Source organism: Suncus etruscus, chromosome 4, assembly GCF_024139225.1.
Source record: "Suncus etruscus isolate mSunEtr1 chromosome 4, mSunEtr1.pri.cur, whole genome shotgun sequence".
Lineage (NCBI taxonomy): Eukaryota > Metazoa > Chordata > Mammalia > Eulipotyphla > Soricidae > Suncus > Suncus etruscus.
Genome location: NC_064851.1, coordinates 5,721,176 through 5,789,828, shown reverse-complemented (window position 1 = coordinate 5,789,828; position 68,653 = coordinate 5,721,176). Strand labels below are relative to the sequence as shown.

The 68,653-nt window shown below is 54.7% G+C and overlaps 3 protein-coding genes across 4 annotated transcripts in view; 1 reads left to right on the top strand and 2 right to left on the bottom strand.

Annotated features, from left to right (window-relative positions):
• Positions 1-18,913, bottom strand: part of MICALL1 (MICAL like 1) — a 20,977-nt gene extending 2,064 nt beyond the window's left edge. The window contains exons 1-13 of the mRNA XM_049771555.1: positions 18,768-18,913; positions 11,947-11,995; positions 11,411-11,552; positions 9,320-9,408; positions 8,693-8,817; positions 7,207-7,643; positions 6,650-6,707; positions 5,692-6,062; positions 4,057-4,451; positions 2,954-3,088; positions 2,249-2,375; positions 2,057-2,147; positions 1,570-1,643 (exon numbers count right to left, since the gene is read on the bottom strand). Coding sequence (XP_049627512.1) covers positions 1,570-1,643; positions 2,057-2,147; positions 2,249-2,375; positions 2,954-3,088; positions 4,057-4,451; positions 5,692-6,062; positions 6,650-6,707; positions 7,207-7,643; positions 8,693-8,817; positions 9,320-9,408; positions 11,411-11,552; positions 11,947-11,995; positions 18,768-18,913 — 2,239 coding nt within the window. The remainder of the gene's footprint in view (positions 1-1,569; positions 1,644-2,056; positions 2,148-2,248; positions 2,376-2,953; positions 3,089-4,056; positions 4,452-5,691; positions 6,063-6,649; positions 6,708-7,206; positions 7,644-8,692; positions 8,818-9,319; positions 9,409-11,410; positions 11,553-11,946; positions 11,996-18,767) is intronic.
• Positions 18,914-31,548: 12,635 nt separating this feature from the next.
• On the bottom strand, positions 31,549-49,655 carry EIF3L (eukaryotic translation initiation factor 3 subunit L). The gene is made up of 13 exons (XM_049771582.1): positions 49,537-49,655; positions 48,383-48,431; positions 45,940-46,150; positions 45,563-45,642; positions 43,281-43,342; positions 42,500-42,569; positions 41,550-41,623; positions 38,724-38,895; positions 36,118-36,272; positions 34,720-34,890; positions 33,694-34,191; positions 32,193-32,273; positions 31,549-31,772 (listed from the first exon to the last, which is right to left on the bottom strand). The coding sequence occupies exons 1-13, from the start codon at positions 49,567-49,569 to the stop codon at positions 31,734-31,736; spliced, it is 1,695 nt and encodes a 564-aa protein (XP_049627539.1). The 5' UTR covers positions 49,570-49,655; the 3' UTR covers positions 31,549-31,733.
• Positions 49,656-59,414: 9,759 nt separating this feature from the next.
• ANKRD54 (ankyrin repeat domain 54) lies at positions 59,415-68,031 on the top strand. 2 transcript variants are annotated; one of them, XM_049771684.1, is made up of 8 exons: positions 59,415-59,763; positions 63,581-63,628; positions 65,898-65,996; positions 66,228-66,299; positions 66,542-66,589; positions 66,690-66,814; positions 66,905-67,012; positions 67,180-68,031. In XM_049771684.1, exons 1-8 carry the CDS (start codon positions 59,445-59,447, stop codon positions 67,252-67,254), a joined length of 894 nt encoding a protein of 297 aa, XP_049627641.1. In that variant the 5' UTR covers positions 59,415-59,444; the 3' UTR covers positions 67,255-68,031. The 2 variants fall into 2 exon arrangements, with proteins under 2 accessions (XP_049627641.1, XP_049627642.1); XM_049771685.1 differs by lacking the exon at positions 66,228-66,299.
• Positions 68,032-68,653: the final 622 nt, after the last annotated feature.

Sequence of the window (68,653 nt, the reverse complement as noted above, 5' to 3'; positions counted from 1 at the left end):
TGAGCATAGAGCCAGGAGTAACCCCTGAGTGCTGCTGGGTGTGACCCAAAAACCAAAAAAAAAAAAAGAAAAGAAAAGAAACAAGACACCAAGGGCTGAAGGGATGGCACAGTGGCTTGTATTGCAAGCAGCCAACACAGGTTCGATCCCCAGCACCCAATATGGTCTCCCAAGCCTGCCAAGACTGATGCCTCAATGCAGAACCAGGGATAACCCCAGAGTGCTGCAGGGGGTGACCCAAAAACCAAACTAAGAAACTTAAGACACAACCCCAGAGCAGGCTCAGTAGCAAAAGCACCTGCATCGCAAGTGTGAGGCGAGGAGTGTAACCCCTGGTGCCACTCATACATGCCAGGCACAGCCCAGGTCGCACCTCAGTGCTGGGGTATACTCTTGGCTATCAGTCAGACTGGTGCTAGGTTTGAACACAGCTGTCTAACACCTCCAAGCTACAGCGTTTTATGCTGCCTGATGGGGCTCAGCCCGCAGAGACCTTATTTATCCAGGGGCAGGATGACCCATGCCCAGCATTGCCCCCCCCCCGCCCCAGGGCACATGGGTGGCGCTTTGCCCAATTTGGCCACAAGATGTCGCTGCAGCACGCTCGATGTCTGTCTGGTCTCTAGGGGAGAAGCAGGGTGACTCAACCACAGGACTGATGGCTCCTTGAGGATACCCCATCTCCATCTCCCACCCTAGTTGCCTCCCAAAGGCTCTTTCCAAGTTGAAGCTGAGTCTGTCCCAGTGGTCTCGGTCAGGCATGCAGGAACGAACCAAGGACACCAACGCCCTCCTCCAGCCCCAATGTCCACGTTTCCTGAGCCTCTGGGCCCTGTGACACAGGGTGTCTTCATTCCCACCGAAATACCGGCACACAGGCTCGAATTCTGGGTGTCACCAGGGCTGGAGAAAGCCCGGCGACTAGGGCGCATGATCCAAGAGGGCCCTGGCATGGCATGGACGCCAGGACTGCCAGGGATGCCCAGGCCCAAACTGTGCTACATCTCCTAGCTGAGCAGAGCTGTCAGGTTTGGCTGAAGGGCTGCCACCAACAGTGGCCCCAGGCTCCCTTATAGGAGGACCCCCAAAAAGAAAGAAAGATTAGCCAGCAAGCCAGTGGTGAGAGAGGAGTCCCCAGGCCCAGGCCACTTCCTCCTACTCCCTTCTGAGCCCTGATGCCCTTTATCTGCCCCCCATTCCAGGCCCCACTGAGCATCCCAGGGGTGCCCTACCCTGCTCAGATCTGAGCCTGGCCAGCCATTCCCCTCTTGGAAAGCGGGGCCAGAAACCCTCATCACTGGGGACCCTGCATGGTGTTTTGCAGGAGAGGGTTCCCCACATGGACCAGCCAGTCCATTAAGTTGTCACCGCCAGGACACCGGTGTGCACCCCCCACACACACACACACACACATCCATGCCATCCCTCTCCACCTCTGTCCTCTTATTCCCAACCCACCGTTTGGCCCTGGCTTGGAGTCAATGCACATAACATCAGGACTTCCAGCTGGATATGTGGGGAAGGGGGCACCGCCCAGCAGAGCCTCAGAGGTGCGGTGGCCGCACTCACCTGGTTTGTTGAGGAGGCAGCGAAGCTCATACTCCACATCCGCCTGGTGTTGTTCCAGGTTTTGCTGCTTGAAGCTGCGGGTGAAGGAAGCGAAAGTCAGAGTTGCTCTGGGTCATCAGGGACTCAGGAGGACAGGCAAAAAACCGAGTAAAAGTGGGAGGACTCAGAAGGGGTGGGAGGAGGATGGAAGGATTCAGGAAGGAGTCAGGAGGAGGATCAGAAGAATTGAGGCAGATTCAGCAAGAGATCGGGAGGATCCTCTAGGAGGGGAGGAGGACTCTGCAGAGAGGGAGGACTCTGGAGGGTAGGAAGATTCCCAAAGAGGGTGAGAAGAACCGGGAGGAGTGTGGGAGGACTCCAGAGGAAGGTGGGAAGACTTAAAAGGAGAATGAGAGAATCCAGGTAGAGGTGGGAGGACTCCAGAGGAGGCTGGGAGGATTCAGCAGGAGAGCAAGAAGACTCCCAAGGAGGGCCTGGGAGGACTCACATGTAGATGAGCTCCGACTCCCGGCGGACCAGCAGGTGCTTCTCATGGATGAGCTTGAACCAGTCCACGAGCAAGTCATCCTCACGGCCCTCTGAAAGGAAGCCCAGCGTGGTCTGAGTTCTGTGCTCAGGGAGCACCGTGCCCACTCCCTCTTGCCCGCTCATCTCGCTGCCGGGTACCCAGAGCCCCCACCGTTCATCCCTCCACGAAGCCTCTCCTCCAGCACCACCCCGCGGTGCTCCAGGGCGTCCAGCTGGCGCTCGATGGAGTCCATCTCGCCGTGGATGTCCTCCTCGGGGATGTACTGGTCAGCCTGCACCTGTGGACAGGCCCCATCACCACAGGCTCCACCCCTGACACAGAGTTCCCAGCATAGGGCAGGGCTGGGATGGGGACCCTCACATGCCATGTCCAGTACCTGCCAGGCCCCCCTGTAAAAGAGGCACAACTCTCTGTTCTCCCCCTCTTGGTCCCCTGCTCACCCACAGGACCCCAGTAGGTCTGAGAGCAGGTCTCTGCCCCAGAAGCAACTGAGGGTGGCCCCCATCCTGAATTGTGACTGTGTCCCCCCTCAATCCCATTGCTCTGGAGGGGCTAGAGGTGGCTGGCAGGGGCTGCTGGAGCCGACTTAGTAGCTTGGCCTCCAGAGCATCACTCAAGAACCCCCTTGCATGTTGCTGTTGCTGTTGCATGTTGCTGACCTGGGCTCAGTATCAAACACCCCATATGGTTCCCTGAGCACTGCCAAGAGTGATTCCTGAGCGCAGAGCCAGAAGTCAGCCCTGGGCACTCCCAAGCATGACCAGCCCAAAAAAGATACACACATCCCCCAGACAGGGGCAGCTTCTCAGACAGCCCCCCTCCAAGGGAGCCCCGTGTAGGAGATGCTGGGGGTACCTTGCGCTTGATGAGCGGGAAGCCGTGTCCGGGTGCAGGGGGTCTAGCTGGCTTGGGCCCCTTGGTGGCCTTCCTGGTGGCCGGGGATGCTGTGGGCGATGCCTTCCGGTTAAAAGGATTCTCCTTGCAGGAAGACTGAAGTCGGGGACACCACAAGGGTTAAGTATGGGGAGGGGCAGGGTGGCCTTCGATCCCCCTTCACCCCCAAAGCTGCAGTTCAACCTGAGCTTGAGGGGCCGGCGAGATAGAATGGAGGTAGGGCATTTGCCTTCCATGCAGAGGAACAGTGGTTCGAATCCTGGCATCCCATATGGACCCCTGAGCCTGCCTGGAGTGATTTCTGAGTGTAGAGCCAGGAGTAAACTCTGAGCACTGCCAGGTGTGACCCAAAATACAAAAAAGAACCAAACAAACAAACAAACAACCTGAGCTTGAGTCACGACCCCACCTCAAGCTGGCAGCTTTCAGGCACCTCTGGTCAGTTCTCACAATTGTGCCACAAAGGGACCGAAGGCAATTGAGTTAGGCAGGGGGTCAAAGGTCACTGTTAAAGGCCCCGTTGGAGGGGTGTGTGCACATGTCCATGCATGTATGTTGTGTGTCTTTTTTTTTTTTTTTTTTTTGGTTTTTGGGTCACACCCAGCAGCGCTCAGGGTTCCTTCTGGCTCTCTGCTCAGAAATCCAGCAAGCTCGGGGAACCATATGGGATGCCAGGATTCAAATCACCGGTCCTTCCGCATGCAAGACAAACGCCCTACCTCTGAGCTATCTCGCAGGCCCCGGATGTTGCATGTCTTTGTGTATGTGTGTATGTCTCCTCCCAGCCACAACCCCTTGTGCTGGCCACACGTTTCAGGCTACACAGGACTCGGCAGAGCCTTCAGCCTCACTATAATCCTCTTCCTGCAGCACTCCAAAGTTCTGGGGTGACACTCCCTGCCGGAGGTCCACAAATGAGGATCCTGCCTCCTGCTGGGCCTCCAGGCAAAGGGAGCTCCTGTCCTGCTGCAGGAGAGTCCCATCTTCTGCAAACCCCTTCTCCACACACCCTTCCTTCCAGCCCCACTGGGAGGTGCTGGCACCCCATGAGTGTGGACACTCACTTTTATCTGGAGCTGTGGAGACGAGGTTCCGGGAGAGGGTGCTGGGCTGCGGGCTTCCACTGAGACGGGGGTGGGCTTGGCTGGTGGGGGTCGGGGGCTGCTCCGGCCACTGTGAGCCAGGGCAGGGCTGGCCTGGGGGGTCCGCTCCCCACGGGACTCCAGCAGCTCGGCAGAGGAAGATGAGGAGGAATTGGCCGAGAGGCCAGCAGAAGTGGCGGGAAGGCCAGGCGCGTGGACTGCAGGCTCCGAGGAGCTCTTGGGCACCGTGGGGGGCACTAGCAGCTCCCCGGGGCCTGGACGGCTTGACCCCTCTGATGACAGACTTTCCACACTCGGGGCGGGTGATGGGGCAGCCGAGGGGGGCTCTGAGTGAGAGAGGCGGGCGGCATGGAGGGCTGCAGGGACAGAAGAGCAGACAAGAACCCGTGAGGGCATTCCAGACTCTGGCATGCTCCCCAAAGGCTCCCCACAGCCAGGTGACACTCCAGAGACTAGCAGGGCACATGGTGGCCAAGGTTAGTAGGGGAGAAATTTCTTGACATCACCCCCCCAAAAAATATTAAGTCCTGGGAGCTTTCTACCTGCTGGGGAAGCTCAGGTTTTTGCATGAGGGACCTGTGGTTGGATCCCCACTATTACACAGTAGCCCCAGAAACTGAGCTGAGGTAGACAGGAAGGTTCCCTCTATGGTCCCCCCACCCTTTTCAGTTTTTGGGCCACACCTGGCAGCGCTCAGGGGTTACTCCTGGCTCTGTGCTCAGAAGTCGCTCCTCAGGCTTCAGGGGACCATATGGAATAGCAGGGATCGAACCCAGGTCCACCCCAGGTCGGCCGCGTGCAAGACAAATGCCTTACTGCTGTGCTATCACTGCAGCCCCTCTCCTTGGCCCCTTGAGCCAGAGCTGGGGTTCATACTAAGCTACTACTACCCACTCTTCCTGGGGTCCAGCCATGTGCCTACACTACCAATCAATATATGCTGGGTGAGGAGCAGACAGTGGGAGAAGCACCTCAAACCCTGCCCTGGGGTGGCCCAAATCTACCCACCTCCCAGGGGTCTAGGTTCAGGAAGGTTCAGAGCCTGAGCATGTACCTAGGAGCTGGCCACTTGGGTGCTTGTCTGACATCTCCAGACCCCCTATCTGAAGGGTTTCCACTGTGAGGTGTTTTTTTTTTCTTTTTTTTTGTTTGGTTTTTGAGCACCCAACGGTGCTCAGGGGTTACTGCTGGCTCTGCGCTCAGAAACCGCCCCCCAGAAGGCACGGGGTACAATATGATACAGGGATTCAAACCACCATCCATCCTGAATTGGCTGTGTATAAGGCAAAGCCCTCCCACTGTGCTATCTCTCCAGCCCTCCACTGTGCTATTTTGGGGGGATTCTCCAAAGCAGTGATCAGGAACCCATGCTTCAGGCCTCGTGGTTTAATGCCCAGGTGCAGTGCTGTGTGGCCTTAGGCAAACCACTTCCCCTCTCTGTGCTTCCTCTGTGATAATAGGGTGGGAGGTGACGACAGTGACCCCAGGGTTACTCTTGGGCTAACAAAAGTCCCAAGAAAGACACCAGGCAGGGAGTCCCTCTGCACCCCACCACCCTTTCTCCATCCCTGGTGCCCGGCCCGAGGTGGCACTCACCAAGTGGGGACGCGCTGGGTGCTCGGGGTGCGGGGCGCTTCTTTGTCTTGGGACTACTGGTGGGGGTGATTCCATACCAGGGATGCAGGGACTTGGAGGTCGATTCCGGGGGAGCCAAGGCTGACATGGCGGCTGGGCTGGGGGCTGCGGGGGGCTCCTCCTCTTCCTCCTCCTCTTCCTCGAAGGGGTTATAGGGCTTGGGCTCAGGGGCGGCAGCTGCAGGGCTCTGCTGGGCAACCCCCTCGTCCTGGCCCCCACCATCTGCCCGCCTGGGGGGCCCAGGGCTGCCGGGGGGCAGCGGGGCCGGCTTCTTCTTTGGCTCAGCCTGCACGAGCGCCATCCACGGGGGGTCCTTCCTGCAGGCTGGTGTCCTGGAACAGGTGGAAGACAAAAGCAGTTAGGGGCCTCTGCTTGAGTCGAAGTGAAACAGTGCCCAGTCCTCCTGCACCCTGGAGGGCGGGCAGTGGAGGCCCCAGGCTAAAATGGACAGAGTCCATTGCAGGCCTATCCTATCCACCAAACCAGGAAGGACAATTGTGTGCTGTCCCATGTTACCTGTGACAGGGCAGAGTCACCTGGTTTTGGGGTGTCGTCCCCCTACCTCATAACTGAGGATCATTACCTGCCACCCCAGAGCTCTGTTTTCCCCAGAGACCCTGCAGACATTCTGGGGAAGGTAAGGAACAGTTCCCATGTCCTGGGGGACATGGAGGTGCCTGTGTAAGGATCCAGGTGGAGGATTAGAGTCAGGGGTAGTCACTGGGCCAGTCTAGGGGCTGAGCTCTAAGGGTTGAGGGTGGTGTGTCCCCCATTTCTATTCCATTCTGAACAGGGTTATCAGGTGGAGGGAAGGAGTCCAACTCAGTGGTCCCTGAGGGAAGAAGGTGTTTTGCAGGTTTTGGTACCCACTCGAAGCCCTATCCCCCCTTCCCATCACAGAGTATGGGGGTACACCTACCTCTCGGACAGCCTGGGTGTTCCTCTGGGCTTGGGGACTGGGGGCTCATGCAGCCTTCCTGGACGGGACAGGAGAAAGATAGGCCTTTATGGGCGGTCGTGGGGTGCATAGCAGAACAGAGAGTTCCTGGGTTGGCCAGAGTGCCTGCCAGCCCTACCCACAGGGACTATTCTTCCAGCCTGGCGGGCAAGTGATGGCAGAGGCCGGGGCCAAGGTAACCTCACATACCACCATCTGCTGTCCCTGCCGAGATTCAATAAGTCCCAATGGGACCAGCAGAGCCAGGCCACCCTGGGACCCCAGCTGCATTTTCCTTGAGAAGGGGGTACCCAAGTGACCCTCAGACATCTTTTAAGTACCCCCAACAGTCTGGACACTTAACATACATTCTTGCCTGTGTGTCATCTTCCCCTCAAGGGACAGTGTTAGAACAGTCTGTGTGTCCCAGCACCAGACCTCCACCATTTCCCTGCCTCTCTCTCCCAAGCCTCACCCCAAAACACAGGGTAGTCCAGGGCAACTCTGGGCTGTGGGGCAAGAATAGGGTGCAGGCTCACCATTCACAAGGCTATTGCCCCCCGGCTCGGTGCTTTCCTGCGACAGGCTGGAGCGGGGTCGAGGTGTGGGAGGAGTGAGCGCTGTGTTCTCTGAGACTTTCCGGGGGGCCGGTGTGGGGCGGCTGGCTGGGGGACTGGTCAGTTCCTGGGGTTTGCTCGCCAGCTGGGGCTTGGCAGGGACTTGGGGCCGGGCATAGGGACCAGTCTTGGGGGTGTCCACCTCAAGCCTGGCATCTGCATCGGGGTCCGGGTCAACTCCCTCTGTATCCTTGGCTTTGGCCTCTGGCTGCTGGTTTGGCTGAGAGGGGAGCCCGGGCTTGGCCCCTGATCGAGCTCCAGGGCCCAACCTGGTGCACTGCTTGGCACAGACAAAGGTGCCATCTTCCGGTCCACTCTGGTAAGCCCCTGGCAGCAGGGTGCTGGCACAGTGGCGACACCTGTGGGAGAAGATGGGGGTCAGGGTACACCCTGACGCCAGCACCCTTCTGCAGCCCTGCCTGCCAGCTCATACTCCCAGGGTATGAGAGGCAAGCACTATGAAAAGTCTAGAATATTCCAGGCCGGAATGATAAGGCCCTACAGTAGTAGGGTGTTTGCCTTGCACGCTGCCGACCCCAGATGGAATCGGGCTCAATCCCTGGCATCCCACATGGTGCCCAGAGCCTGCCAGGAGCAATTTTTGAGCACAGAGCTAGGAGTAACCCCTGAGCACCAACGGGTGTGACCCAAAAATCAAAAGAGAGAGAGAGAGAGAAGCCTAGAACATTCTGAGCCCAGGAATGAGGCCACCAGGGGTGCCCTGTGGTCTGTGTGCGGCTGCCCAGGGGGATCCACAGTGAGGGGCTCTTGGCCACCAACTGGGCAAACAGTTTCCCCTTTCGCTTTTGTCTCCGAACACACCAGGGCTCACCACACAGGAAGGAGCGCCAGCTCTAGTGCCAGTGATACCTCACACCACAAACCCCACGACTGAGGTTACAGCCCAGAGGCCAGATATGGCTGTAGGGGCTCCACTCATCCTCTTTCCACCCTGACACCTTAGTGCTGTGTTTGGGGGTTTGGGTATTATTCGGATCTAACTGCTCCCTGGACAGTCAGTCACACACACAAAGACACACACACAGTCGCACAGAACAGACACAAAATTCACACGCAGCCACACAACACACACCATCAGATATGAACACTCAAAGTCATGCCAGTGATCACACAGACACAGTCACAATGAAACAAGTCATCCTGTTCCCGCCCACTCCAGTCCCCGCCCACTTCCGGGAGTCAGATCCCGCCCACCCCAATTCTGCCCTATCCCCGCCCTATCCCGCCTCTGCGACAACGGGCCCTGCCCACTTAGGCCCCGCCCAATACAGCCCCTAACCACGCCCATACAGTTTCCACCCTATCCCCGCCTCTCCCTGCCAACGGTCCCGCCCTTCTCAGTTCCCGCCCTATCCCCGCCCACTCCCTGGCCCCGCCCCGCACTCACCGGAAGCAGTGCCTGTGGTAGAGCTTGCCCTCGGCCAGGTGACGCTGCACCAGGTGGACGTGCTGGCCGCAGGCCGCGCAGGTGCTGCTGGGAGGCCGCTGGGCGCCCGCGGAGAGCTCGGCGTCCTGCAGGGGACGGGGCGGAGATGAGGCTGCTGCCATCCGGCTCCATCCTCCCCGCTGGGCCTGGCCCGTCCTTGTCCCAGGGCACCGGGGCTCCCTGCAGCGCCTCCTGGGGGGGCCCCCAGCTGGCCAGAAGCCCAGAGGGCAACCTAGACACGGAGCCATTTCCTGCCCCCCCCCGTCCACCCCCACCCCGTCGGGGCCGCGCGGGCCGGATTTCCCTGGGGGTTGGGGGTGACTTTCTGCTCTGATCCCCCGTCCTCACATGGAATGCGGCATCTCCGCATAGCTGTGCAGGGAATGTGGCCTCCCAGCCTGGCTGAGGAAGGGACATGACCCCTGGGGGGGGGGGTCTTGCAGCTGTCTCAACAGGAAGAATTCGGGGTGACACTGGGTCCCGGGCACCCTTTCCCAGGCCTGGCATCTGCTGCCTGCCCCGCCAGGGGCCCCTTCCTGCCCCCCCCCACCCCCCACCCCCACCCCCGCAAGCAAGCACATGGCCCACCTGAGTTGCAGCCACCGGCTCTGCTGGACTAGGCACTTCAGAGGGTGGGGAGGAGGGTGCCAGACCCTTTTCGGGGGGCGACACGCCTGCTGTCAAGAGAGAAAGAGATTTTGAGGCAGGAAGACCCAAAGAGTCCAAGAGGGGGGCTCTGTGGCCTCGGCTGGCTGGGGGCAGATCATCCAACCCCGAGGGACCCCAGGCTACGAGGTACCCACACACACACACCCTGAGGGCAGTGTCCAGGGCCAGGCCAGAGCTTCCCAACGGGTTCTGAACCCCTAGCTAGCACAGCTGAGCGCAGGACCAGGGACTGGCCTGTCCCAGAATTGCCTCTTGGGGTCCACTGGTCACTGCTGTCCAGGCCAACCAAGCCGGTGTGGACAGAACCTGCCCACCCCCCTCGGCACTGAAGAACCCCAAATGCCTGTCCTAGGGGCCCCAAGACTACACCCCAACCTGTGCCCACTCTGTACCTGGAACCCATATCTGGGGGCCGAAGAGATGTCCCAAAGGGTTGAGCGTAGGCTCTACAGTCATAGGCCTAAGCTCCGTCCCTGGCACCATGTTATCCCCCAACATCATGGGAATAGACCCCCAAACACTGCCGGGTATAGCCAGAAATAAACACAAAGAATTCAGACCAGTGCACCCCAAAAGAAAAGCATGTGTGTGTGTGTGTGTGTGTGTGTGTGTGTGTGTGTGTGTGTGTGTGTGTGTGTGTGTGTGTGTGTGTGTGTGTGTGTGTGTGTGTGTGTGTGTTGGTCATACTCCTGTGAGTTACTCCTGGCTCTGCACTCTGGGATTATTCTTGGTGGGGTGGGGGGGGGGGAACCATACAAGGTGCTGGAGATGGAACCTAGGTTGCAGCATGCAGGGCAAGCACTTCACCTGATGCCTTCTCCCTCTCTCCCACATGTTTTACTTTTAATTTTCTTTTCATTTTTTTTAGGCGGGGGGAGCCACACCAGGCTCAGGGTTTACTCCTGGCTTTGTGCTCAGAAATCGCTCCTGGCAGGCTCGAGGGACCATATGGGATGCCAGGAACCGAACCCGGGTCCATCCCGGATAGGTCACATGCAAGGCAAACGCCCTACCGCTGTGCTATCGCTCTTGCCCCACTTTTAATTTTCTTATTTTTTTTGTTTTCGGGAAAGTAGCCAGGGCCTCACACATGCGAAGCACATGCTCTGTACTGGAACTCAGCCCGGCCCCAGGCTTTTCTTCTAATGAGAACATAGCCTGACTTCATGAAAGCCTTTTGTTTACTTCTGGTTTTAATTTGCGGCCACACCTGATGGTACTCAGGGCTTACTCCTGGCTCTGAGCTCAGGAATCACTCCTGGCAGGTTTGGGGGACCCTATGAGATACTGGAAATCGGACCCTGGGACCCTGGTCAGCTGCGTGCAAGGCATGTGCCCTCCCCGCTGTGCTATTGTTCCAGATCCATGAAATACTTTTTGGAAAAGGCAATGGGCTGGGATTGTCCATGTGGAAAAGCCAAGCAGGAGGATAGGAGAGGAGCAAGGGAGGGGGGGGTTCAAGGAGTGAGCACCCCAGCTCCTCAAGACAGCAGAAATCAGCACCCCTAACTTTACCCCAGCCCTGAAAGTTTCCTGGCTGTGTGACCCCTCTTGGCTCTCTGCTTTCTGCCCAAGGGGAAGCCCTACTGCCAGGGGGGTGGGGCCTGTGTGAAGCTGCAGCTTCTGTGGGAGTTTCTCAGTAGCCTGGACAGAAGCAGAGAAGGGACATTCCCCACCAGAGCCCCCCAGTTCCCCTCTCACAGCCCCCACTCCCATTCTCAGACTTTGAAGTCACTTCCCCTCTGGCTGCGTCTGCAAACGGGGAAGTGGAGGCCATGCATGTCTGAGGAGTGCACAGGCAGGGGAGGGGGGTTATCTCCTCCAACACCTGAGCTCAGGGGCTCCCCCATCCTGGGCAGCACCCAAGCTCCCAGCACCTCAGTGGGACCACAGGGCCCCAAGCAAGCGAATGACTCACTGGAGCTCTGAGGAAGTTTGCAGGAGGGAAGAATGGGGGTGAGGTGTCAGCCTGCACACACCCCCTGCCTGCATTCAGCACCATTCACTCACCGTGACCGGCCCCCGAGAAGTGGTTGTAGTACTGGGACACGTAGGTCATGATGCTGAGACAGTCGGGGACACGCATGGACACCATGTCGCTGGGGTCCAGGAGGGCAGGGATCCCCAACTCCTTCTCAGCCACTTCAAAGGCCTGAATGAGGTGGGAGCAAAAGGGAGAGGCCTATGAGTCGGTTTGGGGGTGCATGTGGAGAGGACAGTGGAGGTGGTGGGGAGCAGCACCAACAGCAAGCCCTGGGCCTGGCCTGACTTCCCTCAACGGCCCCCGGGGTGAAGGGGACCGGGGCAGGAGTGACCAATAGGTTCCCCTCTGCGGAGGCCCACATGGCTTGAAAAAGGGGATACCAGGTCAGAGGGAAGTAAAGTAGGGGATGGGGAAGAATTCAGTTTTTCCTGAAGCTGCAATGCAGCCCGGCCAGCTCCGCAGCTCTGGCCCTGCCAGATCCTTCACCCGAAACCCCAATACACACAGACACAGACATGCACACACAAAGGCACACACGCACAGCCCCCGGGGGAGGACTTACCAATCGATTATTCTCAAAGACATTGTCCTTGGAAAGCGAGTCAAAATCCCTGCAAGAAGCAAAGAGGAGAGACACTCAGGAGAGGGTCAGGGGCTAGGGGTGTCCCCCGGGAGATGACCTCAACCCAGGAAGCCTGGGATTCAACACAGGGGATGGGGAGGGGGACTGTCCAGGGGAAACTGAGGCCATCAGCGCTTTGGGGGACATGGCCTGGGTAGGGGAGGGCAAGGATGAACAGGGCTGAGGTTTGGAACCACTTAGCAGGAGAGACTCAAGTCTACTCCCAGGTCCCTTTCCAGAACCCTCCTCTGCATCCCCTTGGTGTGGTTCAGCTTGAGGGTGGCGGGGTAGAGCACGTAACTGGAATATGTAAGGGTACAGGGTTTGATCCTGCAGCACAAAATTACGATTGGAGAGATAATAGTGGTCTGGCATGCAGCCAAGTCAGGTTCGTTCCCCAGGATACATATGGTGGCCTGAGCCCACCAGAAGTGATCCCTGTGCACAGAGCCAGGCGTGTGAGCCTTGAGCACCACCGGTGTGGCTCCAAAACAGACACACAAAGGAAGAAAAAAAATTATATATATATATATATATATATATATATATATATATATATATATATATATATATATAATCAAGAGCCAGAGCAATAGCACAGTGGGGAGGGCCTTTGCCTTGCACACAGCTGACCCAGATTTGACCCCCAGTATCCCATATGGTCCCCACCCAGGACCTGCCAGGAATATTCTGAGTGCAGAGCCAGGGGAATCTCTGAAAGCCACCAGGTGTGCCCCCCCCCCAAAAAAAAAATCTCAGACCCCCTTCCCACAGAAAATTACAACCGGGAATTAAAAAAAAAAAAAAAAAAAAAACAAAAAACAAAAAACATGTCTGTGCCAGAGGGGTGTGCTGGTCATTTAGGGGTCCTCATGCCCCAGCATCCTGTCAAACTCCACTCTCTTCATTTTCCTGGCAACTGTACCTGGCAGGGGTCCCCACACACTCTTCACAGATGAGGCCACAGAAGCCCTGAGTGAAGCACTCCCCAGTGTCCTGGGAATTGGCATTTCCTGCCCTTCCCGAGAGCCGCACCCCAACACAGGGCGGGGAACAGAACAAGTTGCAACTGGACCTCTGGGTCCTGCGTAACTGGGGCCCCCACCCAGCCCACTGCAGCCGTTTCTTCTCTTGGGGGTGCAGGGAACGTCGCCCCACTTCTAAACTGGGGCAGGTGACAGACAGCGAGTGGCTTCCCCAAGGACCCCGGACACGCTTGCTGCCTCACGCCCCTCCTTGCCTCTAGAGTGACTAAAACCAGAGTTGGGGGAGGGGGCCCCAAGTGCGGTGCAGACACCCCCAGACTTTGTCTTGCTCCAGCTGCTAGCCAGCAGTGCAGCCCCTAAAGCTTCGCTTCCCCAGAGGCGGCTCCTCCATGACCTTGAGAGCTGGGCTGACCTTGGACCGCTGGGTTTCCCATCAGCCAACTCCAGGACACCCCCCACCCCAACTGGCAGGGAGCTCCACCTCCTCCATCTCCAGAATCCTGAGAAGCCTCAGAAGGCCCCAAGCTTGGCGGTTTAGAGAGAGAAGAGGGGACCAAGCGTAGGGTCCTGTGTCCCCTTAGGGGGCAGGGCCGTCCCTCTTCCTTCCCTGCTGGGTCCCCCAACACCTGGGAAAGGGCGCCATGGGTGGATGGGTGGTCTGCAGGATCCCAGGCTTCGAGCACAGGCACTGCCAGGCATGACCCCAGAACCAAATAAGCAGAGAGAGTGGGACCCCAACAAGTTACTGTTTCGTTCAGCCACATCTGGCTATGCTCAGGGATCACTCCTGGCAAGGTCTCTCCTGTTGGGGGACCCTATCAGATGCCAGGGATCAAAACCAGGGTCAGCAGCATGCCACTGCTCTCTCTCTCTCTCTCTCCAGCCCATGGGGTCACATTTTGTACCCCAGTTCCACCATCACCCTTCTTATATCCTGGTTTTTAGTTAACTATTCAATAAACATGCAGTGAATGAAGTGTGGGAGATGCTGAAACAGCCTGAGTATCTTAAAGACCCCCCCAAGATACTGCAAGATACCCCTGCACCAACTTCTTAACACCACCCTCCTGCACCCTCTTTTCCTGGTGAACCTCAAGGGCCTTGCTCAGAGTCCCCCACATATTCCAAGCCTGTGAAGTTCTACTTAGCTCCAGGAAGAGACACAAGAATAAAAAACACACACTGGGTCAGAGCTATAGCACAGTGGGAAGGAGTTTGCCTTGCACGCACCTGACCGGGGTTCAATCCCTGGCACCCCAGAGGGTCCCCCAAGCCTTTCAGGAATAATTTCTAAGCTCAGAGCCAGCAGTAACCCCTGAACACCGCTGACCCTCCAAAAAATTCACACACTGCTGGCCCTTGTGGGTGCTTCCAAACAGGGGTGATGAGGGCTGGAGGAAAAGCCCTGAACTTTGACTGTGGCCCCCAAACAACCGAACAAGCCAAGCAGAGATGATGGGGTGAGGCTGGAGAGAGCTGCAAGATTTTGCAGCTCCCCCTGCACAGCAAGGCCTCTCAGAACTACAGGGTGTGGCCCCAACAAACCCCCAAATCCATCAAGTTACCTTGGGACCTTGGAGATGACTCAGAGAACTCAGCTTGGGTTCAGCATGTGGAGGCCTGGGGTCTACCCCTGGCAACCCACAGTCTTCAAAGCACCACTAGGAGTGACCTTGCCCTAGGCACAGAACCAGGTGTGGCCCACAACACAAACACACACACACACACACACACAAACACACACACACACACACACACTCTAGAAAATAATAGTTTAAAGGGAACACAGACCAGCTCCAGCAAGACCCACAACTCCACTTTGACCCATTTTAGGAGCTATTCAGGCCAAAGAGATAGTTACAACGCAGAAGACGCTTACTAGTTTGCACACAGCAGACCTGGGTTCAATTCCCAGCGCCCCACATGGTTCCCCCAAGTCCCACCAGGAGTAATCCCTGAGCACAGAGTCAGAAATAAGTCCTCCTGAGCACAACCACGTGTAACCCGAAAACAGAGACAATTCTTGCCATCACCCCTGCAGAGGTGGTACTCCACATTCAGCTCACTCAATGGTGCTTCAGTTTCCCTTCTGGGCAGTAGGCTGGTAGCCTAGTAGGATCCAATATCTTGCTCTGCTACACATCCCCCATTCCACCCCACTTCTCAGCCACACACCTCTGGTCTCCCCTTCCCTGTCCATGCCTTCCAGCCAAGTAGCCAAGCACCTGCGCCTCTCATGATCACCGCAGGCACTTAAAGACCAGCCCCTGTGGTTGTGCCTAGGAGATCTTAGGTGGCTGAAGCTGTGCTTCCCAACAGCCAGGGGTGCTGCACCTTGGGGAGGAGAGGGCCTGGGCCATAACTGGACAGGGAGTAGGGAGGAAAGGAAAGGAGAAGGGAAGGAAGCAGGAAAAAAATAAAGGAAGGAAAAATGAAAAAAGGAAGAAATAAAGGAAAGAAAGCAAAAAGGAAGGAAAACAAAGATAAAAGGAAGGAAATAGAAAGAAAAAAGGAAGGAAAGGAAAAAGGGGGAGAAAGGAAGGAAGGAAGGATGGAGGAAGGAAGGAAGGAAGGATGGAGGAAGGAAGGAAGGAAGGAAGGAAGGAAGGAAGGAAGGAAGGAAGGAAGGAAGGAAGGAAGGAAGGAAGGAAGGAAGGAAGGGAAGAGGAACGAAGGAGTGAAGGAACCAAAGAAGGAGGAAGCCATCCTAATTCCCCCAACCGAGTTGAGAACCTGCCATTGGACCCACCTGGCCAACGAGGAACTTGGCCCAGAGGTGATTTCTTTTTTTTTGTTTTGTTTTGTTTTTTTTTTGTTTTTTTATGGGTCACACCCAGCGGTGCTCAGGGGTTACTCCTGGCTGTCTGCTCAGAAATAGCTCCTGGCAGGCACAGGGGACCATATGGGACACTGGGATTCGAACCAATCACCTTTGGTCCTGTGCTGTGCTATCTCTCCGGGCCCACCGGAGGTGATTTCTACCCATTGACTCCTCACACCTCAACCTACCAGTCTGGACCGCCCCTTCCAGGCCCCCGCCAACCCTCAGTCCATGCTGCCCCTTAGTGCTGATGCCCCTCAGATGGGCGCCCACCACCCCTCACCACCTTAATTTCTGCACTCGCAACCCCCGTCTCTCCTCACCGACACCCATACCCCACACGACTGAACCAAGCACATGCACCCCATATAAACTTCCAGGCCAGAACCAGGGAGAAAGCTCGGGGCCCAGGCATATGCCTTGCACACATACTCGCTCAAGTTCAAGCCCTAGCGCTGAAGGCCAACCCGCCTGCCAGCATCTCTGAGCACAACCCTGACAGCCCCAGAACCACTGCATATTGAACTGTCTGGGATGAACTGGGAGTGATCTGGGCCCTCCTCCCATCTCTGAGCATTGCTTCAGAGCCCCCCATATGCTACAAAGAAACTTCCAGGGGCCAAGCAATAGTATAATGGGGAGGGCTTTTGCCTCGCATGCAGCCAACCTGGTTCGATCCCCTGCACCCCACATGGTCCCCCTGAGCACTGTCAGGAGTGATACCTGAGTGCAGGTAATAATAAATCAAGAATAAAGTGGGGCCGGGCGGTGGCGCTAGAGGTAAGGTGCCTGCCTTGCCTGCGCTAGCCTTGGATGGACCACGGTTCGATTCCCCGGTGTCCCATATGGTCCCCTAAGCCAGGAGCAACTTCTGAGCGAATAGCCAGGAGAAACCCCTGAGCGTTACCGGGTGTGGCCCAAAAACCAAAAAAAAAAAAAAAAAGAATAAAGAGATAAATCCTGAGCACTGATGGGTGTGGCTGACCCAAAGACAAAAAAGAATCTTCCAGAGGCAGTACAGCAGGAAGGGTGTTTGTCTTGCCTACTGATGACCCGGGTTCAATCCCCGACATCCCATATGGTCCCGTGAACCCTGCCAGGAGTGATTTCTGAGCTCAGAGTCAGGAGGAACCCCTGAGCACCACTGCGTGTGACCCAAAAACAAAAATAAAGAAGAAACTTCCAGTGGCTGAGAGTTTGGGGTTGGGTCTGTGTGGGCCAGACCCACATCGTCCCCTCCTCCACCCTCCCATCCTCAGCATTTACTGGGCAGAGCCTGGAGGCCTGAGCACCCCCAGGGGTGGCCCTAGTGGTCCCCAAAACCACAAGGTGTGAACAGCTTCTCCTTCCTGGCTCAGCATTCAACTGTGTGTCCAGGCCGGGGGAAATCACTGAGCTTCTGTTTGGGAACCACATACATCCACATCCACCCCCAAAGAGTTTCAGGGGCCCAGGGAGAGAGTCCTAGGGCTATAGCACATGCGGGAAACAGAGGTGGGGTCCCCAGCACACATGGGACCCTGAGGATCCCAGGGCACCCCCAAGAAACAAGAAGAAAAGAAATCAGGGTTGAGTGAATGAATGGCCCCAGGAAGAAGGTCAAAACTCAATGACAAAAACGGGACCACTCCCCCTCTCGCCCAGCCAAGCCAACCACTTTGGGGTCACTCACACCCAGGCTGAGCAGTTGGGGGCTCCTTGCTAGGGTGCTTCATGCCCTGAGGAGAGTGACTCAAGGAGGAGGAGGGGGCCACCCCAGGACCAGGCAGGAAAGTGCAGACAGAGCAAAAGGGGCTTGGGGGCAGTTAGCATAGACAATTTCGGGGTCCCCCAGATGGCAGGGCTGGGGAGGCTGCAGAAAGCAATGCCCGGTGGGTGGGTGGGACAGGAGTTGTGTGGGTGCAGGGCCCACTGGGAGTGAATGAGTGAGTGAGATGGAGGGTCTGGAAGCAAAAAAAGGGGGTCGGGGGTTGGGGAAAAGAGGTCAAGGAGGGGCAGGAAAAGGGATTTGGGGGTGGGCAGGATGGGGTTGTCCTGGGGACTGGGTGGAGTTCCCGAGGTGAAGTTGGGGGTCTCGGAAGCGGGATGGAGAGTCCCAGGGTGGATTGGAGTTGGGAGTCCTGGCGTCAGGGGTGGGGGTCTCGGAAGCGGTATTGGGAGTCCCAGGGCGGGTTGGGGTGGGGGTCCCGGGATCAGGGATAGAATGGGGGGAGACAGAGTTGGGAGTCTCAGGAGTGGGATGGGGAGTCCCAGGGTAGGTTGGGGTGAGGGGTCCTGGGATGAGGGGCGGGATGGGGGTGTCCTGGGGACCGGGTGGGGTCTCGGGAGCAGGATCGGGAGTCCCAGGACGAGTTAGGGTGGGGGGTCCGGGGGTCAGGGGCGGGATGGGTGTGTCCTGGGACCGCGTGGGGTCCAGGAGGCGGGATTGGGGGTCTTGGGGAGCTTGATCAGGAGTCCCGGGCGGGTTGGGGTGAGGGGTCCCGGGATCAGGAGTAGAATGGGGGGGTTCCTGGAGACTGGGGGCGGTCCCAGAGGCAGAGTCGGGGGTCTCAGGAGTGGGAGTCCCAGGGCGAGTTAGGGTGAGGGGCCCCGGGATCAGGGTGGGATGGGGTGTCCTGGAGACTGGGGGGGTCCCGGAGGCAGAGCCGGGAGTCCCAGGGCAGGCTGGGGTGAGGGGTCCCAGGATCAGGGCGGGATGGGGGTGTCCTGGGGCCGGGTGGGGTCCAGGAGGTGAGATCGGGGGTCTTGGGGAGCTGGATCAGGAGTCCCGGGCGGGTTGGGGTGAGAGGTCCCAGGATCAGGGGCGGGATGGGGGGGTCCCGGAGGCAGAGTCGGGAGTCCCAGGGCAGGCTGGGGTGAGGGTCCCGGGGTCAGGGCGGGACGGGGCGTCCTGGGGCTGGGTGGGGTCCCGGGGTCGGAGTGGGCGGCCCCAGGGTCGGGGGTGCGGGACTCACAGCAGGTCGGGCCGGTGCCGGTGCAGGATGGCGCAGAAGGCCAGGCCGTCCCGGAAGGAGCCGCTGAGGTCGCGCACGTCCACCCCGCAGTAGCCCTCGACCTGCCGGCGGCACCAGGCCAGCAGCGCGCCCCGCGGGCCCGCCATGGCACGGCACGGCACGGCGCGGCGCGGCACGGACGGGCACGGCGGGACCGGGCAGGGCAGGCGAGGGGCCCGGCCAGGCCCGACCGGCTCCTCCGCAGGCTCGGCTCCCTGCTCCCCGCTCGCTCGCTCGCTCGCCCGCCCGGCCCTGCCCCGACCTGCCCGACCGAGCCAGCCGAGCCGAGGGGCCGGGCCGACCCGGAGCCACGCCCGCCGCCCTGGCCGCCTCCCACGCCGCCTCCTCCCTGCAGGGAAGCTTGGGGCCTTTCCCCAAGGGCCGGCTCGCCACCCCGAAGCCAAGCGTGGCCAGACAGCGGGGAGCTGCTCTGTCTCTCTGTCACTCTCTCCCTCCACTCTGTGTCTCTCCCTCCTCACTCTCTGTGTCTCTACCGCCCTGTCTCTCTTTGTGTCTCTCCCCCTCCTCCCTGTCTCTGTGTGTCTCACTCTCTGTCTCTGTCGACTGTCTCTGCCTGTCTCTGTCTTTCTGTTTCTGTTTCTCTATCTCTGTCCTTGTTTCTCTTTATCTCTCTCTGTCTCTCTCAACCCCCCCACTCTGTGTCTTTCCCTCTCCTCCCTGTCTCTCTGTGTGTCTCACTCTGTCTCTGTCGACTGTCTCTGCCTGTCTCTGCCTGTCTCTGTCTGTTTCTGTTTATCTCTGTCCTTGTCTCTCTTTATCTCTCTCTGTCTCTCTCAATCCCCCCCCACTCTGTCTTTCCCTCTCCTCTCTGTGTCTCTATCTCCTTGTCTTTGTCTCTCTGTCTCTTTGTCTCTCCCCCTCCCTCCTCTCCTCCCTCTCTCTCTGGGTCTCTCACTCTGTCTCTGACTATCTCGGTCTCTCTGTCTCTGTCTCTCTGTCTCTGTCTCTCTGTCTCTCTCTGTCTCTCTGTCTGTCTGTCTCTGTCTCTGTCTCTGTCTCTCTCTCTCTCTCTAAGGGTACGCTATCTCCTGCCACCCAGGACCTTCCTGCCAGATTCCATGTTCCCACCCATCCCCCGTTCTCCACTCCTGGACAAATCGGGGCCCCACTCTCTGCTGCAGTTGTCCCCCCAGCTAGGCTCTGGGATCCACCTTCCTTCCTTTGGCCTTGTGTGTGGCCCTTGGGAATGTGTGTGTGTTTATGTGTTCTGTGTGCATGTGTATGTGTGTGTGCGCGTGTGTGCGTGTGTGTGTGTGTGTGTGTGTGTGTGTGTGTGTGTGTGTGTGTGTGTGTGTGTGTGTGTTATGGGAGCCCGGCCCTCTGCATTTCAGCCTCCCTCTCTGCCCCTGCTCTGGCCCCTGACTCCAGGCCACCCTGAGCTCACAGAGATGCAACCTCAGTCACCAGCGCCTTGTTTGCTGCAGTGGGGCCAGTGCTATGCTATGTCCCTTTCCCAAGAGAAGGAACAGGGTACGGCCACCTGGCCACCTCTAGCACCTCGTTACGCCAGGGGAGAGTGGAAAGAATGAGGTTTTTGGGAGCCACTGGACGCCAATCAGCTACTCAGTCTGAGAGGCCTCCCAATCTCAGTTTTTACATCCCTAGAATGGGAATCAGTCCTGGGCTGTCCCAGTGCAATCATCGGGAACATTCTGGAGCCTTTATTCATGTCTTAGAAATCCCAACACTGGGGCCGGGTAGGTGGCGCTGGAGGTAAGGTGTCTACCTTGCAAGCGCTAGCCAAGGAAGGACCACGGTTCGATCCCCCGGCGTCCCATATGGTCCCCCCAAGCCAGGGGCGATTTCTGAGCACATAGCCAGGAGTAACCCCTGAGCATCAAACGGGTGTGGCCCAAAAACCAAAAAAAAACCAGAAATCCCAACACTGAGCGTTGTGTCACATGGGTGGAAAGTTGGGGTCACCTGGCTTGTCCCCTGGGCTTTTGAAGGAAAGAGCCAGGAGAAGGCTGGAGAGATAACTCAGCTCTGAGGGTGTTTACCTTACACGCCATCGACCTGGGTTCAATCTCAGCCATTCCATATGATCCTCCAAGCCTGCCAGGAGCAATTTCTGAGCACAGAGCCAGAAGTAACCCCTGAACACCGCTGTGTGTGACCCGCGTCCCCCCAAAACAATAAAAAAGAATTTAAGGGCCGGGCGGTGGCGCTGGAGGTAAGGTGCCTGCCTTGCCTGCGCTAGCCTAGGACGGACCGAGGTTCGATCCCCCGGCGTCCCATATGGTCCCCCAAGAAGCCAGGAGCAACTTCTGAGCGCATAGCCAGGAGTAACCCCTGAGCGTCACAGGGTGTGGCCCAAAAACCAAAAAAAAAAAAAAAAAAAAAAAGAATTTAAAAAAAATCAGATTGACAAACAGGCTCAGAACAGGCTGGAAGTTGCTCCTAACTCTGTGCTCAGAGGTCACACCAGGCACCTCTCAGAACCCTGTGATGCCAACTCACACACACACAACCCTCAGCTAACTCTCTGGCCTTCTGCCTTTCTTTGGTTTGTGCAATGCCAGGGATGGCACCCAGGCCTCATGGGCGCATACCGAGCCCCGTTCCTGGCCTGTTTCGGGCTTTTCTCTCCACCAGACTTCTTTTTTTTTTTTAACTCTTTTTTTTTTTTTTTTTTTTGGTTTTTGGGCCACACCCGGTAACGCTCAGGGGTTACTCCTGGCTATGCGCTCAGAAGTCGCTCCTGGCTTGGGGGACCATATGGGACTCCGGGGGATCGAACCGCGGTCCGTCCTAGGCTAGCGCAGGTAAGGCAGGCACCTTACCTCCAGCGCCACCGCCCGGCCCCTCCACCAGACTTCTTTTTTTTTTTTTTTTTGGTTTTTGGGCCACACCCGTTTGACGCTCAGGGGTTACTCCTGGCTATGTGCTCAGAAATCGCCCCTGGCTTGGGGGGACCATATGGGACGCCGGGGGATCGAACCGCGGTCCGTTCCTTGGCTAGCGCTTGTAAGGCAGACACCTTACCTCTAGCGCCACCTTCCCGGCCCCTCCACCAGACTTCTTGACGGACGCCAGCACCCACTTCGACTTCACACTGACAAGGAGTCACGGAGACAGGCCAAGGGACCAGAGCATATGCTTCAAAGACAGGAGGCCCATGGTATTTGTTTGTTTGGTTTGGTTTTTGGGTCACACCCGGCAGCACTTAAGGGTTACTCCTGGCTCTACACTCAGAAATCGCCCCTGGCAGTCACGGGGGGACTATATGGGATGCCGAGATTTGAACCACCGTCCTTCTGCATGAAAGGCGAACGTTCGCCTTACCTCCATGCTATCTCGCCAGCCCCTAAGAGGCCCAGGTTTGATCCCCAGTACTGCCTGTTTCCCCTCACAACCATCAAGCACAGACCAAACATTGCTAGGCTCTACAGCCCCTGAACAAATAAGTAATGAATTAGTTCATTTTTTTTGTTTTGTTTTGGTTTTTCAGGCCACACCCATTTGATGCTCAGGGGTTACTCCTGGCTAAGCACTCAGAAATCACCCCTGGCTTGGGGGGACCATATGGGACGACGGGGGATCGAACCGCACCTTCCTTGGCTAGCGCTTGCAAGGCAGACACCTTACCTCTAGCGCCACCTCACCAGAGTTCATTTTTTTATTTGTCTTTTATTTCAGGGCCACACTCTGCAATGCTTGGGGCTTATTCCTGGTTCTGCACTCAGGAATCGCTCCTGGCAGGCTCTGAGGACCCTATAAAATGCTGGGGGTCGAACCTGGGTCGGCTGCATGCAATGATAGTGTCTCCTTGCTGTGCTATCACTCTGGCCCACTGTTAATTCACTTAAGATTCCCAGGGGGGGGCCTGGAGAGATAGCACAGCGGCGTTTGCCTTGCAAGCAGCCAATCCAGGACCAAAGGTGGTTGGTTCGAATCCCGGTGTCCCATATGGTCCCCCGTGCCTGCCAGGAGCTACTTCTGAGCAGACAGCCAGGAGTAAGCCCTGTGCACTGCCGGGTGTGACCCAAAAACCAAAAAAAAAAAAAAAAAAAAAGATTCCCAGGGGGATAAAGGTGGGAAACCCAGATTTAGTCCTCAGCATTTCATGGTCCCTGACACCACTGAGCCTGGAATTCTCTGAGCATGTTTGGGGGTATGACCCCAAACTCCGAATAATGATGATAATGGTGGTGGTCATATTAATAATAATAGGGGCTGAAGAGATAGCACAGTGGTAGGGCGTTTGCCTTGCACGCGTCTGACCCGGGACCAACCAGGCCTTGATCCCCAGCATCCTATATGGCTCCCCGAGCCTTCCAGGAGCTATTTCCAAGTGCAGAGCCAGGAGTAACCCCTGAGCACCACTGAGACCATTAGGACTGTCTGCAGCCCAGGAGTGATTTCACTCTCTGTTCTCAGCCTCGGAAGAGTCTCCCTTTAATTTCTACAAATGCCTCACCTCTGACCTGACCCATCACAGGGCCCCCCCCCCCCCCGTGACCTCCAGGGCCTTTGTGGGTTCCATAAAATTGTCATCTGAGTCACCTCCCCATGACGAGGTGTCAGGACCTTGGCTCCCACTGCTGTGAGCAGTGTGACCGCAGGCTAGACAGCTCAGCCCAGTGAACCTGGATTTCCTATCCTGTAAAAGTGGGGGGGATCATCATTTTGGCTGTGCCTGCATCCTGGGGCTCTGGGTAAACAGATGAGCTCACCGAGGGGGCAGCGCCAGGCAGGCTGTGAGCCCAGAGATTGTGGGAAGGTGGGACCGTATTTGCAGGTGAGATCAGAAACCACAGTGAGGCGAGTGAGGCCCAAACCATCATATTAGTGCTGGGACCGAGGTGGGTGGGTTGTTCTTCCCTGCTGGGCTTTATTTTATTATTCATTTATTTTTTGTGATGCTGAGGATCGAACCCGGGTCTTTTTTTTGGGGGGGGGGGCGGGTCACACCCAGCAGCGCTCAGGGGTTACTCCTGGCTCTGTGCTCAGAAATTGCTCCTGGCAGGCTGGGTGGGTGGGGGCAGATGGGATGCCAAGATTCAAATCACCACCATTCGTCCTGGGTCGGCTATGTGCGAGGCAAATGACCTGCTGCTGTGCTATCTCTTTGGCCGCTCGAACCCAGGTCTTAAGGCCTTCAAGACCTGCACAGAGAACTTTATTATTATTATTGCTACTGTTGTTGTTGATTTTTAGGTCATACCCAGTTGCTCTCAGAGGTTACTCCTGGCTCTATGCTCCTGGCAGGCTCCGGGGGACCATATGGGATGTCAGGATTTGAACCCCTGTCCTGCACGCAAGGCAAATGCCTTACCTCCATGCTATCTCTTCAGCCCCAGAGAACATTTTTTTTTTTTTTTTTTTGGTTTTTGGGCTACACCCAGCAGTGCTCAGGGGTTACTCCTAGCTATCTGCTCAGAAATAGCTCCTGGCTGGCATATGGGTCATCGAGATTTGAACCAACCACCTTTGGTCCTGGATCGGCTGCTTGCAAGGCAAATGCCACTGTGCTATCTCTCCGGGCTCATAGAGAACATATTATTTTTATTTTATTTGTCTTTTGTTTTTTGGGCTACACCTGGCAACACTCAGGGGTTACTCCTGACTCTGTGCTCAGAAATCACCCCTGGCAGGCTCAGAGGACCATATGGGATGCCAGGAATTGAACCCAGGTCTGTCCTGGGTTGGCCACGTGCAAGGCAAATACCCTACAGATGTAATACCTCTCAGGCCCAGAAAGTATTATTTTTAAATTTTTCCTTTAAAGGGGTGTTGGGGATCAAACTCAGGTCAGCAGCAAGCAAGACAAGACCTTAGGAGCTCCACTATTGCTCCAGCACCAAGGTATTGTTGGGTTTTGTTTTGTTTTGTTTTATTTTTTATAATATATATATATATATTTTGTGTGTGTGTGTGTGTGTGTGTGTGTGTGTGTGTGTGTGTGTGGTTTTTGGGTCACACCCGGCAGTGCTCAGGGGTTATTTCTGGCTCCAGGCTCAGAAATTGCTCCTGGCAGGCATAGGGGACCATATGGGGCGCCGGGATTCGAACCGATGACCTCCTGCATGAAAGGCAAACGCCTTACTTCCATGCTATCTCTCTGGCCCCTGTTTTGTTTTGTTTTATGACTATACCTTTGGTGCTCAGGGCTGACTGCTGGTTCTGTGCTCAGGGATCACTCCTGGCGGGATTCAGGAGGACATATGGGGTGCCCGGAAATCAAACCTGGACCAACTGCGTGCCAGGCAAGCACCATCCCAACTGTCCTATCACTTCAGCCCCACAAGGTGTTGCTTTGTAAATGCATCAGAACAGCAAGTATGACTTTTTAGAAAACAGCGTGAAGATAAGCTTTACAAGCCAGGCAGGGCAGGGAGATGTTTCCACTAGGGTCAAGCACATATCTCATAATTGTGGGTTCAATCCCAGCACCACTGGGCGTCGCCTCTTTGAGATAAATTTTATCTTAAGGTTGTTTGTAAAACTTTATGTAGGTACTGGGCCTAGGGTTTGTACCCAAAAATTTAGCAATCACCTTTGTATAATTGACGCATTTTATGACATCTCCCTCACGATGATCCCATAGGTACATACTTATTTTATTTTTGTGGGGACACACCCAACAAGTCAGGGTTTACCCCTGGTAAAGGACTCAGATTAATCCTGGCACTGCTCGGGGAGCACATGGGATGCCAGGGATCAAGCCCTGGTCAGCCCCATAAGGCAAGTGCCCTACTTATTTCCTGTACCATCTCTCCAGCCCTGGTACACATTCTTGTTTTCTTTTTGTTTGTGTGTTTGTTTTAGGGCCACACCCAGCAACACTCAAGAGCTACTCCTGGCTCTGCACTCAGAAATCACATAGACATGGGTTCGATCCCTGGCATTCCATACGGTCTACTAAATTCTACTAGAAATGGTTCTTGAGTGCAGAACTCCTGAGTATCATTAGGTATATCCCTAAAACTAAAACTAAATAAATAAATAAATAAACTAAAAATAAATAAATAAATAAATAAAAACAAAGTTTCATGGGTCTGACCACTGTGTTTCCCAGCCAAGCCATGCCCCGGAATCAGGCCCAGCCCCACCAGCTTAGCACAGAGCTGTGCCTTGGGCTGCACCCCAGTAGAGTCCTGAACAATAGGGGCTCTGTGGATTTGTGGGACCCAGCAGGACAGCAGGAGGCCCGTGGGAGACTTTGGCAGCCTCTGAGCTCCATCCTCTATGGCAAAGAGCTGCCCCAAGCCAGCCATGGACAAGCCTGCTCGTATAGAGCCCTGGGGACCTGGAGTCCCACTCTCTCTGCAGCTCCCCCTAAACCTTTCTCCGAAGCTCACACAGTCCCCCTACCAGACACGCTCTGAAAGGAACACCTGAAGGGGTCTGGTTCCTTTACCCCCAGAGCCAGCACCAGGATGTGCCATAACTGAGCCCACCCGTGGGACATGACAAAGCAGAATGGTGGCCACCAAGGGGCCATACTCCTAGCTCTTGTCTGTTGGTCTGAACCCCCCTAGTGGAGTGAGGGTGCAGATTAAGCCCATCAAGTATACAAGGGCCCTTCAGACTTGTGGGGCCTCTTATGGGTGTCCAAGAAGGGAAACTAGGGCTGGAGCGACACTACAGCGGGGAGGGCATTTGCTTTACACGCTGCCAACCCAAGTTCGATCCCGGGCATTCCATCTGGTCCCCCGAGCTCCCACAGGTATGACCCCTAAGTGCAGAATCAGGAGTAACCTATAAGGACAAAACAAATGAAAAACAACCCCAAACCAAGAGGGTAAACTGAGTCCTAAGAGGGTTCCTGTTTCCCCGAGGTGGTTGGTGAGAAGCTGAAACTGAACCCCCTTTCTGGCAATCCCTCCTCCATATCCAGAAACTGAACCCCCTTTCTGGCAATCCTTCCTCCATATCCAGATGCCAAAACCACCTCAAAAGCTAGCAGAGGGGCCGGAGAAATAGCATGGAGGTAAGGCGTTTGCCTTTCATGCAGAAGGTCATTGGTTCGAATCCGGGCGTCCCATATGGTCCCCCGTGCTTGCCAGGAGCAATTTCTGAGCATGGAGCCAGGAGTAACCCCCTGAGCACTGCCGGGTGAGACCCAAAAACCAAAAAAAAAAAAAAAAAAGCTAGCAGAGAATTCATCACCTCCCTGAAGCTTGCCTTGACAGGCAGGAGAAAACTACCACTCCAGGAACATTGCTGGGGAGCTGTACGTGTACTGGGGTGGGGGGACAGGGACTGCCACCCACAAACCTGTCATGGAGGGGCCTCGAAGGGGCCGCCTGGAAGACAGAGAAAGGCAGTCACAGAAAGATAACAGAAGCTGTAGTCAGAGGTCAGAGTGTATTGAAGAGGGTAGAAAGAGAGACATAGGGCTGAATGCATCGAGTGAAAGGCCCAGGGTTCCTCCTGCAGCATTGCTTGGTCTCCTGAGCACAGTCTAGAACCATCCCAAAGCACTTTAAAGGAGTCCACGAGCACTTCCAGGATGAGTGCCTGAGCACTGCTGGTTGGGTCCATGAGCACTGCCAGGGTAGACTGCAAGCACTGTGGTTCCAGGCTCCTGCATGCCAAGCCTGGCTCCAGCCAGCTCCAGCTCTCCGGGACTGGATCTAGGGCCTCCCCAACCAGCAGGTCACCTGATCTTGGGGCCCTGGGAGGATATCCTACCTGGCAGGTAGAGAACTTCCTGCGGAAACAGGAAGTGAGGCTTCCAGCCAGGCTGCTGGGTCACAAGGCAGCGGGGACAGGGCCACCCCAAGTGGGTCAGCTCTGCCTGTCTGGGTGCCACCAGGAGCGGAGCAGAACCAGGCTCTGAGGGAGCAGAGGCCCAGGGAGGCCCAGCTGTCCCACTTGGAATCCCCAGCTTCCCACCCCGCTGTGAGCTGGAGTGGGGACAGGAGGGCCCTGATCTTGATCTAGCCCAGGGTGGGGCCAGACACTGGAAAAAACTGGGCTTTCCAGATACTGGCTGGCAGGAACCGGATGGTTTTCAGCTGCCAGGGCCCCTCCTTCTTGCCAGAGCATCAGGAAATCACACCTCAGGGGGGTTGGGATGGGCCAACTGTCCCCCACCCCTACCACTCTTCCGGATGCCTTTACCCGGTCCCCAGACTGACTAGACACCCCCCAAAGCCCCGCAGAAAAATTTCAGGCTTGGCCACCACATCCAAGTGCACCTATCATGGCTTATAACTGCTGACTTAAGCTTTCTGCTCCCTCCTCACACCTTCATCTTTCATTAATTAATTCTGTCTCTATTGGAAGCGCTGCTCATGGCTCCCTATAAATCTTCATCCCCTTTCAGGGTCTCCTGGCCCAGTTCAAGTCCCTCCCATTAGGCCTTGGATGGGGTTGCTTGTAGCATTATAGCACTATGCCCAGCAGAGAGGAGGCTGGCAGGAGCACCCCAAGATAAAGGCCCCAAGGAATTGAAAGCCGAGCTTAGATTCATGCGCAGGGAAGCCAAGGGACAGGGCAGCAATGTCACACAGCCACTTCCAATTATTTTTCATCCTTCTTAGTTTGAGGGTCACATCTGGCTGTGCTCCAGGTTTACTCCTGGCTCTTTGCTCAGAGGTCACTGCTGGGCTCCGGAGACCAGATGGGGTGCTGGGGATTAAACCCAGAAACTCACCTATGCAAAGCCAGCGCCCTACTGTTGAGTCACACTTCTGGCTCTTCCTTTCCTTGGTGTGTGTGGCGAGGACTAGGAACCCCACATCTGGCTGGGGTCCTCACTTTAGCTGTGGTCCTCGCTGGGGTTGAGCTCTCGACCACAATGCTCTTGAGTCTGCAAGTGGCCAAAGTGCTTTTTGCCTCTGAGCTGTCCCTGGACTTTATCTGTGACTTTTTGTTTTGTTTTTGGGTCACACCCAGTAGTGCTCAGGGGTTACTCCTGAGTCTGCCCTTAGGAATCATTCCTGGTAGCTCAGGGGACCAAATATGGGATTCAGGGATCAAACCCAGGTAGGTCCCGGGTCAACTGCCTGCAAAGCAAACACCCTTTCCACGGTGCTATCGCTCCACTGTGTGTTGCCATATGACATTTTTGCCTCTGTGACATTTATGCCTGTCCTTGGAGGTCATGGCCACGAGGGCTGCATGGCTGGGCACTTCCCCTGGCTTTGCCAGCAGGAGTCCCTGGTTCCAACCCTGGCCCTGCATGGTGTCCCAAACACTACTGGGTGTGACCTCAAAACCTAATCCCAGCCCCAAACGGGTCTTGGGTCTTCATTCCTTAACTGCAGGAGGGCTGGGTAGGTGTGGGGGGCCCTTGTGGAAGTTCACACACCGAACAAGCCCCGTTTCATAGACAGGCAGGGACAGAAGTGGGACAGTGTGAGCGGGTGAAGAACTGGGGTTCCGAGCCAGGCCCAGCCCACATGCAGCAATGCTGATTCCTGAAGCTGCTGCAGCGACTGGGGGTAACTAGCACCACCCGGAACCTCCCTTGCGCTCCCCACTAGCAGCCCCCTCACTCAGGCCTTTGCGCTGGCTGCAGCTGACGGATGCCCTGAATTCCTCGGGCTGTGCCAGGCTGCGCCAGTCCCTTACGAGGGCAGTGAGGGCTGCTGAGTGTGGACGAGGGCCAGGAGACACACACACACACACACACACACACACACACACACACACACACACACAGAGTCCAGGAGACAGCTGGGCTTACACACACACACACACACACAATCTCTAACATCCCATATGTCCCCCTGAGCCACATACACACACACACACACACACACACACACACAAGTCTTCAATCTCTATCATCCCATATGGTCCCCCTGAACCCCGTCAGGAATAATCCCTGAGCAGAGCCAGGGATAAGCCCTGAACATCACTGGGTGTGGCCAAAACTCAGAAAACTATAAACTATAAAAGCTATATTATTAAAAGGGACTGATATGTGATAGCACAGTGGGTAGGGCATTTGCCTTGCATAGGTTAGATCCCCAGCATCCCATATGGTCCCCCAAGCCAGCCAGGAATAATTCTGAGAGTCAGGAGTAAGCTGTGGGTACTGTTGGGAGTGGCCCAAAAAACAAACAACCCCCCCCCTAAAAAACTATAAAAACGGGCCCGGAGAGATAGCACAGTGGTGTTTGCCTTGCAAGCAGCCGATCCAGGACCAAAGGTGGTTGGTTCGAATCCCGGTGTCCCATATGGTCCCCCGTGCCTGCCAGGAGCTATTTCTGAGCAGACAGCCAGGAGTAACCCCTGAACACCGCTGGGTGTGGCCCAAAAAACAAACAAACAAACAAAAAAAAAAACTATAAAAACAAGCCACCCAGTAGGATCCTCAAGGCCGGGACGTGGCAGGGACCAGAGGGCTAAGTTCTGGGAAAGTCACAGGCCAGGGCGGGACAGATGTGACCAGAGCCGGTATTCTTGTTTTCCTGGTTCTTTTTATGGAGAAAGAGGCTTGGCCACACCCGTTGGTCCTTGGGAGCCATTCCTGGCTCTGAGCTCAGGGCTCGCTCTTGGCAGAGTGCTGGGGGAGTCATATGTGTTGCCAGATGTCAGAGTGGGGTGCACTGCAGCCAGGCCATCACGGACCCCCAATACCCTGAGCTGGAGGGCTGAGCTGCAGCCATTCTCCACTCTTAGGCATTGGAACATGGAGGCGCTACAACCTCGGGGGACACAGGCCTTGCTCACATCCCTCGAGATCTTAGTCATCCGCAGGCCTGACATGGAGCTGAGACACTCACCCCATTCTGGGGGCCCTTCCTCCTCCTCCGAGTTCTCCTGGCCTCTCCAGCACTCTCAGGCTGACCAAGCTCCTGCCCCAGGACCTTTTATTATTATTTTATTTTCTTTGGTTTTGGGGGCACACAAGGCAGCGCTCAGGGGTTACTCTGGCTCTGCACTCAGAAATCACTCCTGGCAAGGGGCTGGAGTGGTGGCGCAATCGATAGGGCGTTTGCCTTGCATGCGCTGACCTAAGACGGACCACAGTTAAGATCCACTGGCGTCCCATATGGTCCCCCAAGCCAGGAGCAATTTCTGAGTATATAGCCAGGAAAAACCCCTCAGCATCACTGGGTGTGGCCCAAAAACAAAAAAGAAATCACTCCTGGCAGGCTCAAGGGACCATAAAAAATGCTGGGAATCGAACCCGGGTTGACCATGTACACAGAAAACTCCCTACTGCTGTGTTATCATGCCAGTTCCACCCATGGTCTTTTCTTGTACAATTCTGCACCTCCCGGGGCCAAAGAGATAGCATGGTGGTGCATGCAGGGATGAACTGGGGTCCCCGGAGCTGCGGGTCTCGGGCCTGGCCCCGGCGGCCCTGATCTGGATGGAAAGCATTTGAGTGTTGGGGTTACTTTAGAGACCAGATAATATGTCCCACCCCAGTTGGATCCCCAGTACCACACATGGTCCCTCAGCCCTGCCAGGAGTGAGTCCTGAATCCAGAGTCAGGGGTGAGCCCGTGTGGCCCAGGCCCCCACTTCCCCATAATGCTTGTTGTCTGGTGCCATCACAGGACAGCATGTCCTGCACACTGGCTGAGCCTGCAGTCCCTGCCACCCCACTTTGGCAGCAGTGGCCGCAGTTTCCAGGAGAGCAATGGGGCGTAGGCAGCGTGAGACGCAGACAAAAGAAGCTGTGGTACCAGGCGCTCCCAACACAGGCAGTCCTGTAGGCCCGGGAGTGGTGGGAGGGGGTGTCCTGTTAGTGGGGCACTCGGGAATGTGTGGATTTGATGCCCCCCCAAATCACGACAAACACGCGTGGCTCCAAAGAAGGGTCTTTTACTGACTGGCACAGCTCTGTCCTTCCTTCAGAACTGCCACCTGCTGACCAGCTGAGGAGAGGGGGTGTGGGTGGAACCCACAATCACATCCCAACCTGAAGCTGCTCGCAGAAGCAGGTTTCTGACAGTGCTCGGGTGTGTTCGCTTGCTTGCTCTCCAGAAAGTGCTCAGGGGCGCTGGCCCATCTTCTTCAAGGTCCGATTGAGCTGGATGGGGACGCAAAGCGGGTGAGAGCCCGCAGGGCAAGTGTGATGTCTGAGCCCCAGAGAAGGTGGGGTTCCTTCTCCCCTAACCATGTGTCCAGCCAGGAAAGGGACCCAGGAGCCAGCCTGGCAGCGACCCCTGCTGGAGAGCTCAAGCACTGCAGCACTGGCTCCGCTCCAGGCCCAGAAGTGAGAAGTGTCCCAAGTGTTGCAAACTCTTCCTGGCATACTCGGGGTGCCAGCCAGACCATTAATGCCAAGGGTGGCACAGCCCCTCCCTGCTTAGGAAACCCCTGGGGAGAGGGCCCCCCAAAGGAAGCTGAGAAAGCTGCCCTGTCTTCACCCCAGTAATCTGCTCCCACCCCCAACCAGGCCAGTCTGTGGGGCAGTGGCCCCATGTGGGGCCCATCGAGACTTTCTCACCTCCTCGAACTTGTGGATCTGCCTGATGAAAAAGTCCCCGTAGCGCCGGGCCACCTTGGTGTCCGCGATGTGGATCATGTCCTGGGAGGGAACAGCTGGGTCAGAGCCGCCGCCAACAGGGAGATGCTTCCAGAGGCCGAACCAGAGACGGGGAGGGGGTGGTAGCCCCTCAAACACAGGCCTTGCCTTGGCCTCCCAGGAGGTGAGTGTTCAATGGAACCCAAGCCGAGACTGTGCCTGGGGGCTGTGGGGGCTCGAGTCCCCCCCAGAGTCACTGCTGCCCAGCCCACGGTTTGGCCTTTTTGCAAGCATCCCTGGCACCTCAAAGGATTCCCCGAGAACCCGTAGGAATGACTCCTTAACCCAGAACCAGGACTAGTCCTGAGTACTGCCAGGGGTGGCCCCAAACCACCAAACTCCCACATGGTTTTGCTTTGTTTGAAGGTCACACCTGGCTGTGCTCAGCTCACAGGTTGCTGTTGATGGAGGTAAAGCAGATGCCTTACTCTCTGGACCGTCTGTCCAGCCCCCATCAATGATTTTTGATTTTGGCGGTGCTCAGGCATTACTTCTGGCTCTGCACTCTGGAATCATTCCTGGCCAAGCTCAGGGGACCTTATGGGGTGCCAGGGATCATCGAACCCGGGTAGGCTGTTAGGGTGTGCCCTCCCCCAACTTCCTGTTTCTCCCACCTGGCTGGTCAGACCCAACCACACCGGGGAGGGGCTGCTATTTGGAAGAGAGAACAGGGCTGGCTTAGGAGAGGAGGGAGGGCAGAGAGGCAACAAGGATGCATGGCGAGGAGCTGAGAGAGGCTGCATGAAAAGCTTAGCATAGAAGCCATGTGAGGAAATGCACGTGGCGGTTAGGGCTGTGGCATAAACCGAGCTGACTCCGAGGAAACTCCAACTGACTGCTTGTGATCATTTCTACACTGTTATCTTTCGCCTTCCTACCCAATGATTGAAGGGTCTATAGGTGTTGTGCCGTGCTGAGAAAGGCCCTTCCGGGATCAGCAGCGTGCAAGGCAAACACCCTAACACTGTGCTGCTGCTTTGGCCCTGCCACCCAATTTTTCTTTCAGAAGAAAAATGAAGGGCCAGAGCAATAGTACATACAGCATGTGGGGCATTTGCTCTGCCTGCCAGGAATGATCCCTGAGCACACAGCCAGAAGTACACCCAAAACACCACCATGTGTAGGACCTCAAAACAAAAAATCTAAAAACCAAAGGAAGAGACAGTAGAGGATGAGAGAAAGGCGGGGAAGGGGAGAAAAAGAGATGGGAAAGAGAAATGAATGGCAGAGAGATAGTGCCGCTGGTACAGCGCTTGTTTTGCACCCAACACTGCTGGACAGAGACTCTGGGCATGAGGCTCAGCAACGCCTGCCAGGCACTGGGCACTATGGGCCAACCAGGGCCCACATTGCCCACCCGCACAGCTCTTCCCCAGCACAGGCCGCACCGCACCGCACAGCCCGCAACAGCCCAGCCCCGCACCTTGTCGATGTAGAAGTCCACCTCGGAGGCCGACTGGAACTCGCCGTCCAGGGCCGAGATGCCGCTGGTCCACACGAGGTTCTTCATCTTGTGCTTGAAGACGAGCAGCTGGATGCGGAACTCCTGCTCGGTGAGGTCCAGGAAGCCGGCCAGCTTGGCCACGGGCATGGTGGTGTAGAGCTTGAGGAAGCTGCGGATGGTGGAGAGCTGGGCCTGCTGCTGCACCTCGTCCAAGAACACCTTCAGCTGCTGCAGGAAGGGTTCCTTGTGGTAGTTGGAGTGCACATTGTCGTAGTTGGGCACCACGGGCGACAGGAACTTGGGGCACGCGTAGCTGAAGAGCTCCTCGTAGACCTGCGGGTCGCCCTTCTGCATGCGTAGCATCTTGTCACCGTACTTCTCCCGCAGCTGCAGGTGGATGCTCTCGTCGATGCGCATGGGGTACATGGTCAGCGCGATGGCCAGCAGCGCATGCATCTGCTCGTTCTGCTTGTTGATCTGTGGGGCGCCGGGGCCAAGGGCGAGGGCGTGCTGAGCTGAGCTACCCCGCAAGCACCCCGAGGCTCTGCTCCCTGCCCAGCGCCTGCACCTCGCCTTTGACTCTGGGTCCATCCAGCTCCCCAGACAGATGGCGATGGGCTAGGGAGGGCCAGTGCAACGCCTTTCTTGCCCTCCAGTAAGCACGGGGCCTTGCTCCATCCTAAGAAGAGCAGGCTCTGTGCCTGGACACTGCAACCTGACTCTGTCTGCTGAGGACCCAGGACGGCGCCCATGTGGACCTCTCCCTGCCCACAGCCCCGGGAGGCCTCCAGTCTGCTGAGTAATTGCAGACACAACCAGGGAGCAAAGTTGGGAGGAGGGGAGAACACGCTGCTCTCATTATCTGGTCACTGCTCAGGGCCCAGTCCTTGCAATATGCACCCAGGAACTCAGCCAGCGTAGTTTCACAGCAGGTGGGCACATAGCTCAATGGGCACAGGGCAGGCGTGGTGGCCCAGGTTTGAGACCTCGGGTCGGGCCCCTTACCATCTCATACTTGTACGTGGTCCTCTGGAACATGCTCTTGGTCCGCTGAATGTAGAGCAGGATGTTGGCGAAGACCCGGATGGCGTCCTGGTAGCGCCGCATCATCAGGTAGGCGAAGCCCACGTAGTAGTAGGTGGTGACCTGGCACTCGGGCACCCGTGAGTACATGCTCTGGGGAGGGGAAGGGTGTCCTCAAGAGCCTGGCCAGACCCAGCCAGGCCCTCCACACACACAGGACAGTGAGGACACCGGGGCTTCCCAAAACAGTCTAGACTCTCAATGGCGAACCTATGGCACAATTGCCAGCCTTGCAGTTGGCACGCGGGAAGGGGTCCGCAATTAAGATATGCGGTGCAGTGGGAGGCAAGCGTGCCAGTGTCTGCTTTGGTGGGCATTGTGCGCCAGTTTGGGCACTCAGGCTCAAAAAAGGTTAGCCATCACTGGTCTAGACCCTGGACCGTACTGAAGCCCGAGGAGGGGGCAGGAAGCGAGGGCCTTGCACCCCAAGCCCTCTCAGCTTGAATATTAGCACCCTTGCAGCCCAGGTTTTGTCTCTTCTAGGCGCTTCCTGGTTCTTTGCCTTTTTTTTTGTTTGTTTGTTTGGTTTTGTTTTGGGGCCACACTCGGTGGTGCTCAGTGGTTCCTCCTGGCTCCATATTCAGAAGTTACTCCTGGCATGCTTGGGGAACCATATGGGTTGCTGGGCATTGAACTTAGGTCAGTCATGTGCAAACACCCTACCCACTGTGCTCTTACTCCGGCTCAAAGTTCTTTTAATTTTCTGTTCTGCTCCGAGAAGGAAATCAGGAGGATAGACAGGAGGAGGATAGGACAGAAGGACCTCACATCAAACAACACTCCTGGATTGAGCCACAGCACAGCAGAGAGGGCTTTTGTTTGCCTTGCATGTGGCAGATTCAGGTTCATTCTCCTGTCCCCAGAGCACCATCAGGAGTGGTTCACATGCAGAGCCAGGAGTAACCCCTGAGCACTGCTGGGTGTGGTCCCAAAACAAAACCAACCAGGGCCTGGAGAGATAGCACAGCAACCTTTGCCTTGCAAGCAGCCAATCCAGGACCAAAGGTGGTTGGTTCGAATCCCGGTGTCCCATATGGTCCCCCGTGCCTGCCAGGAGCTATTTCTGAGCAGACAGCTAGGAGTAACCCCTGAGCACCGCCGGGTGTGGCCCAAAAACAAAACAAAAACAAAACAAAAAAAATCCAACCAACAGCGGTCCTAGGAACCCTCCCCAAACAGCCCAAGACAGCCCAACATTGGGCTTTAAAACTATGGAGTAGCAGTGACATGCCCGCTCCACTGTGACAAAGGAAGCAGGAGGGAAGGAAGAGCCGCCCCCCGAGCAGCAGCCCTTCCCACAGCCCTTTGGGGAACACTCACCTTCTTGTTGAGTTCGATGTTCTCCAGCACCTTGATGGCCTGGTAGTAGTCGCCGAGCAGTGAGTGCAGGCGCAGCAGGCCCACCAGGCTGAAGTAGCCGAGCATCTTGTAGAGCGAATGGCGGCCATACTCGCCGGCCACACTCTCGGGGTCTCCTGCAGAGACAGAGGCCCGAAGCTCCAGGTGCAGCCAGAGGAGGCAGCCAGCAGTCCACTCCCCACCCCATTGCCCAAGAGTAGCTGGGCCCAGGAATGAGACCCAGCCTCATAGGACTGACCCCATTGGTCCTGGTGCCTGAGAAAAGAACCAACTTCTCTCCCAGCAAGACTCACTGACAGACCTGCCCGGGCCAGGGTGCAGTGAGGCGGGGATGGGCAAAAGCATTGCTGGATCAGCAGCCAGGGAAACACATATGTACCAGAGGAAAGAGCCCCTGGGTCACAAAGGGCCCCAAGGATACAAAGGACATGTCAACAAACAAATGTTCAACAATCAGTGGCGGAGAGGCTGGAGCAACAGCACAGCAGTAGGGCGTTTGCCTTGCATGCAGCCAACCCAGGACGGATCCCGGTTTGATTCCCAGCATCCCATATGGTCCCTGAGCCTGGCAGGGGCGATTTCTGAGCACAGACCCAGAAAGAACCCCTAAGCCCCATGGGTGTGACCCCCCCAAAAAATCAATAAGAAGAGGAGGGGCTGGAGCAATAGAACAGTGGGGACGGTGTTTGCCTTGTACTTGGCCAATCTGGGTTCCATCCCTTGTACCCCATTTGACCCTCGAGCACCACTAGGAGTGAATCCTAAGTAAAGAGCCAGGAGAAAGAAGCCCTGAGCATCACTAGGAGTGGCCCAAAGACCCCAAAACCAAACCAAAAAATGGGGTCCCAGCATATGTGCTCCCTAGATCCAAGCATGTCATCTGCACTCCCCTCCCGAGAAAGGTGCTTTCCTACTTTCAGGCTGGGCTGTGTTCCAGAGATCCCTCCGCTTCTGGAGAAGCCTGTGTGCTGAGTGTGTTACTCTTCCTTTCTCTTTTTGGTTTTTGGGTCCCACCTGGTGATGCTCAGGGATTACTCAAAAATCAATAAACAAAAACAAAAGCAATCAGAGGGCCCGGAGAGATAGCACAGCGGCGTTTGCCTTGCAAGCAGCCGATCCAGGACCAAAGGTGGTTGGTTCAAATCCCGGTGTCCCATATGGTCCCCGGTGCCTGCCAGGAGCGATTTCTGAGCAGACATCCAGGAGTAACCCCTGAGCACCGCCAAGTGTGGCCCAAAAACCAAAAACCAAAAAAAAAAAAAAAAAAAACTAAAAACAATCAGAACTGCTGCATCTTTCCAGAAATCGTTCCGGGTATGCTTGGGGGACCATGTGGGATGCTGGGATTCTGCATGCAAAGCAAATGCCCTACTGCTGTGCTATCTCTCCAGCCCTGTGTTACTTTTTCTTGTCCTCTTCCTCCCCTTTGAATAACATTTTTACTTTAAAAATAAATTAAAAATAAAAGTAAATAATCCTCAGCATCCCATATGGTCCCCTGAGCCTGCCAGAGCAATTTCTGAGTGCAGAGCCAAAAGTAACCCGCGCACTGGGTATGGTCCAAAAACAAAAACAAACAATAAATAAAAATACAAAAGGGAGGAAAAAAACACAAAAGGGGACCAGATAGACCAGCATGGGCGGTCCCCCTGCTGTCTTTGCACAAGGCTAAATCATCCTTGGCATTACTCAGACCTGAGCACAGAGCAGACTCCCTGAATTCCTTCAGGTATGGTCCCCTCCCCCTACTCCCAAGAAAACTTCGGCCTAGCCTCAATCCCCAAACTACATATGATCCCAGAACACCACCTGAGCACAAAGCTAGGAGTAAACTCTGAACACTACTGGGTATGCTCAAAAATCCAAAAGCAATCAGAGGGGCCAGAACAATAGCACAGTAGTAGGACGTTTGCCTTGCACGCATGCAGCTGACCCAGATGGACCTGGGTTCTATCCTTGGCATCCCATATGGTCCCCTGAACCAGGAGCGATTTCTGAGCGCAGAGCCAGGAGTAACCACTGAGCATCACTGGGTGTGGCCCAAAATCAAAAAACAATAAACAAAAACAAAAGCAATCAGAACTGCTGCGTCTTTCCAACAAAAGTAGAAATTCTAAAAAAGCCTGTAATTGAACTCAAAAGCTCTTAAAACAAAGAGCCACGAAAATAACAAACAATAACAACTGTGGCTGGGGAACATCGAACAGACGGCGTCAACATTTGCAAATGTTCTTTTTTTCCCCTTGGCAGTGCCAGGGCTGAGGCAGGCCAGGGCCGCCCTCCTGTGAAGAGGCAATGGGCGGACCAGACTATGTAGGTTGCAGGACTTTCTTCTCCCGGGCCAAAGAAGCTGCCTATGTGCCTGGGCAGAGGGGACTCTCAGGCTGCGGGATGATCATCACCGTACTCCCAGGCGGGAACCCTCAAAACTCGGCCTTGGCCCTCAAAGCTTGTTCCCCAGGTAAGTCTGCATGCCCGCCCCCCCCAAACAAGTGTAGCACTGCCAGACTGGCGCAGCCGCCCCAGAGCCCATGCCCCGTGTTTTCTGTGGGGAACGGAGCCCGAACCTCCACTGGTGTAGACCTCCAGCTGCCGGTTGATGTTGGACTTGTCGACCAGCGAGTGGAGCACATTGAGGACACTGTGCACGTTCCAGATCTTGGGGTTGGAGCGCAGAAATTCAATCTCCTCATCTGACTTCTTGGCTATCTTGCATCGGTACTGGCTGAATGACTGGAACTGCGGGAACCAAGAGGGGCCGCATGAGCAAGGTCCAGCCAAGCCTTCCAGGCAGATCATTCCCAGCCCTGTGGGAGCTGGCAGTGACAGAAAGTGATGGGCAAACACGAAGTCAAATCCCAGCTCAGTACAGGATTGTTTGTGGAAAACCCAACTCAAGAGCCACACAGGGTGGCCAGAGACATAGCACAACAATAGGGCGTTTTTTTTTTTTTTTGGTTTTGGTTTTTGGGTCACACCCGGCAGCACTCAGGGGTTACTCCTGGCAGGCTCGGGGGACCAGATGGGATGCTGGGATTCGAACCACCATCTTTCTGCATGGAAGGCAAACGCCTTACCTCCACGCTATCTCTCCGGCCCCAGCAGTAGGGCATTTGCCTTGTACATGGCCGACCCAGGATAGACCTAGGTTCGATTCCCGGCATCCCATATGGTCCTCTGAGCCTGCCAGGAGCAATTTCTGAGCACAGAGCCAGAGTAACCCTGAGCACCGCCGGGTGTGGTCCCCCAAAACAAAACAAACAAAAGAGCCATACGGGGTCAAAAGTCACTGCGTGTCTCTGGGTCCCACAATGAAGCGAGAGGAGGCTTGTCATCCATCAGGCCATGGCCAGGAGGACAGAGGACAACATGGTGGCGAGGGGAAAAGGAAGACAGCTGAAGAGATCTTCAGTATCAAGCCAGAACCAGCCCCCACAAGGGAGACACCCCAGTATTTATCTGGGGGCTAGGAATCCTTCAGGGACCAGGATAAAGCTGACCCCACAGGTCACCGACAGAGAATGGAAGCATGACCTTTTTAGTCAGAATTTAAAAAAATTAAAAAGAGATCTCCCTTTGTTTGAGGGGACAGAGAGATGGCTCAGTAGACTGGACACACGAGGTGCACATGGAAGCCCCAGCTCAAACAGCAACACCAAGCTCGTCTCAGAGAGCACCATGAGGTGATCCCAAGCACAGCTGCGATGGCTCAAACAAGCAAGCAAGCAAGCAAGCAAGCAACTCAATAAAAGCCTTGCGGCTAACTCTGGTTGCTCTTGGTTAGGGCACCATGTTCCAAGTGGTCTGGAGCTGCTCTGAACACACAAGTGCTGGTGTTTCATTCTGTAAGACTTAAACTCAGCAGAGTGAGAGCCAAGGCTGGCTGCAACAAAAACCAACATGCTAGACAGCTGCCTTGGTCCAGGATGCAGTTGGGGTGAGATCGGGGTTTATGTGAACCACTAGAACTTAGGGACACACCTATGAGCACAGGTGGGCTTGGCCCAAACCTCACCCCTGACAAAAACGTGCACATTATCTCCGAGAGTGCAGGAGAGAAAGTCCCCACAATTAAAACAGACAGGGCAGCAGAGTTTAAAGAGAGCAGGCGAGGCTCTTGCCTCACACACAAGCAAGACCACAGCCAAGACCAGTTTCATCCCGGCACCATTTTAAGGTCCCCGAGCCTCACAGGAGAGATCCTAGAGATCAAGAGCCGGGAGTAAACCCTGAGCACTGCGAGGTGTGGCCCAGAAATGGAACAAAAAACTGAGAGGGCTGAGGAGATGGCTCAGAGGGCTGACGCCTGGCATGCTCAAGGCCTGGTTTTCCTCTAGGTGCCATCTGGCTACCTCCGGGTCTCAAGAGCCACTGACAAAGAGAGTGGCAGGGAAGAGGTGCCCGTGAGCCAGTCTGGCACAGCTGACTGACTTTATACCCGGGGGAGTGACAGCAGCAAAGCCAGGACGGGATTGCCTTAAGAGGATGACAGGCTTAGCGATGATGATCCTCTAAGACCACACACGGCAAGCGCCTCAAATCCAAGCCTCTGGGGGCCGAAGGAGGCCTTTGCCTCAGAAACCTCGTCCTGAGCAGGCGGCTTTTGCACTGCGCTCACCTAGTCTCTTGGGTGTTACATGAACATAAAGGCCAAATAAGAAAGGGATTCTGGAGCCAAAGTGATAGGACAGTGGAGAAAGCATTTTCTTGCATGTGACCCACCCAGGCTTGATCGCCGGCATCCCATGTGGTTCCCGGAGCCTGCCTGGAGCGATTCATGAGTGCAGAGCCAGGAGTAACCCCTGATTACTGCTGGGTATGGCCTCAAAAACCAAGGAAAAGAAGATTCCGTGAGGCCAGAGAGAGAGAGAATGCCTAGGGTCAGCAGTCCTTACACGCAGCTGAGTAGGGATCAATCTTCAGCACCCCACCACAGGATATCTCTAACCCCACCTAGAGGGAGCTGGAGCACAGCCAGGAATGCCCTCCACCACTCCCAATCAACTCTTCAGTCTCATCCACTGTTCAGAGCACTGAGACACAAGAGTCCACTATCCACACAGAACCATCCACAGAGAGGGCATCAATGCGTGCAATCATTGTTCTTGGGGCAAGGCCAGCACCTCAGGCCTCAGGCGAGCCTGGTATGCGCTGTTGCTGAGCCACATGACCACACATTTCTTGGGATTTTGTTTGTTTTCTGGGAGTCACTCCCCACCTCCCATCCCAGGAACCAGGCCCAAGGCAGTGCCAGGGCAGCGCTGCAGGCCGCTCCAGGCCAAGTGTGAACCTCCCAGCTCAGAGCCACTTCTCCAGCCCCCGTATCCTCCTGTTAACTTCACAGACCCGGTCACAAGCGCCCCGATCCAGCCCAGATGTTTCCACACATGTACCTGGTAGATGAACTCATCAATGATGTCCCAGAGCCACTGGTTCGGCAATTCCAGGGGTGCAGGTCCGTCAGCATCTGTGGGGAGACCACAGCAGTCAGACGAACAAGGGACATGGCCTCTGTGAAGGCAGCAGAGCCAACGGGCAAACAACCAACTCAAAGAAAAAGGAGCCACGTGCCAGACCCTACCGACACACACACACTTCGCTCAAGGCACAGGAGAAGCCACTGTTCTAGCTGGCACAGGGGCCAGAGCGAAGCTACAGCAGGCCAACTGGGCTTGGGTCCTGATACCCCAATCTCCTCCTCCCACGGTCCTCCAAGCTGGCCAGGGGTGATTCCTGAATGCTGAGTACCTCTGGGTAGGACCCAAAACCAAAAATAGACAAATCAATAAATAATGAAGTAGGTTCTAGAACCAAAACACTCCCTGAATAACCAATGGAGTTCTGAGAGCAAGGATGATGGTGAATGACTTTGTGTCCTGATTTTCAACTCTACCACAAGGTGGGGTTGAGACACAGTCCAGGGGTTAGTGCACTTGTCTTGCACACAGCTGACCTACATTTGATCCCTGGCACCCACTGTGATTCCCCCCACCCACCTAGAGCTGATCAGGAGGAATTCCTGAGTGCAGAACCAAGAGTAAGCCCTGAGTACTGCCGGGTATGACCTAAAAACCAAAACCAAAGGAAACAAAAACAAACTATGAGAGGCGGAACCATAGCACAGTGCAGAGGGCACTTGCCTTGCATGTGGTCAGCCCAGGTTTGATTCCCGGCGTCCTATAGGGTCTCCTGAGCTGCCAGGAGTGATTTCTGAGCACAGAGCAGAAATAAGCCCTGAGTACCACCAGGTTCGTTTCAAAAGTCAAAACAAACAAGCAAGCACCAGGGCTGGAGACCCCCAACCCCCTCCCACGGCTCGCCATTCCCCAGTACCAAGACTCACTGAGGATGTGGTTGAAGAGGTTGCAGTAGTTGTAGTAGGACTCAAACCTCTGCTCCAAGGAAGGGCCCCCCTGCCAAGAGACCGGACCAGGATCAGTGAGCAGCGATGATCCTGCCCCGCCAGGGGGCCCTGGGAGTGGCCCCAACACACACAGTCCAAGAGCCTGGGGTGTGGAGCAAGCACCCCAGCAGCCGACAAGGCCCACACCCCACCCCACAGGGTCCCAGCTCACAGCTGGGTCCAGCCCTGCGAGAGACACCAGATCTCAAGGCTAGCCAGGCAGGAGAGTGGAAGGTTTGGGGGTAGTAACTAAAAGTAACTAAAAGAAGATGCTGTTCCGGGGACCCGAAGCTGAGCAGGAAGAGAAGATAAGATGGAATGAGGTGGCCTTCCTGCCTTGGTTTCTGTGAGATTCTGCTACAAGCAGCCAGGCCGCCTCACTAGCTGAGCCTGGCCCCAAGCACTGTCAGGAATGACCCCTGAGCACTTCCAGGTATGGCCCCCAAAGAAACAAATCAAAGAGGTAAACAAAGGGCCAGAGCCATTGCACAGTGAGGAAGGCATTTGCCTTGTACACGACCGACCCAGGTTCAATTCCCGAAATCCCATGTGGTCCCAGAGACTGCCAGAAGCGAATTTTGAGAACGGAGACAGGAGTAACCCAAGGCATCAAAACAAAAACAAAATAACCACACACACACACACACACACACACACACACACACACACACACACACACACACACACAAAGGGAAGCGTCACCAATGACACTGGTACTCACGCTGACTTTGGCATAGATGTGTCTGTAGTACAGTTCTTTGTACAGGATCAGAAAGACAGAGTCTGAAAGAGATGGAAGGGGAGAGCCTGAACCCACAGAACGAGATCCTCCGGCAATGCTCCCCTCTGCAGGCACTAGGGAGACAAGGAAAGAGATGGAGCGACCTAGAGGCTCTAAGGCGCATGCTCGAGAATCCATGAGAGGAGAGTCACTCATTTATTCCCACCCCCAGATACTACAAGTGCCAGCGCTCAGAGTTCCTGCTGAGGAAGACGTGTATTCCGAGGTCACTAATGGCGATGGATGCTGGGTGTCAGGACAGGAACTGGTGTCAGATGCATGCCAAGCGCCTTTTCCCTGTAGGATATGTCTGGCCCTTGGTTCAATCTCATTTTTTAATTTCTTTTTTTGTTTGTCTTTTTGAGCCACACCCGGTGCCAGGGATTACTCCTGGATATGCGCTCAGAAATCAGTCCTGACTTGGGGAAACTGAGATCCACCCTAGGCTAGTGCGTGCAAGGCAAATGCCCTACCACTTGCACCACCGCTCCGGCTCCATTGGATCAATCTCATTTTAATCTCACTCACAGCTGCACTTTTTTTATCCTGTTATTTAGGTAAATCAGCACAGAAAATAAGGAACATGTGTCAAAGACATAAAGACAGGGAGACCCAGCATCCAACATGGTCCCCTGAGCACCTCCAGGAATAATTCCTGAATGCAGAGCCAGGAATGAGCCCTGGACAAAATGAAGCTCAATCACGGGGGGCCGGAGAGATACAAGGAGGACATTTGCCTGGCATGCTCCGATCCAGATTTAACCCCATATGGTCCCTCAAGACTGTCAGGAGTGATTCCCAAGTGCAGAACCTTATGTAAGCCCCGAGCACTGTCCAGTGTGGCTGTCCCCCTTAAAAAAAAAAAAAAAATGGGGCCGGAGAGATAGCATGGAGGTAAGGCGTTTGCCTTTCATGCAGGAGGTCATCGGTTCGAATCCCGGCGCCCCATATGGTCCCCTGTGCCTGCCAGGAGCAATTTCTGAGCCTGGAGCCAGGAATGACCCCTGAGCACTGCCAGGTGTGACCCAAAAAAAACCAAAAAAAAAAAAAAAAAAAAAAAAAAAAAAATAAGGCCTGGAGAGATAGCACAGCAGTGTTTGCCCTTGCAAGCAGCCGATCCAGGACCAAAGGTGGTTGGTTCGAATCCCGGTGTCCCATATGGTCCCCGGTGCCTGCCAGGAGCGATTTCTGAGCAGACAGACAGCCAGGAGTAACCCCTGAGAACCGCCGGGTGTGGCCCCCCAGAAAAAAACAAAATAAATAAATAAATAAATAAACAAATAAATAAATGAAAAAATGAAAAAATATCACTCTTCTTTTAAGGGAATGGGGTGAAAAGTTTGGATCACAAAGATGCTCAGGAACTATTTAGAGTCATGTGAGCAGGTGTGAACCTTGGCAAGGTCCAGAGAACCATCTGTGGCACTGTTCCACCCCATCCCCCATCTACAGGTATTATCTTACCTGATGGTAAGACCAGCCTATTTCTGGGAGGGGTCTTTGGAAGAACAAAGGGGTTACCTCAGGGGATCAAAGGGAATTCAGGGATTCAGCAAGAGAGATGGAGCGAGAGCTAGGATGGAGGTAGAAAAGACAGGTTGAATGCAAGGCTTTTCAGGGAGTTGGCTTAAAAGGTTTTAAAGCTTAGGAGCCACACGTGGTGGCTAGGGCCTTAATAAAGTTGATGTCTCCTGAAACCCAACTGCCTGTGGATCATTTCCCCGCCGCTATCCTGAACCCTGAGACTCCGTGACGGCTGGAGGGGGTTGCAGGTGCATGGCCCGGGCTGGAAGAAGGCTTCCATCCCTTCATCCACGTCCATCCAGGACTCAAAAATTAGTATGTTTTTCAACACTGGGTATCTGTACCAGGGCCTGTAGAGTGCCAGGCAAGCACCCTGACAAGGTGCTATCCCTCTGGCACTCCTCCTGGTGAGTTGGTCCACATTCTGTCAGCAGTGACCAATGGTCTGAAACGCACCCAGAGAAATTGTAGGTGACCCGAGGAGCTGGGGAAGGCTCTAAGAGCTAGGCACGGCCTGACCTGCAGGAGGCCAGCGCAAAGCCTGTCGATGCATGGTCCCAAGCACCGCCAGGACTGACCCTGGGTACTGAGCTGGGTAGCGCTCCAACCACTAGGTGTGGCCCCACCCTAGCCCCAAAACAGATGCTCAACAGAGCATGGCAGTGACGGGAAGGCTGAAGGCTTATAGCCACACCTACCGTGGCCCACCTGGAGGGCGATGGCTTCTTCCCCAGGCCAGGGTGTATTCTTAAAGAACCTTTCCGTGAGCTTGGTCCAGCTGTAAAGCAGACAGACAGACGTGAGACAGCCACCACAGAGGATCAGACATTCCACACCTACAGGTCCAGGCCCAGAAAGGGGGAAGAGCACACAAGGGGCCAGGGGAGGTGCCTTTTCTGGGGGACAAACCTCCCACGTGACACCCAAATAGCCATTTCTGGTTGGTTCCCTAACAGGGCCTGGCTATTCATCTGGATCATTCTGTGTGGGATGAGCAGGGAACCACACTGCAGCAGGAATGGGGATCGAAGTTGGGGCATCGCAGACCAGATGTGTGCCTGCGGCAGGTGGAGACCTGTTCTCGTAGATGTCCTGGATCTCGTAAACCTTCTGGTCGATGATGTCGCTGGACACCCGGTTGGCCTGCAGCTCGTACACCTTCTGGTCAATGAGGTCCGAGACGGTCTTGTGGAAATACTGGATGAAGTTCTTGATCACTTCCGGGATCACCTGGTAGGTCTGCTGCTCATACTGGCGCTCGTAGGCCAGGTCCTGCTTGGGGTCACCTGAGAGGACACAGGACAGGGCACTGGAGAGCGTTTCCCACCCCACCCCTCAGCCATGTGCCCGCCCAGCCCCAACTGCACCCCAATCCAGACCATCGACATAATGCCCCTTTAAGAGATAGAATTCTGGAGGGATCTGAGAGATAATACAGTGGGGATAAGGTGCTGGCCTTACACATGGCTGATCCCAGCACCCCATAATGTCCCCCACCCAGAGTGCTGTCAGGAGTGATCCTTGAGCATAGTGCCAGGATCAAGCCCTGAGCACTGCTGAATGTGGCCCCCAAACAAACAAACAAACAAACAAACAAAGATGCAATGTTCATTAGTCATTCCCAGTCTATCCCAAGTTTCTTCAAAAAAAATGTCATCACTGGAGGCCAGAGCAATAGTACATCTCAGGTAGGGCGCTTGCCCTCCATGAAGCTGACTCATGTTTGATTCCCAGCATCCCCTATAGTGGCCCAGCACTGCCAGGAGTAATTCCTGAGTGCAGAGCCAGGAGTAACCTGAGAACCACTGGGTGTGGCTCACACAAACACAAGTAAATCATCACCATGACTCTACTCATGGGTCCCCCCCCTCAGTGACCAGAACTATAGGCAGGCAAGAAACTTGTCTGGTTTATACACGGGTATACACTCCCTGAGAACCTAGAACAGATGTGTGAACTTCCCCGGGGAACTAGAACAGAAGCATACACTCCCCCCAGAGAACCTAGGACAGGCACACTCTGAGAACCTAGAATAGGGATACACAACACCCAAGAACCTAGAACAGAAACATACGCTCTCCCGACAACCCCGAGAATTTAGAAGTGTGTATTTCCCCAAGAATCTAGAAATCCCCAAGAACCTAAGACGGACACACTGAATATACAACAGGGGCGCACGCCACCTGAGAACCTAGAAATATGACTTACCCAAGAACCTAGAACAGAAACATACACCCCCAAGAACCTAGAAGACATGTGTATACTCCCCATAACAGATGGGTGGAGAGCAGGAAGAACACACCAGGACAGGGAAGAACAGGAACTTTTGTTCCTTCGTTCGTTTGTTTGTTTTTGGGTCCCACCCGGCAGCACGCAGGAGTTACTCCTGGCTCTACGCTCAGAAGCCGCTCCTGGCAGGCTCAGGGGACCATATGGGATGCTGGGAATCGAACCACCATCCGTCTTGTGTAGGCTACGTGTAAGGCAAACACCTTACCGCTGTGCTATTACTCCAGCCCCAGAGCTTTGTATTTCTGAATGAGAAACCATCATTTTCTATCTCTGGGTGCAAGCCATAAAACTCTGCACAGTAAACTTTCTCCCTTGCAAACTTGAAACAACACATATTTAGGGGATTTTCCCGACTGTTGAAAAGACCATTTGAAATACACTAAACTCTCCCCTTAAATCATGTTGACCTCTCAGGAAGCCTAGGCCACTTTTTTTTTGTATGTTTATTGGGCCACTCACTGAAGCCCTCAAAGGTTACTCCTGGCAGGCTCTGGGGGCCAAATGAGATGCTGGGGTATCAAAACCCAGTCAGCCCTGTGCACAGCAAACGCCCTACCTACTGTGCTAGTGGCCCTCTCTCAGCCACTTTTTTTTTGGTATTTGGGTCACACCCATCAGTGCTCAGGGATTACTCCTGGGTCTACACTCAGAAATCGCTCCAAGGGGGCTCGGGGGACCCTATGGGATGCCGGGATTCGAACCACCATTCTTCTGCATGCAAGGCAAACGTCTTACCTCTATGCTATCTCGCCAGCCCCTCTCTCAGCCACTTTTAACCAAGACTTCATCTGAATGGGGATGAAATTCCTTTACATTCCCACTGTCAGATTCTCTTCTTAGGGACTAAGGCACTCAACTAGCACACTGTCACTGGTTCAATTCCTGGTACCACCCCACTCCCCACCCCTCCAGCACTAAGTACAGAACCAGAAATCAACCCAGGTGTGGATCCCATCATCCCTCCCAAAAAATTATTTTCTCTCCATCTTTCCTTTCTGAGACCTCTAGGCAGGTCCCTTCAATGCTGCACCTGTCTCCACGGCCCTGCTGCTAGCAGACAGTTCATCCAGGATTTGAATGCCAGAGGAGCCCCAGACACCAAGAAAGAAGCTGCACTTGGTTAACCGATAAGATGCCTTTCTTGGGGCTGTTCTGCAACTTTCACAGACAGGCGGTCCCCCGAAGTATCGGTTGGCTGTCGAGGTCACATACCCCCGCCTTCTCACCTGTGTGCATATCATAGTCTCCCGGATAAGCGTAGGGGTCATAGGCGGCCTGTTAAGGAAAGAAACCAGACAGTCAGCAACCACTAGACCGAGTATCCCCCTCGAGGGGCCTATGTGTCACGCCAGGGAACAGTCCTGGCCAAAGTGACATGACAACACTCTGGGTAGTGGGAAACAGCTCTGAGCACCCCAACAAGTGTTATAGCTGCAGGAACGGCTCACACCTATCAAGAGCTGTCATTGCTTTTTGTTTTGTGGAGGGGTCACACCCGGCAGTGCTCAGGGGTTCTTCCTGGCTCTACACTCAGAAATCGCTCCTGGCAGGCTCAGGGGACCCTATGGGATGCCGGGATTCGAACCAACGTCCTGCATGCAAGGCAATAAATAAATAAATAAATAAATAAATAAATAAATAAAATCGCCCTACCTTCATGTTTTTTCTCTGGCCTCGAATCTTTTTCTTAATGATTGTACTTGACCTTACTTTCATAGTGACAACTTTTCCAAATCATTTCATAGCTTCATACATACTTTTTTTTTTTTTTTTTTTTGGGGGTTTTTGGGTCACACCCGGCGTTGCTCAGGGGTGACTCCTGGCTGTCTGCTCAGAAATAGCTCCTGGCAGGCACGGGGGACCATATGGGACACCGGGATTCGAACCAACCACCTTTGGTCCTGGGTCGGCTGTTTGCAAGGCAAACACCGCTGTGCTATCTCTCCGGGCCCCATACATACTTTTTTTAAACTTCATTGATTGATTCCTATTTGGTGGGGGCCAAATCCAGCTGTGCACAAGGGCCACACCTGGCTCTATGCTCAGAAATCGCTCCCGGCAGGCTCGGAGGTTCATAATATGAGGTGCCGGGATTCGAACCCCCGTCTGCATGCAAGGCAAACGCCCTGCCCTACCTCCATGCTGCTATCTCTCAGGCCCCTAGAGCTGTCATTGCACCCCTGGACCCACATCCACCCGCCCTCTGTCCTGCAAACGGAGATCGAGGCGGGAAGGGGGTGGCCAGACACTGGGCAGGTGCTGAGCTAGACGGCAGCATGTGGGCCCCAGGCCGGTGGGAGTTCCAGGAGAGGCCGGGACAGTCAAAGCGCCAGGCCCAGCACCCTGGGAAGCCCCCTCACACGGCTCAGGGCCGGCTCACCTCAGACTCGTAATCGTCGGCGGGGTACGACATGGCTGCGGGGCTCCCCCAAAACTTGGGAAGGAGAAAGGCAAAAGAGAGCGAAGCCCGCCCCGGCGTCACGAGGCCGGAAGTCCGGGCGTGCAAGGCACGCCGGGAAACCGGAAGTGGCGCCAGTGGCGCCGGGCTGTCTCTGCGGCCATCTTGGGAAGGTCACAGGTTATAAACACCCACTTTATTTTTTCCCCCTTCACCTTTTACTTCATATAAGGACTTACAAAAAGAATAATATGCATTATGGGTGTGATTTCAAGGGTGTATTCTGGGCATTATAGCGCTATCAATAAAAATGGCCCCAGACACTAGGAGTGATGCCACACCAAAGATGGCGGAATGCAGCCACTGGAGGACTTCAACGTGCGTGTGTTGGGGGAGTGAAGGACCCTCATTTCTGGTTAAGGCATCTACGATTTGCCTGCTTTTAGAAACGTGTTCATAGTTTCTAGCCCGGGAAATAGAAGCCTATTGGGTGCAAAAGTAGTTTGTAAGGGAATTTTAGGGGCGAGAGCACACCATATTGTAAAGAGAAGATGCTCAAAAAAGAGCCTCCTGGTGTAGACTTTCAGTTTGGAGCAGGCAAAAATGAGGACAGTTACTCTGTCAGGAGGAGGGGGACCCACGGTTGCTGCCGGTTCATGCTCTGGATGCTGGGCTGGTTGGGATGAGTGCTAGTGCAGCGCTTAGGGCCTGACTCTAGGCACAGGTAAGGCCACGTGTTAGGACCAGGATTTCTAAAGCCAGCCAGCAAAAATCGGTGCTTATGGGGTCAGTGATCTTTATTTTTTTTTTTTTTTTTTTTTGGTTTTTGGGCCACACCCGGTAACGCTCAGGGGTTACTCCTGGCTATGTGCTCAGAAGTTGCTCCTGGCTTGGGGGACCATATGGGACACCGGGGGATCGAACCGCGGTCCGTCCAAGGCTAGCGCAGGCAAGTCAGGCACCTTACCTTTAGCGCCACCGCCCGGCCCCAGGGTCAGTGATCTTAATACAGCCCAATGCACCCCGCTTTTTCTCCTGATCATCAACACCACGCACATCCCTTGCAGTTGCCTGGTCTAGATTCCTAAAGGCAGCCACTTCAAACCACTGGCTAGAGAGAATTTTCAGTACAGAGATTTTTTTTTTTTGGAGGGGTGCAATGATCCTGGTTAGATTCTTTTACTCTACTTGGTCTCCAGGACTTTGCATCATCAGGAATGATCCCTGAGCATCACTGGGTGTAGCATCACACCTTCTTAGCCATCCCTCATACCCTCAAAAGAGGCTCCCTGAGTCCCTCTTGGTGTTCCTTTTAGTCCTATTATTAGGGACAATTGGAATGGAGCCACAGTAGACAATGTTTGGACTAAAATCTTGTGACACTCCCTTTTGGTGTCATAGGACAATAATTCTGATACAGATTTGTCTCCAACTGTGAGTGATGCTCAAAATGTTCATGACTTACTAATAAGGTATTGTAGGATTATTTTTTCCCAAAATAATAATGATATTTTGGGGCTATTATTTTTGTTTGTGGGTGCAGCTACTACCAGTGGTGCTCAGGGCTTTCTCCTGACTCTGCTCAGAGATCACTTCTAGCGGGGCTCTGGGGACTGTACAGTATGTAGTACCAGGGATCAAATCTGCCTTGTGCAAGGCAAGTACCTTACTTGCTTATCTTTCCAAACCCAATAACCAAGATGACTAAAAATTGTCTCTCCATTCTCATACAGAATGAAAAAAACATTGCCCTCATATTAAAACACAGGGGGGGTCGAGCAGTAATACAGCCTATAGGGTATTTGCCTTGCATATTGTTGACCAGGTTTCTATCTCAGGCACTACATATGGTATTCCAAGCTTGCCAAGAGTGATCCCTGAGTGCAAAGTCAGGAGTAAGCCCTGAGCATAGCTAGATGTGGCCAAATATAAAAATTAAAATCTAGAAGGCCAGAGAAATAGCATGGAAGTAGGCCGTTTGCCTGGCATGCAGAAGGATGGGAGTTCTAATCCCGATATTCCACATGGTCCCCCAAGCCTGCCACGTAGAGCCAGGAGGAACCCCTGAGTGCTGCCAGGTGTGATACAAAAACCAAAAAAAAGGCCCAGAGAGATAGCACAGCGGCGTTTGCCTTGCAAGCAGCCGATCCAGCACCAAAGGTGGTTGGTTCAAATCCCGGTGTCCCATATGATCCCTCGTGCCTGCCAGGAGCTATTTCTTTTTTTTTTTTTTTTTTGTTTTTGGGCCACACCCTGTGACGCTCAGGGGTTACTCCTGGCTATGCGCTCAGAAGTTGCTCCTGGCTTCTTGGGGGACCATATGGGGCACCGGGGGATCGAACCGCCGTCCGTCCTAGGCTAGCGCAGGCAAGGCAGGCACCTTACCTCCAGCGCCACCGCCCGGCCCCCTCAGGAGCTATTTCTGAGCAGACAGCCAGGAATAACCCTTGAGCACTGCCGGGTGTGGCCCAAAAAACAAACAAACAAAAAAAATCAAGTCTATAAGTCTTTGTAGTCAGCTGAGTGTGGTGTGGGGTTTGCTATCCCTAGTTCTGTTGGGGTTTCCTCCCTACACTTTTTTTTTTTTTGGTTTTTCGGCCACACCTGGTTGACACTCAGGGGTTACTCTTGGCTATGCGCGCAGAAATCGCTCCTGGCTTGTGGGACCATATGGGATGCCGGGGAATCAAACTGTGGTTCATCCTAGGCTAGTGTAGGCTATTGCTCGCTCTAGCCCCATCCCTACAATTTTCTGGGAAGCCTGTGGTGCTGTTGATCCCAAGGAAGTCAGCTCCTGCAAGGCAAGCACCTTAACCCCTGTACTACTTCCCCAGCCCCTTAAAGTTTAATATGCATAGTTTTACACAAATATGAATATATACAATAGAATGATTAGCATGTTCATTTTTTTAATTTTTTTTTTTTTTTTTTTTTTTTTGGTTTTTGGGCCACACCCGGTAACGCTCAGGGGTTACTCCTGGCTATGTGCTCAGAAGTTGCTCCTGGCTTGGGGGACCATATGGGACACCGGGGGATCGAACCGCGGTCCGTCCAAGGCAGCGCTGGCAAGGCAGGCACCTTACCTTTAGCGCCACCGCCCGGCCCCTCATTTTTTTAATTTTAGTTCTCAAGCTCCTTGCACGTCTAGCATCCCATATGGTCCCCAGAGCCTGCCAGGAGCGATTTCTGGGGACAGAGTCAGGAGTAAACCCCTGAGTGCCACCAGATGTGAGGAGAGAGAGGGGAGAGAAAGAGAGAGAGTGGAGGGGGGGGTATAGGAGAAAGAAGGGGAGAGAGAGGGGAAGAGAGGAAAAGAGAGGGTGAGGAGAGGAGAGAAAGGAGAGAGAAGGGAGGAAAGAGAACACATGTTCATTTCTTTATTTCACTGGTCACTTTTTTTTTTTTGGTTTTGGGCCACACCCGGTGGTGCTCAGGGGTCACTCCTGGCTGCTCAGAAATAGCTCCTGGGGGGCCGGGCGGTGGCGCTAAAGGTAAGGTGCGCCTGCCTTGCCTGCGGTAGCCTTGGACGGACCGCGGTTCGATCCCCCGGTGTCCCATATGGTCCCCCAAGCCAGGAGCAACTTCTGAGCGCATAGCCAGGAGTAACCCCTGAGCGTTACCGGGTGTGGCCCAAAAAACCAAAAAAAAAAAAAAAAAAAGAAATAGCTCCTGGCAGGCACGGAGGACCATATGGGACACCGGGATTTCAACCAACCACCTTTGGTCCTGGATCGGCTGCTTGCAAGGCAAACGTCGCTGTGCTATCTCTCCGGGCCCCACTTGTCACTTTTTTAATTTTCCCATTGAAATATAAATATGTAATATTTCCATCATTTTTTTTTGTTTGTTTGTTTTTTTTTTTTGGTTTTTGGGCCACACCCGTTTGACGCTCAGGGATTACTCCTGGTTATGCGCTCAGAAATCACCCCTGGCTTGGGGGGACCATATGGGACACCGGGGGATCGAACCGCGGTCCGTCCTACGCTAGCGCTTGCAAGGCAGACACCTTACCTTTAGCGCCACCTTCCCAGCCCCTATTTCCATCATTTTTCATCTTTAAAATCTTTATTGAGGTACTGTGATTACTGTTAATGGTAGTTTCATGCCTACATCATTTCAGCACCATACCTTCCACGGGGTACCCTCTAAGTTCCTTCAAACATCCTCGCTACTCCCTGAAAATTGCAGCATGTGACTCCCCAAAAAAAATTTGTTAGGACCAGAATGAAATTTCAAGTCTGACCATAAGCTTTGCATGCAGGAGGCCATGCCTTTTTTTTTTTAATTGGTTGGTTAGTTAGCGTGGGGGGGGGGGCAACCCAGCGTTGCTCAGGACTCTACACTAAGGAATTAGTCCTGGTGGTCCTCAGGAGTCCATGTGGGATGCCAGGGTTTGAACCTGCTGGAAACCTGTGATGCTATCCCAGAATTGCCTGGCAGATAGAACCTCTATTAAGCTATTTGTTCTAGAGAACCTCGTCAGCCACGCAGTGACTGCCAAAACAAACATCACACAAAAGCATATAATTTTAACAATAATATAGTAAACACACATTGCATTTTACCATTTTGAGTGAGGGTCAAAATCCTGTTCGCCAGGCCCGGAGAGATAGCACAACGGTGTTTGCCTTGCAAGCAGCCGATCCAGAACCTAAGGTGGTTGGTTCAAATCCTGGTGTCCCATATGGTTCCCCGTGCCTGCCAGGAGCTATTTCTGAGCAGACAGCCAGGAGTAACCCCTGAGCACCGTTGGGTGTGACCCAAAAACAAAAACAAAAATCCTGTTTGCCACCCCTGATCTAGATCTATCCCTCCTCCCTCACAGAGAGTTCTGGTTAAAGGAGATAAAATCTATCAACACCGTGTTGCTTCAGGGACCTCCATGAGCCCCATATTCATGCTGAGCTTTTCCCCAGCACTTCATCTACACCCCTATGCCCTGCTACCTTTCAGATATCCCAGTTCCTCTTTGGGTCCTATATAAGCATTATTGGAAGGAAATTCACTGTCCCTGGTCATCAGCCTGGATCCCTGTCGGTCCCCAAACACACCAGGAAGAGGAAATAGACCCTTGCTGGCCTAGAGAGTCAGCAGAGAACCCAGATCAGCTGCATGCAAGACATGCACGGTCCTGTCTGTTATACTATCCAGTCCCAGAAGCCTCAGGTATGATCAATACTATTATATAATTCCCCTGAAGTACTGCTGGTTGTAGCCTCCAAACGCAAAATAAATGACTAAAGAGTACTTTTTGAAAAGGAGAAAAAAAGGGGCTGGAGAGATAGCATGGAGGTAAGACGTTTGCCTTTCATGCAGGAGGTCATCGGTTCAAATCCCAGCGTCCCATATGGTCCACCGTGCCTGCCAGGAGCAATTTCTGAGCCTGGAGCCAGGAATAACCCCTGAGCACTGCCGGGTGTGACCCAAAAACCAAAAAAAAAAAAAAAAAAAGGAGAAAAAAAATATCAAAATAAAGACTAAAAGTTCTCCCAGATCTTGATTTGGAGAATTGTGCAGAACTGGTAGAACTCTAGACTATTGGGTCCACTGGGCAGCACTTTGAGTCGATTTCAAGCACCCCTTTGGCTCAAATGAGCTCTTGGAAGCCCATTCCTACTCCCCATTGTCTACTCAGGGGGTGAGTGTTTCTGAAAGCTTCTCTGCTAGTGGCCAAGCAGATCTGTGGAATGACCAAAGTGCCGGGAATAATTTTACCTGGGGGAGTAGCTGTGAAGCATTAGAGCTGAAAAGCTGCATTTTAACTTTTGATTTTCTTTTGCCTGGGAGTTGAGGCTGGACATTCTGAGGCAGAAAAGCCAAGGGGTGGAGTTTAAGGATTCCCCACTGGGCTCCTTTCAAGTTCAGCTGCCTAAAAACTACACTTAGCTTTCCAGTTTACTTCCTGTTCAAAAGGCTTCTGCCTCAATTTTTGTTTGTTTTGTTTTGGGGGCCACATCCGGTAATGCTCAGAGTTTACTGCTGGCTCAGTGCTTAGGAATCACTGCTGGTGGTGCTCAGAGATCCATATGGGATGTTGGGGATCAAACCTAGGTCGACCACTTGCCAGTCAAACGCCCTCCCTCCTCATTGTACATTTTGTTTATTTTTTGTATTTTTTTATTTTTAATTTTAGAAACCCTTGTGTTGAGGGCTGACTTTCAATAGATCTCAGCGAGGGAGCTGCTCTGCTACGTACGAAACCCTGACCCAGAAGCAGTTATTTATTTTGATTTTGGTTTTGGGATCACACCTGACAGCGCTCAGGGGTTACTCCTGGCTCTGTGCTCAGAAATTATACTTGGAGATGCTTGGGGTACAGCATGGGATGCCAGGGATTGAACCTGAGTCAGCTACATGCGAGGCAAACACCCTAACTGCTGTGCTATCAATCCTGCCCCAGATTTCTGTTATTTTGAGCAACTTCTTACAAGTCTTGGACTACCCATCTCCAGGGCTGTGGTTCTGGGTCTGAAACAGCAGGAGCTCAGGTTACAGGATTCAGATTGGTTTGACACAGGGACAGAAGACCACTGACAGAAAAAGAAGGAAGCAATAAGTTCTTTCCTGAAAACTTTCACTTTATTTAGTTATTTTTAATTCTCTTAAATTATTTTGGTTTGGTTTTTTTTGGGGGGGGGGTTTGGGCCACACCCAGCGGTGCTCAGGGGTTACTCCTGGCTGTCTGCTCAGAAATAGCTCCTGGCAGGCAAAGGGGGCCCATATGGGACACTGGGATTCGAACCAACCACCTTTGGTCCTGGATCAGCTGCTTGCAAGGCAAACACCGCTGTGCTATCTCTCCGGGCCCTCTCAAATTATTTTGGCTCAAGGGACCGAACATAGGGATACTGGGGATTGAATCTGGGTCTGTTCATTTCGACACCCTACCCGCTGTACTGTTTATTACTCTGGTCCTTTCATTTCATTTTATCCCTTTTATCACCAGAGATGTTAAAGACTTGTTTACAAAGCAATATTCCTTTTTGGACTGGAGAGATTCTGTACAGCTGGTAGAATGCTTGCCTTGGACGTCAACCTGGATTTGATCATTGGCATCTCTGTGGTCCCCAAGGTGAGCAACACCAGTCATAATTTCTTTTTTTGAGGGGTGGGGTCACACCCGGCAGCGCTCAGGGGTCTCTCCTGGCTCTACACTCAGAAATCGCACCTGGCAGGCTCAGGGGACCAAATGGGATGCTGGGATTCGAACCACCGTCCTTCTGCATGCAAGGCAAATATATACCCTACCTCCATGCTATTGCTCCGGCCCCAGGCATAATTTCTGAGTGGAGAGGAAGGAATAACCCTTGTTGAGCATTTCAGGATTTGGCCCCTTTACCCCAAAAGAAAGAAAAGTAAAAAAGAAATATCTGTTTTTAATATTCTATTTTCTAAAGAAATCTTTACTCTCTGTAGTCAAAACCCTAATTAAATAAAAGAACAAGTTGCAGTGAGTGGCTTGGGATGTGCATTTGTGAGTTTTGGGTGTATTTTTTTTTTTTGAGTCACACCCAGCAGTCTCAGGACAACAGGGGATTCTGGAGGGCCTTACCTGCTGTACTATTGCTCCAAACCCAACGGTCTGTAAAAAAAAAAAAAAATTCGGGGCCCGGAGAAATAGCAGAGCCGCGTTTGCCTTGCAAGCAGCCGATCCAGGACCAAAGGTGGTTGGTTCGAGTCCCGGTGTCCCATATGGTCCCCCGTGCCTGCCAGGAGCTATTTCTGAGCAGACAGCCAGGAGTAACCCCTGAGCACCGCCGGGTGTGGCCCAAAAACAAAACAAAAACAAAAACAAAAAAAAAAATCGTAGAAAACGTTGAATCAGGCGGTGGCGCTAAAGGTAAGGTGCCTGCCTTGCTTGCGCTAGCCTTGGACAGACCTCGGTTCGATCCCCCGGCGTCCCATATGGTCCCCCAAGAAGCCAGGAGCAACTTCTGAGCGCATAGCCAGGAGTAACCTCTGAGGTCAGCTCTGGTGTCTGATAGAGTAGCATTAGGCCCAAGAGTTACCTGACTCAGGGAGTGGCTCACTGAATCACTGAATGTTTCAGCTCAGGTTGGTTGGGTAATTACTACATGGAATCATAATTCCTTGTAAATCAAGGGCCTGGATAGCACAGCAGGGAGGGCGTTTGTTCTGCATTCAGTAGACCTGGGCTCCATCCCCAGCATCCCATAAAGTCCCCTGAGCCTGCCAGGAATGACTTCTGAGTAACTTCAGGCGTAACCCCTGAGCACCCTTGGGTGTGGCCCAAAAATAAAGAAATAAAACAAGACCTAAAATAATCCTTATTCTTTGTAAATTAGAGATCAATGCCACGATTACCCAGAGAAGCAGTCTAGAGACCTGTCACTAGTGGGAACTGTTTTCGTTCTCCTGTTTTGCAATTTGTGGATTTTATTTTATTCTTTTTTTTGTTGTTCTTTTTTTTGTTTTTGTTTTTGTTTTTGGGCCACACCCAGCGGTGCTCAGGGGTTACTCCTGGCTGTCTGCTCAGAAATAGCTCCTGGCAGGCACGGGGGACCATATGGGACAGGAGTTCCTCCTGGTTCGGCGCTCAGAAATCGCCCCTAGCTGGGGGGACCATATGGGACGCCGGGGATCGAACCTCGTTCCTTCCTACTCTAGCGCGCGCAAGGCAGCAGCCTTCCCGCTAGCGATAGCGCTCCGCCCCCTTTTTTTTCAACTTACGTTCATTGATTAAAATCCTCCAGGCCGCTCCCTTCGACTCACGTGTCCAATCCCTCCTTCCTTGTGATTGGCTGCCGAGTGCCTCGATCTGATTGGATGACGCGTTATCTTCCCAGGAGCCGACGCGGGGGGCGGGGAGAGGGAGGGAGGAAATGGTTGAAAAGAAAAAAAAAAAAAACTCCTTCATTCGCTCGCTTTCGTAGCAACGTAGGACGAGGGGAGGGACTGCGTCGCCAGTCTCGATTGTCTATTGGCTTGTATTTCTTTTTTTTTTTTTGGTTTTTGGTTTTTGGGCCACACCCGTTTGACGCTCAGGGGTTACTCCTGGCTATGTGCTCAGAAATCGCCCCTGGCTTGGGGGGACCATATGGGACGCCGGGGGATCGAACCGCGGTCCTTCCGTGGCTAGCGCTTGCAATGCAGACACCTTACCTCCAGCGCCACCTACCCGGCCCCTATTGGCTTGTATTTCTGTCACTCTCCTCTCCAGCCACCAATGACACGCCTTCCCGCTGCCCATTGATTGGAGCAATCTGGCGGCGCACGCAAGGGCGGTCCCCGTGGCCAGTTCCGATGAGTGATTGGCTCTTCATCCTGTCAATCTCCTCTCCAGCCGCCAATGACACGCCCTCCCGATGCCCATTAGCTGGAGTGGCTGTCGACATACGAGGGGCGGTCCTCGTGGTCAGTCCCGGTAGTTCGATTGGCTCTTCGTCCTGTCACTTTCCTCGCCGGCCACCAATGACACATTTTCCCGTTGCCCATTGGCTGGAGCGGGTGGCAACGTACGACGAGGGGCGGTCCGCGTGGCCAGTCTCGGTTGCCTATTGGCTCTTGTTTCTGTCATTCTCCGCTCCAGCCACCAATGATACGCCTTCCCGCTGCCCATTGGCTGGAGCAGCTGGCGGCGTACGCGAGGGCGGTCCCCGTGGCCAGTCCCGGTAGTCCGATTGGCTCTTATTTCTGTCACTCTCGTCTCCAGCCACCAATGACATAATATAGCTCTGCCTATTGGCTGGAGCGGCTGGGGCTGAAAGTTTCTTATTGGCCCTGCGCGCCCGTGGCCCCGCCCCTTTCCGGGTCTGCTCGGTTGCCGTGGCGACGGACGAGCACCCGCCTCCCTGCCCGGCGGCTGACAGCGCGATCGGCGGCGGGGCCGGGCTCGGAGCGTGGGTGGGTCGGCCGGCCGGGCCGTGGCCATGGCAGCCGCCGCGGGGGCCGCGGACGCGGAGGAGCCTCGCTCGGGGGCCGGCTCGAGCTCGGAGGGCGAGTGCGCCGTGGTGCCCGCGCCGCTCACCGGGCCCGAGGGCCTCTTCTCCTTCGCCGACCTGGGCCAGGCGCTCGACGGCCGCCCGGGGGTCCCGGGCCGGGCCGAGTCGCCGCTGCGGTACCTGCACGTGCTGTGGCAGCGGGAGCCCCAGCCCCGGGCCGAGCTGCGCGGCAAGATCCCCGCGGGGCGCCTCCGCCGCGCCGCCAGGCCCCACCGCCGCGCCGGGCCCACGGGCAAGGAGGTGCACGGTGAGGAAGGGGGGAGCCCGCCCCCCGCACCCCGCTTTGCCTTCCCCGGGGGCCCCCAGGACCCCCAGGGCCAGCGGAGCCGCAGAGTCCCCCGTTGCGAGGAGCAACATCAAGCGGGACCCAGCTCTGGACTCTGCTGAGCTTGCTGAGCATGCATTTCCTGCTGAGGAGACACGTGGCTTTTTGGGGTGCTTTCTGGCCCGGTGCTTGGTGACCCCGAGCTGGGGGGTGCAAAGAGGGTGCTGCAGGAGCACACCTCCCTAGCAGCCTGGGTGTCCCCATCTGTAATATAGGTGTGGTGCTGGCTCAAGCAGGACCCAGCCTGGACTTTTTTGAGCTTGGCATTTTCTGCTGAGGAGACATTTGGCTTTTTTGGCGTGCTTTCTGGCTCGGTGCATGGTGCCCCCCGAGCTGGGGGGTGCAAAGAGGGTCTGCAGGAGCACACCCCCTGGCAACCTCAGTGTTCCCATCTGTAACATGAGTGTGATGCTCAGGCTTAAGGGGATGCTGTCAGCATCCATGGACTCTCAGAATTGCTGTCTGGCCTGTCTTTGTTGTGTGCCGCACTGCACGCCCTGGCTATACTGGTGGGGTTTATTATTTTTTAGGGGGCTAGGGGGTGCTTGGGTGCTTGGGGAGATTCCCAGGAGCGTTGGGAGGGGGAGCCATGCACTTCTGGAAATCGAACTTGGATCTCTTGCACTGAGCCCTAAAGTTAGTCTCTCTGGTTCTACCTGACATTAAAAAAATTGGGGTGCCGGAGAGAGAGCATGAAGGTAGGGTGTTTGCCTTGCATGCAGAAGGACGGTGGTTCAAATCCTGGCAGCCCATATGATCCCCCCTTTGAGCCTGCCAGGAGCGATTTCTGAGCGTAAAACCAGGAGTGACACCTGAGCGCTGCCAGGTGTGACCCAAAAGCCAAAAAAAAAATTGGGTTTTTGTTTTGTTTTGTTTGGGGGGGTATCACACTCAACTAGGCTTAAGGGTTACTCCTGTGCTCTGTGCTCACGAATCATTCCTGGTAGTCTCTGGGGTCCATATAGGAGGCCAAGTATTGAACCCAGGTCAGCCACATGCCCTACCCACTGTACTGTTGTTACATAAATTTTTTTTTTTTTTTTGGTTTTTAGGCTACCCTGGGTTGTGCTCAGGACTTTCTCCTGGCACTGTGCTCAGGGATCACTCCTGGACAGGTCTGGGGGAAACCATATGGAGTTCTTGGTGGTCTCTGATACCCGTTGAATCATTTTTAATCCAACCTCACAATTAATCAAGATTTAGAACTGTGGGCTGGAGCAACAAGACAGTGGAGAGAGCACTTGCCTTGCACAAGGCCAGCCTAGGTTCAATCCCACATTCCATAGGATCCTCCAAGTCCTGCCAAGCCAAGTTTGTTGGGGTATTTTTTGTTTGTTTGTTTGCTTTTGGGTGGTCATACCCAGCAGCACTCAGGGGTTACTCTTGGCTCTGCACTCAGAAATCACTCCTGGGGGCCGGAGAGATAGCATGGAGGTAAGGCATTTGCCTTTCATGCATAAGGTCATTGGTTCAAATCCCGGCATCCCATATGGTCCCCTGAGCCTGCCAGGAGCAACTTCTGAGCGTAGAGCCAGGAGTAACCCCTGAGCGCTGCTGGGTATGACAAAAAAAAAGAAGAAGAAGAAAAGAAAAAAGAAATCAATCCTGGCAGGCATGGGGGACCATATATGATGCCGGGATTCGAACCACCGTTCATCCTGGGTAGGCTGTGTGCAAGGCAAATGCCTTACCGCTGTGCTATCTCTCCGGCCCTCAGAGCCAAGTTTTGATGTGGCCCCAAAATACAAAAGACCTAGAACTCTTGCCCATTTTACTGGGAAGGAAACAGGCGTTGAGACAGAACTTTGGACCAGAAAGGATGGCCCATGGCTTATAACACTTCCTTTGCATGCAGCTGCCCCTGGTTTCATCCAGGCACTGCACAGGGTCCGCCTGGTACCACGAGGAGTGACAGGCCCAAAGAAGCTCCCATCCATTTCCCCAAGCATCGTTGAGTAACAGCCCAACCTAAAAGAAATGAGGAAAAAGGTAGGGCCGGAGGGAGCATTGCCAGGTGTGGTCCAAAAATGAAAAAAAAAAAAAAAAAGTAAAAAGGTGGCTGATAGTATCTTTCTCCAGATCAAGTAACTATGAAGTGGCTGGGCCTAAATTTGATGGCATGGAACTCAGCACGCTAGAAAATGGAAGGTTCCTTCTGGGATCCATTCAAACCTGGTAGTGCTGTGCTGATGAGAATTTGAAAGTGTTCTAGGCCAGGAAGTGCTGTGTAATGGAAGGAGTCTGAATGCACATGAATTGCAGGTTTGGGAGCCGGAGAGATAGCACAGCGGTAGAGCATTTGCCTTGCACGTGGCTGATCCAGGACGGCCAGTGGCTTGAATCCCAGGATCCCACATGTTCCCCCTGCCTGTCAGGAGCCATATCTGAGTGCAGAGTCAGGAGAAACCCCTGAGCGACACTGAGTGTGGCCCAAAAAACAAAAAAAAAAAAAAAAAAGAATTGCAGTTTTTTTATTTGTGTGTGTGTGGGAGTTGGAACCAGGGATGGAACCCAGGGGTACACCCCGGGGTGCTCAGGGGCTGCTCCTGGCACATTGCTTAAGGGACCATGTAGCGTTGGGCAACTGGCCCTAGAATGACTATTTATGTTCTACTTTTCTAGTGGCCTTGCTTTCACTTTTTTTTTTTTTTTTTTTGGTTGTTGTTTTGGGATCACAACTGGCAGTGCTCAGGACTTACTCCTGGCTCTGCTCAGGGAGTACTCCAGATGGCATTCTAGAGACCTTATAGGATGCTGGGGATCGAACTTGGGTCAGGTGCATGAAAGGCAAGTGCCCTCCCCACTGTGCTCTCTCCCCAGCCCCCTGCCTTGTCAGGGTATATTCTATTTTTTGGTTTTGTGGCTATATCCAGCAGTGCTTAGGGGTTGCTCCTTTGCTCAAAAATCACTCCTGGTTGGGGCTGGAGAGATAGTACAGTGGTAGGGCATTTGCCTTACACACAGCCAATCCAGAACAGACGGTGGTTTGAATCCCAGCATCCCACCGTGCCTGCCAGGAGCAATTTCTGAGCTCAAAGCCTGAGCACCACTGGTTCCCCGCCCCCCACAATAAAAGAAATCACTCAGGGCCAGAGAGATAGCATAGAGGTAAAGTGTTTGCCTTGCATGCAGAAGGTCGGTGGTTTGAATCCCGGCATCCCATATGGTCCCCTGAGCCTGCCGGTTGCGATTTCTGAGTGGAGCCAGGAGTAACCCCTGAGCGTGGCCGGGTGTGACCCCCCCCCAAAAAAAAAAAAAGAGAAGAAAAAAAAAAGAAATCACTCCTGGTAGAACCTGAGATGCTAGGGATTCAACCGGGCTCAGCTGCATGCAAGGCAAATGCCCTACCTGCTGTGCTATCACTCAGCCCGTCCTCTGCATGTTTTTTTGTTTTTTGGGGGGTGTTTTTTGGGCCACACCCTGTTTCATATAAGGGTTACTCCTGGCTCTGCACTCAGAATTGCTCCTGGCAGGCTCGGTGGACCATATGGGATGCTGGGATTCGAACCTGGGTCCGTCCCAGGTCAGCCGCATGGAAGGCAAACGCTTTACCTCTGTCCTGTCTGCTCTGATGCGTGTTAACTCGGCAGTCATTTACCTTCTGCACCATCGCGGCCAGTTGGGGGTGAGGGTTTATCTACCTGGGGGGCGAAAATATCACCTGCATGGCAGGTTCCCAGCCCTCGACACCACCTTGGGATATGTGGGTTTGAATGACACTTCAAAATTCTCTTCACAGCTCTCAAGCGCCTGAGGGACTCTGCCAATGCCAACGATGTGGAAACACGTAAGTGGGCAGGAGTGGGGGTGCTGGGCCAGGGATGCCCTTCAGGATGGCTGTTAAGATCCCACTTATCCTGGGGGAGCAGGGCATGACCCCCTGGGTCCCATGAGCCACCCCGGCAATGGACATGCCTCAAGTTTCCTACTTCCTCTTTTCCATTGGAATATTGATTGTTTTTATTACTTTTGTTTTGGGGGTGAGGGAGTCCACACCTAGCTTTGTGAGGGACCATGTCATGTGCTGGGGCTCAAAGCACGCATTTTTTTTTTTTTTTTTTTTTTTTGGTTTTTGGGCCACACCAGTTTGACGCTCAGGGGTTACTCCTGGCTATGTGCTCAGAAGTCGCCCCTGGCTTGGGGGGACCATATGGGACGCCGGGGGATCGAACCGCGGTCCTTCCTTGGCTAGCGCTTGCAAGGCAGACACCTTACCTCCAGCGCCACCTACCCGGACCCCAAAGCACGCATTTTTGTGTGTGTGTGTGTGTGTGTGTGTGTGTGTGTGTGGTTTTTGGGTCACACCCGGCAGTGCTCAGGGGTTAGGGGCCAGAATTCTACAGCCGAGAGAGTGTTTGCCTTGCACACGGCCCACCTGGGTTGGATCCCTAACATCCCATATGGTCCCCCAGCACTGCCAGGAGTGACCCCTGAGCATCGCCAGGTGTGTCCCAAACAAAACAAAACAAAACAAGAAAAGCTTGCATTCCAACCCTTTGAGCCTTCTCCACAGCCCTGGGAATATTTGAACAACTCAGATCATTTCCCAAGGAAAATTCAAAATGAGAGCTAAAGAGATAGTACAGCAGGTAGGACACTTGCCTTCCATGCAAGTAACCCGCAAGCTCTGTACCCCATATGGTCTCTGCCCCACCAGAAGTGATCCCTGAGCACAACCAGGTGTGGCAAAAAAAAAAAAAAAATCATGCAGAAGGTCGGTGGTTCGAATCCTGGCATCCCATATGGTCCCCCGAGCCTGCCAGGAGCGATTTCTGAGTGTGGAGCCAGGAGTAAACCCTGAGTGCTGCCGGGTGTGACCCAAAAAACAAAAAGGGGGGGGGGGGCCTGGAACAATAACACAGCGAGGAGGGTGTTTGCCTTGCATGTAGCTGCCTGAGTTCACTCTCCAGCATCCTTTATGTTCCCTGAGACTGCCAGGAATGATTTTTGAGTGCCGAGCCAGTGGGAACCCCTGAGTGCTACTGGGTGTGGCCCCCAAAATAAACGGACAAAAAACAAACAAGGAGCCAGGAAAACTGCTCTAGGACTGAACACCTAGGGAGTCCCCAAGTTTCATCCTAACACCCTCAGACATGTCCCCAGGCACCTCAGGGGATGAAGCTCTTACTCAGCAGATGGTGTAGATGCAGCCAGGCCCAGTAGGCTCTCAGATGGTTGGCTGCTGTCCACGGTCTACACCACAGACCTGACACCCCAGGCTGAGGGGCAGGAATCGGCCCTGCACTGTCCCTTAGGATGTCTAGACAAGCCCCGGGGAGGTAGAAGACAGGCGCCAACTCTTGCTTGGAGAGGTTTGCTGAGGAAAGAGGCCAAAGGTGCCCTAAAACCTAGTCTGAACAGCCATAGGGGCTCATAATCCCCCCATTTGATAATGGGGCTTGCTCACTCCTACTCTGCAGAGAAGCACTTTCCTGGCCATTAGTCTCAGCAGCAGTATGTAGCAGACAGAGATGGACCAGCAGTGATTATGCCCATTTCCTTCCTCTGCTGCACTGCGGCCCCTTCTCTGGGCTCTGGGCTTTCTCAATCCTGCCTCTGTGCTGGCCCCTTCTTTTGTTGTTGTTGTTGTTGTTGTTTTCTGTTTTGGGGCCACACCCGGCAGCGCTCAGGTTAACTCCTGGTTCTGCTCTCAGAAATTGCTGCTTGTAGGCTCTGAGAACCATATGGGATGCTGGGGTTGAACCCGGGCCTGTCTCTGGTCAGCAGCTTGCAAGGCAAACACCCTGCCACTGTGCTATCTTTCCAGCCCCAGTGTGCTGGAACCTTTTTTTGGTTTGGTTTTTGGCTGGGAGGGGGCCCACACCTGGTGATTCTCAGGGCTCCTAGGGGATGCCAAGAATTGAACCCAGCTCTGCCATGTGTAAGGCAAATGCCCTCCCCACTGTGCCATCTCTCAGGCTCCCTGGAAAGGGACATTCTCAGGTCCGGCTCTCATGGCCCAGAGCTTGCCCCCTGCATGTCACAAGTCTCCTGGCCCTTTGTCTGGGCTCCCGGATGTTAACATGCTGCTCTCCCACTTCCTCTTGGGCTGTCAGTGCAGCAGCTGCTGGAGGATGGTGTCGATCCCTGTGCGGCCGATGACAAGGGTCGCACTGCCCTGCACTTCGCTTCCTGCAATGGCAACGATCGCATCGGTGAGCCAGGCAGTGTGGGTGCTAGGGACAGTGGAGGCTGCAGCCTACTCACCAACCTGCGGCCCTTACGCCCCCTCTTGCCCAGGTCGCAGGGGTGGGGGTCCAGATTGGGAGGCACTTTCCAGGGTCCTGATCCCCCTGGGTGTGTGCCTGGGTGAGGCTGTTTGCCCTGCATTGCCCCACCTAGCCAGGGTCCCCACTCACAGCATCCCTGGGGTTTCCTGTATCTAGTGCAGCTGCTTCTGGACCATGGAGCTGACCCTAACCAGCGGGATGGACTGGGTAACACGCCCCTGCATCTGGGTGAGTGCCCCTCGCCTCCCACCCCTACCCTGACAGCACAGGGGCCTCCTTCCTTGAGAGATGGGACCTCCGGGGCCCCAAGGACAAGCAGCGTCAGCCTCCCACAGGCAGGTGCTCCCAACCTCAGTCCCCCCAAACACACTATGGGGTGCTGCCTTTCCGGTCAGGCCTTGGGGGGAAGTCTCACCCACCCCTGTCCTCACTCTGGTCCAAGGTCTTCACTTCTCTCTCTTCCTCCATAGCGGCCTGCACCAACCATGTCCCTGTCATCACCACGTTGCTCCGTGGAGGTACGTGCCCTGTGCCCTACCTGTCGCCCTGCACCCATCTGCCCACTCCCACCTACCCCCCGCACCCCTGTAGACTCTGCTCGGTCACTCTCTCCCACAGGGGCCCGAGTAGATGCCCTGGACCGAGCGGGCCGCACACCCCTGCACCTGGCCAAGTCGAAGCTGAACATCCTGCAGGAAGGCCATGCCCAGTGCCTGGAGGCTGTGCGGCTGGAGGTGAAGCAGGTGAGTGGAGGGGGGGACTAGGAGGGAGCCCGGCTGCTCTCCCCAGCCCTGCATTCTGGGCATGGTGCTAACTCCGTGCATACCTCCCAGATCATCCAAATGCTGCGAGAGTACCTGGCCCGCCTGGGGCGGCACGAACAGCGGGATCGGCTGGACGACCTCTGCTCACGCCTGCAGATGACCAGCACCAGGGAGCAGGTGAGCGGGGAGACCCACAAGCTGGGGTGCGGCAGCCACAGACTACCCGGGGTGGGCGAACCGTGGATGGTTCCTGCAGTCCCCAGAAGCAGCCACTGCTGGGAGGAGGCTCCGGGACCACTGCCCCGGCCCCAGCAGCCTCCCATACTCTCCCCCCACCCCCACAGGTGGATGAAGTCACCGACCTCCTGGCCAGCTTCACCTCCCTGAGCCTGCAGATGCAGAGCATGGAGAAGAGGTAGCCAGCGAGCGAGGGAGGCCTTCTCAGGGAGTGGCCGCGTGGACCCCTCGTCCCCCCAGACGCTGCTTCGGGCCTCGGGGCCGCTCCCAGTGCAGCCCCCTTCTCCCTGCGCCCTCTGCGCCTGCGCAGCACCTCGCTCTCATCCCCCGCAGCCCTGCCCACAGCCTCACCTGGCCGACTCTGGAATGAGGAAGGAACTATGGTGAAAAGCCCAGACCCCAGAAATCCAGGGTGAGAAGGTCTTTGCTCACCCCACCTCCTCCCAGAGACAGGGGCACAGGGCAGGGCAGCAGGAGAGCTAGGACAGAGGGTAGGGCACTGGCCTTGCACATGGCCAGCTGACCTGGGTTTGAGCCCTGGCATCCCAAATGGTTCCCTTAGCCCTGCTAGGAGTGGTTTTTGAGTGCAGAGCCAGAGGTAAGCCCTGAGTGCCACTGGGTGTGGCCCCAAAACCCAAACCAAAAGAACAAAGACACGCAGGGGAGCAGTGCACTTTGGTGACTCCGAGACACCCCATCCCACACCCAGGATCCAGCAGAGGGGATTTGGCAGAAATCGGTGAGGATTTTGGACACTTTGACCATCTCGCATTTCCAGAGGGTCCCTTTTGCCCCAGGGACCCTTGGTGGAAGCAGCTGGAGAGTGACAGGCCTTGGGGGCAGGCAGGAGACACGGGCCACAGGCCATTTACGGGTGGCTTTGGCCCTCAGAGCCTGCCAGTAGCCTTTGACGGGCTGACGCCAGAGCTTCGGGAATAAAACTGTGTTGTTCTAAGCTACTTCCTGTGTGTCAGTTCAGTCGTCTCGCCAGCCACGGGAGATGAAGACACTGGGAGGCTCCCCAGTCCCACTGTCCACCTATGTCGTGTGCGGTGGCCCTGCGGACAGCGCCCCTTGTGACAGCGCCCCTTGTGGCAGCCTTTGAGCCCTCCTTTACTCTCACCCAACTTTCCCTAGAGAAGGGAGCTCGATGGAGGAACCAGCTGCCCCCAAAACCAAAAGTAATCAGGACCTGTGGGGCCTGCAGAAAAGGGGTGTTGGAGCCCCACTTGCCCAGAGCAGCAGGGTGGGGACGATGAAGCACAGTAGACCGTAGACAGGCTCTGTCCTGTAGTTTGTGGCCGGAATACAGCTTTCCTCCTCTTCCTTCTGCTCTGTGGCCTCTCTGGGCAATGCAGGGTTGGACCCAGGACCACACTCGCTCAGGCCAGGCTCTTGCCTGTCACTCTTGGTGCCATTTGCCCAGCGCTTCCTGCTTTCAGCTGCTCCCTAGAACCGGGCCAGAGGCGTGCCCCCCACTCAGGCCTTGCACCAACGGCCTGAGGTACCTCCGCCAGGTCTGAGCAGACCTTCAGCAGCAGCTGTTTCCCCCCCTGAATCTGCAAATATTGGGGAGCACAT

What these genes read in the sequence shown, in the direction of transcription:
- EIF3L (XM_049771582.1), bottom strand. Translation starts at nt 49,569, where the DNA reads ATGTCGTACCCCGCCGACGATTACGAGTCTGAG. An exon ending in CAGGACATCTACGAGAACAG is followed by an intron (nt 45,643 to 45,939) that starts GTCTCCACCTGC and finishes TCTGCTTTACAG; the next exon opens with CTGGACCAAGCTCACGGAAA. An exon ending in CCACGTACAAGTATGAGATG is followed by an intron (nt 34,192 to 34,719) that starts GTAAGGGGCCCG and finishes GGCGCCCCACAG; the next exon opens with ATCAACAAGCAGAACGAGCA.
- ANKRD54 (XM_049771684.1), top strand. Translation starts at nt 59,445, where the DNA reads ATGGCAGCCGCCGCGGGGGCCGCGGACGCGGAGGAGCCTCGCTCGGGG. An exon ending in TAACACGCCCCTGCATCTGG is followed by an intron (nt 66,300 to 66,541) that starts GTGAGTGCCCCT and finishes CTTCCTCCATAG; the next exon opens with CGGCCTGCACCAACCATGTC. An exon ending in TGCGGCTGGAGGTGAAGCAG is followed by an intron (nt 66,815 to 66,904) that starts GTGAGTGGAGGG and finishes CATACCTCCCAG; the next exon opens with ATCATCCAAATGCTGCGAGA.